This window comes from Cryptomeria japonica, chromosome 3, assembly GCF_030272615.1.
Source record: "Cryptomeria japonica chromosome 3, Sugi_1.0, whole genome shotgun sequence".
Taxonomy (NCBI): domain Eukaryota; kingdom Viridiplantae; phylum Streptophyta; class Pinopsida; order Cupressales; family Cupressaceae; genus Cryptomeria; species Cryptomeria japonica.
The window spans coordinates 241,276,555-241,348,643 of NC_081407.1; the positions used below are offsets into that span (position 1 = coordinate 241,276,555).

A 72,089-nucleotide genomic window follows, 5' to 3' on the forward strand; every position below is an offset into this window, starting at 1 on the left:
ATTAATAACCATATTATTTAACCAAAACCTACTTTTAGAAGAGCCATGCATTATATAGACACGTGATATTTTGATTTTTTTAAATAAATTTTTGTATATGTCTAAAATTACAAAAATGACTATAGATTTTGATTTTTTATTAATAATTTATATCCATATATCATTTTAAGTGCCTCATATTACTTCACTAAGGACGACATGTAAACATGTTTGTGCTTATCCTCACCATATATCAATCTCCAATCACCTCTTTTTCGACTACGTGTTAGTTTAAAATGGTCATGACCTTCCACATCTTTGACCAAACACTATTTTAAATGATCATGTTATACTCTTAAAGGACGCATCGTTTAGTAGAGACTTCCTTATAAATTTATGGAATGGTAAAAATTCCACATATGAGGTTCACCCTTGGAATTTTTCCATGTATCTTTAAAATACGAAATAATTCTCAATTCTTTATGCTTAAAAGTTGTCCATACTCTTCTTCAAAACTCCCATGTGGCTGTGATGACAAAGGTCATGACATTTGTCTTTACACATACAAATTGGATTTCCTTGAAAAAATTTTAAATTAAATAAATGTATTCTATGAGTGGCATCTCTAAAACATAACATGCCCAAGAATTGAACCTTCATATTGCTAAGTATAGCAATGCAGATGAATGAACTAAACAAGTCAAATGGATGTTACACGCATCTTACTCAGGGAGTCATATCTTCATTAAATCTCTCTTTTCCTAGAGGTAACCTAGCAATTATTGATCTTTGCTTGAGGAAGATCATTAAATTCACATGTTTAGTATCATTTGTCAACGTCGTAGCCCCCTCTTCCAAATAAGGTTTTTCCCTGTTGCTAGCCCACACACTTTGTCTTGACCAGTGCATAGATTGTCCATAGTGAGCCCAATTTCTTACAATTAAGCATGGCTAAAGATGAGCTATTAAAATTAATATATATTTCCATGAGTTCCACATTAATACAAGATCTTGGCGCCTTCACCGTAATACTACTTTACATTTACTTTTCACTTTGGACTCCCACACTTAATTATAAGGAAATTATTTTATTCTACATAGCTTCATAATTTTTTATTGATTTGATCAGGGTTGAAGTTTGGCCAATATGTGAGCTTTGAATTCATAGAACAAGTCTATTCATATAAAATTTAGATATATTTTAATGGATCTACTATACTTTTTTAATGGAAGATATTGGAATTCTAAATTCTTTTGTCCCAAATAATTTATGATATTGATATAATCATGTCTCGTTCCAAAAATATTGAAGCTTGAAGTATTTGTATTCTTATAATCAAATAATTTTAATTCCTTTCAAATCCTCGACTTTAATGTTAATAAAATCTCATACATCTTTAGAAAATACTCTTTTTTTTTTGCTCATATACCATACATATGAAGTTTCCTTAGTAGGAAACAACTTGGGCCCTAAAATGAAAAATATGATATTAGAGTTGTTTCCTAATTGATTCATGAAAAAGTTTCTTAGTTTAGGCAATTACCTTGCATGTGAATAATTTAATAGGAACTTCAGATAAGTATTCATGGCTAGGGATTGACAAAATCTTGATATTAGATATTTTATATGTCATAGAAAAGAGAAGTCCATTAATGGTCAATACTAAAAGCTAGAAAGAATTCTCATTATTTTTCATATTGAAATGGATAAATTTGTTGTCTAAAGAATGACAAGGTAAATCAAAAGGTAATTTTTTTTTTAAGCTCTTACATATCCATACATAAAATGGAATTGCTTACAGTCTTAAATCCTATCTTCAAGTGGCCCTTCCAAACTACTTATATTGTTATGATCTATATTAGTGCATTGATTTTCATTACAAAAAGTCATATGTGAACTAGTAGGAATAAAGGGAAGGAACATCACGATTTATCTCAAATTTAATTTTTATTAGTGTTTGATGGAGGATATGCCTTATGTTAACATTAGGTATATTCTTGATTATAGTATGTTTGATAAATAAATTCCTTGATATCAAACTATCACAATTATAAAAAGGAAATCATCTATCTATCTATAAATGTAGGGTAAAATATTTTTTTATGAAATGTACAAGCTAGTAAATATGCATAAGTAAATTTAAAAATTTCTCATTAGCATCCTGGTTTTGGAGATCCAAGTGATTTGTTATTCTATTATATATTTGATCTATTTTTTTTTCAATCATACTATTTATAATGGGTGACTATCACCCTTATAAACTGTCTAGGGAGCAAACCTAGAAAGGATAGCTCACTCGTTGCCTATTTTTTTATGGATCATTATATATGTAGTAGTATGTCTATTTTTTAAAACAAGAAAACTAATTATTCATGCTTATTATCATGTAAATCTATGTTGATCTCCTTGCATTGGATTATATTCTAAATTTATAAGGAGTATTATATGATCTTTGGCAAATGATAAAAAAATAATATTATGTTCTTTCTTTGCACCCAAAATGAAGTTGATTGCTATGTAACTAACTATATTGTTTCTTATATGGTGAGGTTATGCCTTCAAAACATATGGTGAAAGTTATATTACATGGATGGTGCAATACTTTAATAAGAAGACTATCTTCTATGCGTCTTTGAATCAAATTGACAAAATATGAATGTAGCTCTTGAAGAATCAATATAGCCTTGAAGATTTATGAAAAATTTCCATTTGGATACATACACTGGATACATATGAAAGTACCATATTACTTGAAGTTATTTTACTCTTTCTAGAGGATATCATTTCTAAAGATCAAAATGAACATTGAAGATCATGGGCACCTCACTCAAGTGAAATCATTCTATAATAAAGGCACCTTGAAGATCATGGGCACCTCACTCAAGTAAAATCATTCTATAATAAAGATACTTTGAAGATCATGGGCACATACTATATATTGTAATTTTAGCCATCACTTTGAAATCCTTTATGCGGTGATTGGATTTGAGGTGATGGCATTAAGGGGGAGTGTACATGACACCACCTAGTGGCTAAATCCCAGATTTAAGACCTAATAGGCATAAGAGCTTTAGGCATTATATGCTCTGAATTAAAATAATGCTTGGCCTTAGGTGATGCCATTGAGGGGGAGTGTGCATGTCAATGACACCACCTAGTGGCTAAATCCTTTATTTTTAAGTCCTAAGGGCACATTATCGTAAGACCTATAGGAAGATGTTTTTAAATCCTACAGACATATTGTAAATTCTTCTCCTTGTAAATATTCCACTTGTAAAAGCATTGTATTAAGATCTACGGGCACTATGTAATGAACCTAGGGAGAGGCTAATTTGAGGGGATCGCGGCTCCAATATAATTTTAAAAGACCTCACAATATCATTTTTAAAACACTGGGATTATAAATTATGACAAGATGAATTTCATGTAGTCCGGAATGCATGATCTTCATGTTGGCATGCATTTGTGTCCCTATTTACCACTGTCAAAGAAGACCTATGTTACTGGGGTGCTTCATTTTTTCTTTTATGGAAATTGACATGTTATCCCCTATTAACATTAAGGGGGAGTGTTAGAACATAATGTTATTAGGGATCACATCCTTATAATATTTATATATAATGTTCTACTATAAGGTTATTAAACCTTATATATTATATGCTTTATAAGCATATCCCATTTGAAATAATTATAATGTAATAACTATTAGATTATTAATTATTTATGAGTGGGTGTTATTGAAAATGTGTGACTAGTGAAGTCATCCTTCCTCCTATATTTAAGGAGGTTCTCTCTCATTTGAGAGGTGTGTGAATTTGGAGCTTTATGGTGAGTTGTATCACTATGCATATGAGGTATTATTGGCCATGTGGAAGTATTGGAGGAGTGTCCCCAGGTTCATGCCTATTTTATTATAGACTATATTTTTAATTTTTTTAATTAAATGATGCTTTATGGGGTTTTTTACTCGAAAGGGTTTTCCCCATGTATATCTTGTGTAATGCGTACCCTTTGCATGTATGATTCTGATTTCATTTATTTTATATCTTGTTTATATTGATTAGTATCCTAAGATCCTAATTTATAACAAAAACATACTACATACAATACACAACCAAGCTTATATGTTGAATGTGAATCTAGTTTATACAACATTGGGAAACTCACTAGAGAGATGCATGCCTTAAACTATATTGGTTGGTGTAAAATTGACTTAATATATATATATTTTCAAATAAATTGATTAGCCACCACATCTGTCTCCTTGAAAGTTAAAATTAACAAGTGGGTGGGGATAAAGTTAATTTATAAAAAGTAAAAATTATAAAAAAACTATATAATATTATTTCCCAAGACAATGGGTTCACATCTCCTGTCTTTGTGCACACACTTAGTGATCAAGCTCTATTATTGAATGAAAGGAAGAAATTATACATAATAGACTTTCTCACACAAGTCTATGAAGGAAGAATGTACAAAATAAAAAAAATGGTTGCATAGTTACAAAAACAAAAATCTCAAAAACATATGACTATTAAGTGATGATTTGCATGAGGAAAACTCTTTTAAGATAAAAATATCACACTCCAGGATAAAACAATTGTATTACTTAGAGAAAAATAGGTTATGATGCATCTTATAGTCTATAACTACATAACAACATCACTAGCATACAAGTTTTGGAGCAAATTCAACAACATGATAGTAAATGTAACATTAAAACCATATAGAGATTTAGCCCAAGCACCCAATTCATAGAAGATACAATATGTAATAAACCATCAAATGAAAAACCAATATCATGAGAAAATCAACCTTAAATGTGGCATTCAAAATTTGTCAAATTTGAACACCCCATGTCCACAAAGTCTTTATTGTGCTAATAATTGTAAATTCCTCATAGTAGTAATAAACTATCATAAATATGATGCTTTATTTTTGGCTCCATAGTTTCCATTTAAATATGCTCTAATGATTTTTCATAAAATTATTCATGATTCTAACATAACTTCCCTATAATTATTGTCATATGTGGCATAATAATTTGCCATAAGTAATTGTCTTATTACAATGTCATAATAACATATATTCTCTTACAACATTCATAAGATACCTAACACATGGTACACCATGCCTACTCATAGTGAAACACTCCATTCCCATATGAAGAAAAAGTGATAAATAAATACACACATTAGAATGCAAGTTTGAGACACCTTTCCCAATATATCTAATATGTCAAAATAAAATTTAAATTTATAAATGTCCAAATAAAGTTCTATACAATATTTCACAAACAAATTTATCTTATGTATCAAAATATAATATAAATCTAATAATAAGAAATGCATTGCATCTAGTTCTTGTGATTAGCTAGTTTGTGGATTGCCAAGTAAAAATTATTTTTCTTGACTAAGACAATGGGCTTATTAGAATGTAGAGCTAAGAAGTCAATATTTCATTGCCAAAGTGTGCAAATCTATTTGTTAATGATGTACATGCACTTCGAGCTTTGTCAAATTAATTCAATCTCTCTAGATTGAATATACTATTTTCACGTTTAAACATTTGTGTAATTTTAATGCATGTCGAATAAATGTGACTAAAGTTGGCTCTTGCATAATATGAATTATCTACAATTTAAATAAATAGTGTAATGAAGATAAATATCACTTGAATTTATTATTATTTTGTTAGGAAAAAAATACCACTTACAACACAAATAAATTGATTCTTATAAGCTATTGATTAAAACAAATAATTTTTATTAAAATCAAACTTACAAAAACTTGACTAAAATAAAACACAAAAATTATATTGAATAATAATAAATATAATCAGCTCCCAAAAAGATATTACCTATCTAATATCTAGATGCTAATTTAATGATATTTATTAATTAATTAGAATTCAAAATAAAACATAAATTTCAATTGTATGTATTGCTTCTGGATTTGATTGTGTGAATGTTTTTTCATCAACGTTTCAGATCATACTCCGTGATCCATCATGAGGATTTTTCTTCTTCTTATGATCTTTATCTCATCCTCATGATGGATCATAGAGTGTGATCCAAAACGTTGATGAAAAAACATACACACAATCAAATCCATAAACGATACATATAGTCTCATAGATTGTAGAAATCTAATAGCTTTAATAAATTTCAATTGATTAATAAATACGGTCAAATGTGCCTTCAAAATAAGCGTTGCCGCGTGAAAGACCATTCGTAGTTTGAGCAAGACAATCAAATTTATACCACAAAAGCAAAGGCATAGAAAACAGACAGCAGGAAGGTAGGATTTTAATTTGTTCGATGGTGTACGGCTAGCTTTCACAGCCTTCTGAGAAGCAAACAAATGGAAGCTGCCGAGTTAACTCTTCTCGCATGGAAAAAAACACAGAGAAAATGGGAGGAAAGTTACCATGTCAGTGGAAGAGGGAGAAAATTGTTATCTCACTGTAGTTTATGGGCAGTGGGATAGCTTAGTTTCTTGTAAAGCCCGAATAATGAATGACCAACATTTTATTTGTATTACCAAGAATATGTTAATACGTATTCTAAAATTCTTCTTCAGCTCAAAGTTGAAGTATGTGTATGTCAAAGTCTTCTCTGACTGATAGAGTGTTATCTTCACCTACTTCACATAGTGGAATAGGCTAATTTGGCATTATAATTATCTAACGGGCCATCCATTTATGGATTGCGATAAGAAGGGAGAATTTAATTATGATAATAATAATTGAGTATATTATATTTGAATTCATCTTTAATGGGTGAAAATATATGCAAATGTGATTATTTTTTTCTCAAGTTCTCATTTTCATTTTATTTATTTTGTGATGAATGTTAGAATTTAAAAGGGTTATCAAATGGACTTCACTAGGAAAAATATAGTTTTCAGTAGTTAAGAGGTATGGAAATGCACATCCAATGGTAAAGTAAGTGAATATTTTTCAATTTTTTTTAATATGATAGTTGATGATCTAGTTTTGGGATTTTTCTTCAAACATGTTTTGACTAATTTTTAGTTGCTACTTCCAATCATTTATATTGCAATTCACTCTTCCTTGATACTCATTTTACAAGCTTTTGGGTTGTTTTTAATTACAATAAGTGGGGAAGGGCCCCAACCCACTATAGAACTATCACCAACCATTGAAAACTAGAACTAGAACAAAATAGTTATTGATAATAGCAAAACAGGGCAACCAACAAAGTAGCAACATAGCTAGAGCCAAAATAGTTACAACCTATTTTGATTCACAACTTTGGGACTATTTATCTAACATCTTAACCTGAGAACATGAAGACTTAGAAGAGGGAGGTCTCTTCCTACATTGAACAATTGTCCAAGTAGAACCATTATTGCCATCAAAATAGCGCTAACCCACAAAAAAACGTGGGTCATCATAAATATAGTTAATAAGAACAAAAACATTAGGGCCAACAACAATACCATGAAAAGAAACATAACAAACATTAGTAGTACTATGAGAAGAAAAATAATTCTGCTAAACATTAGCTGGAGAGACAACAAAAGAAACCAAAAAACAAACATCACTCATTTTTACATTAGGAGCAGATTTGGACTAGCAAACAACACTACCAAGTAATTCAAATGGAGCAACAATAGGAAAAACATCAGTAGAGGGAACAACATCAAGACAAACATCACTAGAAGAAGTGACATCAACATGAACAACACTTAGGAGAATACCAATAGTCTTATCATCAACCTAGTCAAGAGGGACAAAGTTATCATCAAAGAGAACTGAAGAAAGAGAGGATGGATCCAAGACATTTGAATTACTATCATCATTTGGGTAAATCATAAGATGTTTACATTGAGAATTAGTGAACTGAGAGGAGGGGGGCTTGTGAGAACCACAAGAGTAGTCTAAGGCTAAATGTCCTATATCAAAGCAACACCCACACTTTGAAGGAATGCCTTCGTAATCAACCAACTAAGTCCAGGGGTAATCTTGCACCTACAAAATAAGATCACCTAGAAGGGCCTTCAATAGATCAATTAGTCTAGCTTTGTTCTTTTCCAATGAACCATCTACTCCAAATTTCTTTTTGTAGACCCATTTACAAGAAATGGCCTTCCTTCCCTTAAGAAAATGAACATGATCCTAGGTATCACATGATTCTAAGGCCATCATCTCCTCTAACATTACTTTTTGCCAAGAATCACAATCATCTTCCTCAATAGCTTCCCTATAGGATCTAGGTTCATCATGAATACTTAATAAAAGAATTATGCAATGTAAATCTATTGGGATATACCTATCAACTACATTACATTCTCTTGTGAGTCGTTAAAGGATAGAAGTCTATGGCTCTTGTTGGTGTTGATCTTTCTCAACCTCTTCATGTTCATTGGTTTGATTAGTAACTAATTTTAAACCTTCATCTTCTTCTTCCTCATCCTCTTCCTTATGTCCATCTCTTTTTTCTTCCTGAGGTGAACTTTCACGTTTAATTTTAAAATGTATTCTCTTTTTCTTTTGGATGATCATGACCATAAACAACACTAAGGTCCCTACAAATCGCATCTCTGAAAAAGATAATTTTCTAGGATAGTGGATTGCATAACTTATATACTTTTGCATTATCACCATATCCAATTAAAATGGACTAAATAACTTTTGGATCAAAATTAGTTCCTTTTCTTAGGTACACGATCAATAAGCCTCACAACCAAATACCCTTAAATGTGAAATAGAAAGTCGCGTACCTATCCACACTTCATAAGGTGTTGTATTAAGAACCTTACAAGGACATTTATTTAACAAGTAAAAAGCACTTATTGAACAAGTAACGATCACTAATTCCAAATTCTACCTAAAAGCATCTATCAATTCATGAACTACTTAACATACTTATATCTCTTTCCATTATTGTCTAATTTGACCTTTCTACCACTCAATTTTGTTTTTGACTATATAGAGTATTTTTTGTCTTAGAATTCCTGCATGCAAGATACAAAATTCGTCAAATTCCTTTGAACAAGATTCTTGTCAATTTTCCATTCTTAAACCCTTGATTTTACAATATATTGTCTTTTCAACTAAGGTATTCATATATTTAAAATTAGTGAAAAATTATGGTTTGTGCCCTATAAAATATAACCAAGTATATCTAGAAACATCATCAATGAAGGAGACAGATATCTAGATCTTCCAATTGATTCAATATCCACTAGAACAAATACATTTGGGTGAATAATTTCTAATTTATTTTTATACTTATTATTTCCTAAAGGAAATGACATTTCATTTTGTTTTTTTAGACACACAATATTCACAAAATTCAAAACTCTCGCCACGATAAGAAAACCCATCTACCAACTTTTTTTTCAAAATGGTTTTTTAAGTCATTCCCACTGATGTGGCCCAATATATAGTGCCATAATATAAAATTATTTTCAGATTTAGTTAAACTAGAAGATTTAACAATATTAATGGCTTCAAACTGAAATAAAGTTTCCTTCCTTATCCCCCTTTCTATCACGAAATTTTCTCTTAATAATATACAACCATGTTGTTCAAATGTTACATGAAATCCAATATAATTCAACATATAAACTAAAAAATTCTTTATAATCCTACAACATGCAAAACACCTTTAGGACATTTATTCTCCCGACTTTGAAACACAATTGAATCTCACCCCTTCTAACAATAGGATATGAAGAATTATCACCAAGGTCTATTTCTTCTACATCACATGTGTGGAAATCCATTCCTTATGAGTCATATGGTATGAGCATCCTGAATCAATTGACCAATGTTCTTTAGTCATAACTTGAAGAGAAGAAATCAGAATGTCATGACCTAAGTTTGAAGAATTATTTCTGTAGATTCTTGTGTTCCTTCTTAATATACCATTTCTTTACATTCTTGCATTCCTTCTCAATATATCTTCTCTTTTTTTAGTTCCAACACTTCACTCTATTCTTTTTACCAAGATTTTTATATCTATTCTTAGACTTTTCTTTAGGCTCATTCTTATCTCCTTTATACCCTATTTATTTAGGCCTTCCCCTAGCATTCTGAGCACCACTTGAACTATCCACAATCTTTTTCCTTATTTTCTATGCCAATAAAGCTTCAAAAAGTGCATCCATCTTTATATTTTTGAGGTTAGTAGTGATAGAAAAAATGCATATTTCTCATGAATTAGGTAAAGAGAAAAGAATCATAATTTATCTAACCTATTCCTCAACTAAAATATCAATAGAGGATAGTTAAATCCAAATTAAATTAAAAGAATTCAAATGCTCAGCTATTGTATCACCTTCCTTCATGTTAAGAGAAAATAATTTTCATTTGAAGTAGAATTTATTACCAGACTTTTGGCTTGGTAGGTCTCATTGATTTGGTTACACAAAGAATATGTAGTCTCTTCTTTTCATACATTCAAAAGAAAAAAATTAAAAAGACACAACCTTATAGTACTCCATTCCTTTTTATCCACCTTCTCCTGGAGTCTTCATCAAAAAATTTCTCAATCTTTTGTTATTGTGACCCATTGATCTCAACCTTCAAGGAGATCTTCCATTTTTAGCTTCCACAACTCATAATCCATTTCATTTAAATTATCTATGTCAAAACTAGATGAAGTTCCAACCATGAGATCAACACAAATCTGCAAAAGATAGATCAACTAAAACTCCCACAAAATCTCAAAAAACCTTCCTTGTACCACCCAAAACATAGAACCCATCATGATCTTATACAAAATGTGACAAAAGAAGAGGTGAAAAACAATATATGTGGCTTCAAATTAACTATAAATCACATTTAACAATGTTTATCATATGAAATAAATCAACTAGAACATCAAAAGATAACACTACAAATTATTAAACACATAACACAAGAATTATATGGAGAATCCCTTTCAAGAAAAAACTCCACCAAGAAGAGATGAAAGACTTGTATTATGAGAAATATGAAGTTGCAATATAGCTCTCAAACTTCACTCTTTCTTCCAATCCAATAACATAACCCTTGCAAAATAAAAATTAAACAAACTCTTGTTGTTCCCAACTCAACCCCTCAATATATAGATTCTTGGGGGCTAAAAACACCACCATTAAACATTACCATGGGTCAAAGAAAGGTTATAAAATATCATGTGGTAAAAATCCATATGAACCCTGCCTTCAAACATAGTCTCTTACATGACATTAAACCTTCTTACAAGTTGTCAAAATAATCCCCCAAAAATGGGAGATACCCTTACATGCATCATAGACTATCAATAAATATAGTAAGGACACTCATACATGTTTCATAATAACTAGTTCTCACATCCAAGATGATCCACCCCATCTTTAGATCTTACAGTTGTCATAGAATCCATTGTAACATCTCTAAAAATAGGCTTTCCATGCTATAACACTTGATGGTAATCTTTGATGAATAATAAATTGATTTTAAAGAAAACACCATGTGGCAAAAGTGCCAACCCATAAAACACACGCCCATTATGATAAAGCACAATTACTTAATAAAAATAAATGTCAAATAACCATCAAAAAATGTAAAATGATAATAAATAAATAATCCAAAATTTATAAAGCTGAGATACCTTAATTCCCCATAGTAGATTGGAAGGATGAAAATATTAATTTCACCCTAATATAATGCTAATTTTAATGGATCCTTGTGATGAAATATGCTTTGATCAACAAAGTATTCCTTGACAATTTCAAAACCATTATTACCTTGTTACGAAATTTTCTAGAAGCCTAAAAACTACTTTCATAAAAACTAAAACCAGCTAGAGAGCAAAGGTGTTGAAGTAATTAGGGCATTATCTAATTAATTCTATAATTAGGTCATTATAACTTTATTCAATAAGATAAATTTAGGTACATATTATATTAGACTAATCATAATTTATTTTGTCTAATTAATTATGATTGTGACACTTGGCAATAGTTAATTTAATCTTTCTTTAGGGTCTCATTCATGCTTTTCATAAGGATTCAGTTTTTCATTGTAACATTAATGTTTATTTATCAATATACAATTCTTAGGTGGATTTTCTTCACTGCCAAAAAAAAATCATTTAGTTCATTCCTAATTTTCTAAAATATGTCAAATTTTGTGGGGTTTTTTTTTTAAGAAAAAAGATTAAAAGAACAGCTTTGACCTTAATTTTTTGTTTATAATTTCTTTTGGAAAAAGATTTTTGGGTTTTGTTCATAGCTTCAAATTTTATTTTGGTAGCTATTAGATTTTGTATGTAGTATGCAAAATATGTGAAAATCAAATTACAGGGTCATGTAAATTAGTTATCAGCGAGCTAAATTTTGCCTATTTTTCATTTTGCCATAACTTTTGCATATCTGATTTTCAAAAAAATATATCGTCAAAAAGATGATTCCGGTCCTAATCTATTGGTGCTGCATTTTTCATAGATTTTTTTCCTCGTGAATTCTACAAGCCTCAAAAGTTAGATCTAGCTATTTATGCTTAGAGGAACATATCTTGATTCTACTTCTATAAATTTCTATATTCAACATAATTTATAATTATTAATAGATTATTGAAAAAATACCTTTTAATAAATTTTTTATTTCACATCCATTTTGTTAGCTTTTTAAAAAAAAATTATTTTTATATATTATTTAATATCACAAATTAGCATAAAATTTTTGCTTCTGTAAATAATTTTTTAATTAATAATTTAAATTATTGTGATAAAAATTCATTTTTCAACATCCCCAATCTCAAACATCAAGATGATAGAAGTGCAAAAAAAATGTTGTCTTTAAATTTGAGAGTAAGAATCTTCCATATTATTGCCACCAATAGGTTGCTTGTTACATTTGTGTCAATTTAATAATTTTCATTATAATAAAATAGAGTAAAATTATCTATTTATTAATTTAGTTTATGATGACTAATTCATTATCAAGAATATATGCAAATTAAATTTAAGTAGATAAATAGGAATAGAAACAATATTAGTTGATTGATTACAAGATGAATAGATGATTATGTTTAAAGAAACTTATAATCATTTACATATAATCAACTAACAATTCTTTATATATGACTAATTATATTATTCCAATAAATAGTAGTTATACTAATCATTTAATAAAAGAAAAGTTGTTAAATGACTTAAATGTGTATTAGTTGAACAAATACACTAATATTCATTTATTTTATTTTCTGATTTATGTGTATTATTCTTTTCTATACAAAGAGAAAGTAAAGAACCTTTATTTATATGTTGAACTCCATAAATAAATCGAAAGATTCAACATTTAAGCTTATTACTCAAATAAAATTTGAGTATAGATGAGAGGGAAGACGTGCTTTAATAACAACCTCCAAAGGTACTAGTTTTGGCATTGTCATACCAACTCCTTCATTTGTATCAAGGGTTTTATCATCAAGAAGAAACCAATCAAAGCTTTGTAACAACCTTGCAAGAGTTATATGCACTAGGCATGTTGCCAAAAAGGAACAGGGAGATCCCCTCCTTCCTACCCCGAAAGGAAACATCTCAAATTCATTCCCTAATCTATTTCTATATTTTTTTCCAAGAAACGCTCCGGTATAAAATCTAATGGTTGATTCCAAATTCTTGGGTCTCTATGAATTGCCCATGCATTTACAATTAGTATCGTCCCTACTGGAATATGGAAGCCTCCAATTGTGCACGCTTTAATAGATTCACGTGGTACAAGTAAAGGTGTGGGTGGGAAAAGATTCATGTGGTACAAGTAAAGGCGCGGGTGGGAAAAGAGGCAATGTTTCCTTGACTATTGCTTGCAAGTATTTTAGTTTTGGCATATCTGATTCTTCTAGTAATCTACTTTTTCCAATTTTGGAATCAAGCTCCTCTTGGGCCATCTTCATTATGGTGGGATGCAATATTAATAGTGACAATGCCCATTCTAAGGCAAGTGAAGAAGTATCTGAACATGCACTAAATATATTCTAAAAGAAAAAAATAAATTAGTAGCATAAAAATAACAACTACAAGAAAAATCTATCCTAATGATGGATTCATAGAATTTGATCCTAATCATTGACAACAGAAAATCTACATGATGTAATCTAGAAGAAAACATATTGATCATTATGAACTAGGAATTTAAAGTCCACTACACTACTCCTTTTCCTTTTTAATATAAGAAATTCTTTAACAAATATAGATTCCATAATTATTATACATGATATGACAATGGTTATTTCTATTTAACTAGAACACATGAATAAATCACACCAAATAAATCTGGGTGTATACACATACATGGAAAAGAGCTTACCACAGCAGTGGCTTTGATGAAGGTATCTTTGTCAGGGATCGCTTCACTATTCTCCTCAGCCTGCAAGATGAGCACATCTATGAAGTCCATCTCTTCCTTCTCTTCTGGTGGATTTTCTCGGTGCTTCTCCACTATTCTCTGCATGTAAGGATTAAGTTTCCCCTGCACTTTCTTCATTGCCTTCTCATACCCTTGCAAATCAAGCCATTTCAACCAGGGAATATAATCCCCAGTATTGACAATCCCATGGAGCATAAAAGACTCTTCAACCAGATGTGCAATTTCTGCATATGATACCCCCTCTTGCTCTCCAAAATACCGATCACCCATTATCATGCTCATCAGAACATTCAAAGTCATCTGGGACAAAACACTTCTCATATTAACTGTGGTTTTCATCTGAGCATGTTGAAACAGAATATTCACAGTTTTACAAATCTGCTTCATTCTCTTGGGTCGGTATGTTTGGATCTATTTGGCAGAAAGAAGCTCAAGAGCACAAATTTTTCTAACATTTCTCCAGTAGGAGCCATAAGGAGCCCACCCCACAAGCATATAATTATAACCCAAATGCTTTCCCTGAGTAAGACGAGGCCTAGAAGCAAAAGATAAATCATTTACTGTAAAACATTCTTTGGCTAGCTCTGATGAACTGATAATCAAAACTAGGCGGCTACCAAATTTGAGGTGCATAATGGGTCCATAAACTTTTGAGAGTGAATCAAGAATTCTATGAAAGGGTTTTTCTTTGTCTATAAGGAGATGAAAATGGCCTACTATGGGCAACGCTCTGGGTCTTGGGGGGAGTCTACGCCTATCACTTCTATCTTTTTTTAGCCAAACTACTATTATTGCACAGAGAAAAACTGTGGCAAACCCAACTGTAAAATTATAATGCATACTGGATAATATATTCAGGAGTTTTGAATTCATCATCCTCTTGATCTCCATGTTTGTTTTGATTTAATGATCAGCTGTTTAGGTATATAAAGAAACCCTAAGCGACTGTTTCTGGTAAGAATACGCAATCATTGTAAGGCCTATTACGTAACCATGATGAATACAGGCATTTAATTTAATCAGAGGGGATAAGAAATCAAGTCAGACAAAATTGATAGGGATATAAAGATACCGTGAACAAATGTTTTTAATGGTGATACCGAATAATTGATACATCTCTAGCACAATTTTTCTTCTACATCTAGAAAGTTGTTAAATCAAGAATTGTAAATAATCATCAGTCCATAAAAAAAGTCAATGCAATCAAAGACTTGCTCCACAAAATCTCTTATCAGAATTTCTTAAACAATATCCTCAGCGTTTCATGTGCTTGCCAACTCGATTGAAAGCATGTAACACTGACATTTACACCCATGTTTATTTAGTGTTATTTATATAATATAGTGGTAAGTAATTTTAATAAATAAAATATTTGTCAAAAATATCGTATTTGTTTATTATTCAATTGAAAAAATTAATATATGATTATATCATTTCTGTTATGTTTTTATATTTCTTTTAAACTCTTGATTAAAGAAAAATCTATTAAGACTATATTTTTTATTATATTATCATATTTGTTCTTATTCTTGAAAAAAAAATTGATTTTATGTAAAAACACTCTCAATCCCCCATATTTAATAATATTATTTATAAAATATATATTTAAAAAAAAGTAGAAATGTATATTTATTTATATATATATATTTATTAAGAATATTAACACACTAATCTTGTAATAAAAATAATATAAAATTAAGGGTTGGGGGCCTAGCTTGATTGGCAAGAGCTTCTAGTGGTGAACCATGAGGTCATGAGGTCTAGTCTCCCCCCATCCGACATGGTACTAGATGATGTGTCATACTAGTGTCATCGATAAATAAACAATAATTAAAAAAAATCTTGTTTTCCATGCATTTAAGTATAACAAACATGCCAAAATAAATGCTTCTCATTTTAGTATTTTAACATTCCATGTATTATACCATTTACTATTATCATCTTGAATTAGCTAAACACATATTGTTTGATTAATTGGTATGTACTTGCATTTAATATATTTTCATTATATTCATTAAGATCAAGATAATATAAGGAAATATCAATTATATTCAAAAGGCATGAACATTTACATTGTTGTACTTAAAAAAATTAGATTTGCACAATTATCTTAGAAATATTTTCATGGTTGAAATTTGCTATATCTAATCATCCTTATGTATTAATAGGAAAACAAATATTACCTACCTAGTTTACTTTTATCTAGTGCCTAGTAGAGCTATTCACATTATTTTAATTTCACTTACATAGACATCTTAATGTTTGTCTCATCTCATGTGAACTCTACAAGTATTTGTACACTTATCCTAAGAGTCCTTCTCACTTCCTTAACCTTGTGTCTATATGCAAATCTCTTTCATAATTTTTTCATATTTTGTATGATAATATTTGTTTATCTTGCATTTTCATTTGTGAAATTGATCTTGATTGCTCAACACCATGATCATAAAGTCATTTTTTTACAAGAGTTGACTTAGAGATCTTGTATCTTAGTTATTTACAAGCCTTCTAAAGGTTTTTAAAAATACCACAAATCCATATCACGAAGTGGAGAACAACTCAATGATATAAGAAGTGAGAGCACAAATTCTACTAGACCATTTCTACAAGAGAGCAAATCCATAATTACGTAAATGACCTAGACTAATGAATTCAATCCCTTGTAGAGTTTGTTAACTATATAGACCCCATGGAAATTTACAAAGAAAGATATGTTATTTCTAGGATCCATAAAATTTGATTTTAACATCTCTAACATATTTATGTGTCGTTGTCCATTTTAGAGCTAAATATCTTTTTCCACTCATTCACATTCTACAATCGATATTTAATAATCACTATTTTTGATATTTATACCCCATATATCATTTATTAAATTAGTTTAATTTATTCTTTTTCATTTGTATCTATTCTCGATTAATTTTTTGATTAGAAAAAGTGGGATATGCCCATACTATTACATAACCACCCACCTAGTACATAATGAGGAACTCACAACCAGTGAGACCAACAAAAAAGGACAAGCCCTTTTTTGAAAGGAAGCTTAAACAAAGTAGCAACCAATAGGACTAAGGGACCTACCACAACAAAAGTTGCATACTTAGAATAGAGGGGTTTAGGAGAGAACCCCAAACCATCTTATTAACCCTGATCATTGCATTGAAGGCAACACGACCAAGGGAATGGAGAACTAACAATGGGTTTTGAAAGGCATCCCACAACCTTTTTTTGGAGGAAAACTTGTTGACGGTACGACAAAAATAATGCAAGAAAAGTAAGAGGGGGGGGGGGGGTGAATCAGTTTTCCCCCAATTCAACCATATCAACAACAACTTAAGATCTAATTAGGAACAGTAGTAGAAAAGATAAACACCACATCAAAAACACACATAGCACATGGATTTTTGACATGGAAAACCTGGTTAAGGTAAAAACCACAGTGGGAACCTACTCACAATAAGATGATACTCTACAAAAGTATGTGTAAATATTACAATGACGAATGCACATGCACTCACGAACACTACCTAGAGCTCATTGCTCAAAATGACAAAGGGATACAACCCTGGGAAGGCTCACTACCTTACAAAGATTATACAACAATCAATATAACATTAACTGAAAGAATAACATCTCCAAATGACTTATTATAGTTTCGATTAACCACATCGTCTACACAATAACTTTTCTCTTCTCTTCCATAATTTTGAATGATAGATTCGCTTGTTTTCACATACAATACTCCCTCAAATCATAAACAACATTGCAGACACACAACTAACATGATTACAATGCCTATTTATACAAATCATCAACCATAACTCAAGGTCGACTCAACACATAAAGCCTAATTACCAAATTACATCACACGATGAATAAATCCATAAATTGACTAATATAATGTCAGAAAGGACATAGAATGGCCCCAAATTAAATCCTCAAACATGCAACACCACCAATTAATTCATAAAGATCATTTTCAGCATGCTACACCACCAAATATGTCGCATAACATGAAGAATACCACTGGACCAATAAAATCTTCAATAGCGTGCACCATGATCAACACAGACCACCAAAACGCATAGAAAATGATCAGAGAACATAAAAAATAATCATTAATTCTACCACAATCACCACAAAAACTTGGATAATAAGAATCATCATTATCACCATCACTAGAGCTCAAGAACACCAATTGGCAAAATGAAAGATATTCGTGCGAAGTTCTAAATTATGAACCATCTGATCATAGGACACACATGAACATCCCAAACACTCTCCAAAATTTGTAGCTCAATATATCACCATTCTAGAGCAACATGAATCAAAAACCACAACTATGCAACACTGAACACTAAAAAACTAGTCCACATACCAGACCTCACAACTAGACCAAATCATCACATAGCATCATGAAACTCATACTATATCAACTAGAGATAATTATCTTAAAACTCAATAAACCGCATCAACACATCTACAACACATCAACCAAGCCAACTCTCTGAAACAAACCAATTCATTGCAACACAGGAATATGTTGACATCAATGATAACAAAATATCCAAACAACTCTAATATCCAACAATCTCTCCCTTTGGCATTGATGGAAATATATGAGTGTGAAAAACAATCAATTCAAATAAAGAAATCAACAACCAACAATCTTCCCCTTTGACATCATCTCAAAAATATTTTAGGGTATTTCACATGGTCTTCTCCCCCTTTGACATCAATGCCAAAGAGACATAAAAATAATTATTCTTTCATGCATCTCTCCCTATAAGAAGGATAATATCTCTCCCTTAGGAAAAAATCAAAAATCTAAATAACTAAATCATACACTGGCTACTCCCCTAGAGCAACAACACCAACTCATCAATCCAGATAATAGGATAAGATAATGAAGTCCATCGACTCGATGTAGCTCAATGCATCTAGTTCATAGTAGGAGGGGAAATCACCCCTAAATTCTCTCTCAGATATACAAATGTTTCTGTAGGCAATGTATTATTAAATATATATGTAATATGTTCCTTTGTAGGTACATACTCCAATCTCACTTCCTTATGAGTGACTTTCTCTCTCAGAAAATGAAACTTGATTGATATATGCTTTGTCTTAGAATGCAATACTGGATTCTTAGAAATATTGATAGCACTAGAATTTCACAATATATAATAGTAGGCTCATTATAAACAACTCTAATATCCTTCAGCATCTGCTTCTTCCAAATAACCTGAGTATAGTTGCTAGTACCAACAATGAATTCAACTTCTGTAGTAGATAAAGAAATAGAATCTTGCTTCTTACTTGTCCAAGCAACTAGCTTCTTATGCAAAAACAATGCTCCACCAGTAGTGCTCTTTCGGTCATCAACATCACCTACCCAATTAGAATTAGTATAAGCATTTAAATTAAAATATTCATCCTTCGGATACCATAGACTAAAATCAATCATTCCCTTCAAGTATCTAAATATCCTCTTAATAGAAGTAACATGACTTTCCTTCGGATCATCCTAAAATATTGGAAAAAGGCATACAACATTCATAATGTCAGGTCTAGTTTGAGTCAAATAATGCAATACACCAATCATAGATCTGTACAAGGTATGGTTAGCCTCTGAAGATTCATCCTCTTTTTTCATCTTACATCTAGTCACCATACAAGTTCTAGCAGTTATGGAATCATCTAACCCAAATTCCTTCACATACTTAGGTTGAGATATGAAAATGCCTTTATTAGTCTATGTAATTTGCAATCCTAGAAATAATTTCATCTCACCTATCATAGACATCTCAAACTCATATTGAATCAACTAGAGATAAGTATCTCAAAACCCAATAAACTACATCAACACATCTGCAATAGATCAACCAAACCAACTCTTTGAAACAAACCAATTCACTGCAACATAGGAATATGTTGACATCAATGACAATAAAATATCCAAACAACTCTAATATCCAACAAAATTGTGCCACCCAGAAAGAGTTAACCACCTCAATAGGTTGACATGTGGTAGTAACACTAGATGCACCCCTAGGGTTTTGAAAGGCCTCCCTAAAACTTTTCTTGGTAACAAAACCTACCAACAAGAAGGCATGAACCACCTCATTAGTTTCACAATTGACATTGACATAAGAAAACAAAGGTCCATGGTCAAAACCCCACAAACTTTCACCACCTGCAAAATGTACATGGGACAAACATAAGCTTTCTTCATCATAAATATACACTAGAGACAAAGAGGAAACAAAGGTAGAAGCAAGAATCCATACAAAAAGAAGAAATCCTCGAGAGGAGTCCAATATCACCATAGGAGAAAGAAAGAAGGGGAAAAGCCCTCTCTATTTGGGTGATCACAAGGTAACCAACCCTCAACCTATCACCACATCCAACCCACAACTAACAATGGAGAAGTAAATCCCAAGGAAATCTCCTTACCAACAGAAAGTTCATGGGCCCCATGACCCCTCTGAGCTCGGACAAAGAGCAAGAAGGAAAGCACTTCATACAACAAAGACTACCAAAAGAAACCCTCCCCCAGAATAGGGAGCACAAATGGCAGGGATGGCACCACAAACCCCCCCCCCCAAAAAAAAGGCCACGATGCACTAGAAGTATGGACCTAGAAAAAAATTCAAACCCCATCGATATGGGATTGAATGAAACCCAAATCAGCGAAAATAGGCAGCATCATTGGGCTCCATAGGGGCATAACACCAAAACATGAAGGGAACAATAGCCACTAGAAACTCCCAACAATGAGAAACATGAGGTCATCTAAGTGGCCACAAGACATCAAAGATGAGAGTTGATCCACCAAGGAAAGCATAACAAGGGGGCAAGGCATGGAATGACACCACCCATTACAAAAGGAGAATGAGAAGACACCACATAGACACCATCCTTCTTTGAAGACAAGGGCCTAAGAAACTATCATCACAACCACTTGTGAGCACTAAAAGTAGGTGAGAGAGCATCAACAACCCTGTAGTTGTAGCCAAGAAAATAATACAAGACTAGAAAAGAGATCTCCAATGAAACCCACATAGGGATTAAAGGCAAGTGGGAGAGAGCTGCATCTAACCATGAAATGAGAGCCACCCACCAGAAGATCAATGGCATGACCCAATAAAAAGGAGGGAACAATGTTAGTTCAAAAGAAAGGACCTAGAATAAGGCATGAAACCCTTGGGAGGCCACATAGGCACTATAAAGAATGAAACCTTTAGCCCAAACCAAACAAATTGAAAGGGCTGAAGAAAGAAGCTTAGGGAAGGCAACATTCCTTCCCCCATCCCCATTTTCATCCTCCTCACCGATTTCCTTTCCAACAACCCCTCCATCTCCTCCTCTCGAAATCCTAGCACATTCGCTCCTGCTCCCGTCCTCCATTATTGATTAATGTCGAAAGGGTTTTTATTCCTTTATTTAATGATATTAATTTGATTAAATTATTTATGATTATTACTATAAATTTTTTAATCATATAACATAGATGTTTTTAATAGAATATTGGAGGCTATAATGTATTAAATATAAATTTGTAGGTGATGGTTGGACTAGGTTTGGATTATGAATCAATAAATATATAATCCTAGTTCATGAAATAATAATATGAACCAAACTCTTTAAAGTAAATTTTTTCAGCTCATCAAAAGCAAGTAATTCAAAGAAAAATAAATAAAGGAAACAAATAATATTTTATACATCCAACAAAAATAAGGAAAACATCGATGGAATCAAGCAATCAATAAGTGAGAGGAAATAATTATTTATGAATTTTTTACTACAACTTTTCAGAAATTTAGAAACTCCTACGTTTGACCACCTTAACTTGGTCAAAACCTTATGAAATTTAATTTTTTTTAATTTTTCCCTATAGTAGATGAAGCATAGGATGTGATGCATGTTTCAGATTCAAAAAATGTTATACCGTTTGAAAGTTATGAGTGTTTTTCAACTAGTCTATCAATCAGGACTATTGTCACAATTCAATTAGAAAATAAATAATAATTATTTATTAAAGTCGAAATAAGACAAGCCTTTTATTGTTGGAAAGCTGAGAACATCCTTAAAAAACCCTTTTTGTTTTATCAATGTTGGCTACAAAAAAAGTCATTAGCCACCACTGTAAAGTCTAGAAAATCAAGGAATACTAAAAACCATGTTTTTTCAGTTGACTTTCTAGGCTTGCCACTTCCAATCCAAGTCCCAAAGAATTCTCGAGCCAAAATTTGAAATTTGAAATTTGTACAGCAAAAATATCCGATTTTAATAAGTAAATTCACTAACTAAATTCACACATAATCAATCTATTGTTTATTAATATATTAAAATATATTAATTTATAAATAAATTAGAATATTATATTAGGGAGAGGGAGAGGGGGGAGTGGGGTGAGAGAGAGAGAGAGAGAGAGAGAGAGAGAGAGAGAGAGAGAGAGAGAGAGAGAGAGAGAGAGAGAGAGAGAGAGAGAGAGAGAGAGAGAGGCAAGGAGGGAGGGAGAGGGGGGAGGGGGAAGGGAGAGAGAGAGAGGGGGAAGGGAGTGATAGATAAAGATATTAGGGGAGAGGGAGAGAGAGAGAGAGGGGGGGGCTTGTCACTTCCAATATCTGATTTTAATAAGTAAATTCACTAACTAAATTTGCACATAATTAATCTATTGTTTACTAATATATTAAAATATAATATTTTAATATACTAATTTATAAATAAATTAGTTTATGATATTAGGGGGAGAGAGAGAGAGAGAGAGAGAGAGAGGGAGAGGGAGAAGGGAGAGAGAGAGAGAGAGGAAGGGAGGGAGGGAGAGGGGGCAGGGGGAAGGGAGAGAGAGATAAAGAGATTAGGGGAGAGAGAGAGAGAGAGAGAGAGATTAGGGGAGAGAGAGAGAGAGAGAGAGATTAGGGGAGAGGGAGGGAGAGGGAGGGAGGGGGAAAGAGAGTGGGGGAGAGAGAGAGAGAGAGAGAGAGAGAGAAGGGAGAGAGATATGGGGAGAGGGAAGGGAGAGAGATAGAGATATTAGGGGAGAGGGAGAAAGAGATTATGGGTCCTATGATGTCCTAAGGGGTCATATTGTGTCCTACAACCCCTTAGGACACCATATAACCCCTTAAGACACCAAATTGTGTCGTTATGAGTCATATTGTATTCGAAGGGGTCATATTGTGTCATATGACCCCTTTAAAGTACCACATGACCCCTTAGGACACAATATGACCCTTTATGACTCCACATGGTGTCGTTATGGGTCATATGACCCCTTAAGACACCATATGGTGTCTTTAGGCATCATATGGTGTCCTAAGGGGTCATATTGTGTCTTATGACCCCTTAGGACACCATATGACCCCTTAGGACACCATATTGGATTGTTATGGGTCCTATGGTGTCCAAAGGGGTCATATTGTGTCCTACGACCCCTTAGGACACCATATGACCCCTTAAGACACCAAAGTGTTTCGTTATGGGTCGTATTATGTCCTAGGGAGTCATGGGACACCATATGACCCCTAAGAACAACATTCGACCCCTTATGACACCATATTGGGTCATTATGGGTCCTATGGTGTCCTAAGCAATCATATTGTGTCCTATGAACCCTTAGGACACCATTTGACCCCTTAAGACACCAAATTGTGTCGTTGGGGGTAGTATGGTGTCCTAATGGTTCATGCGACACCATATGACCCCTAAGGACAACATACGACCCCTTATAACACCATATTAGGTCGTTATGGGTCCTATGGTGTTGTAAGGGATCTATTATGTCCTATGACCCCTTAGGACACCATATGACCCCTTAAGACACAATATTGGGTCGTTATGGGTCATATGGTGTCCTAAGGGGTCATATTGTGTCTTATGACCCCTTAGGACACCATATGACCCCTTAAGACACCAAATTGTGTTGTTATGGGTCATATGGTGTCTAAAGGGGTCATGGGACACCATACCACCCCTAAGGACAATATACAACCCCTTATGACACCATATTGGGTCATTATGAGTCATATAGTGTCCATAGGGGTCATATTGTGTCTTACAACCCCTTAGGACACCATATGACCCCTTAAGACACCAAATTGTGTTGTCATGGGTCATATTGTGTCCTAAGGGGTCATGGGACATCATATGAACACTAAGGTTAATATACGACCCCTTATGACACCATATTGAGTTGTTATAGTTCCTATGGTGTCCTAAGGGGTCATATTGTGTCCTACGACCCCTTAGGACACCATATGACCCCTTAAGACACCATATTGTGTTGTTATGGGTAACATGGTGTCCTAAGGGGTCATATTGTGTCCTACAACCCCTTAGGACACCATATGACCCCTAAGGACAACATACGACCCCTTATGACACCACCATATTGGGTCTTTATGAGTCATATGGTGTCCATAGTGGTCATATTGTGTTCTACAACCCCTTAGGACACCATATGACCCCTTAAGACACCAAATTGTATTGTTATGGATCATATTGTGTCCTAAGGGGTCATGGGATACCATATGACCCCTAAGGTCAATATACGACCCCTTAGGACACCATATTGGGTTGTTATGGGTCCTATGGTGTCCTAAGGGGTCATATTGTGCCCTACGACCCTTTAGGACACCATATGACCCTTTAGGACATCATATGACCCCTTAGGACACCATATGACTAGTTAAGACACACAATTGTAATGTTATGAGTCATATGGTGTCCTAAGGGGCCATGGGACACGATATGATGCCTAAGGAAAACATACGAGCCCTTATGACACCATACTTGGTCATTATGAGTCATATGGTGTCCATAAGGGTTATATTGTGTCCTATGACCCCTTAGAACACCATATGACCCCTTAAGACACTAAATTCTATTGTTATGGTTTATATTGTGTTGTAAGGGGTCATGGGACACCATATGACCCCTAAGGTCAACATACGACCCCTTATGACACTATATTGGGTCATTATGGGTCCTATGGTGTCTTAAGGTGCCATATTGTGTCCTACGACCCCTTAGGACACCATATGACCCCTTAAGACAACAAACTATGTTGTTATGGGTCATATGGTGTCCTAAGGGTCATGGGACACCATATTACCCCTAAGGACAACATACGAGCCCTTATGACACTATATTGGGTTGTTATGAGTCATATGGTGTCTATAAGGGATATATTGTGTCTTATAATCCCTTAGGACACCATACGCCCCTTTAGACACCAAATTCTATCATTATGGGTCATATTGTGTCCTAAGGGGTCATTGGATACTGATGACTCTTACGAACAACATACGACCACTTATGACACCATATTGGGTTGTTATGAGTCATACGGTGTCCTAAGGGGTCATATTGTGTCGTACAACCCCTTAGGACACCATATGACCCCTTTAAGATACCAAATTGTGTCGTTATGGGTCATATGGTATCCTAAGGGGTCAAGGGACACCATATGACCACTAAGGACAACATACGAGCCCTTATAACACCATATTTGGTTGTTATGAGTCATATGGTGTCCTAAGGGGACATATTGTGTCTTACAACCCCTTAGAACACTATATCACCCCTTAAGACACCAAATTGTGTCATTATGGTTCATATTGTATCCTAAGGGGTCATGGAACACTATATGACCCTTGGGGACAACATACGGCCCCTTATGACACCATATTGGGTCGTTATGAGTCATATGGTGTCCATAGGGGTTATATTGTGTCCTATGACCCCTTAGGACACCATATGACCCCTTAAGACACCATATTGGGTCATTATGGGTCCTATGGTGTCGTAAGGGGTTATATTGTGTCCTACCTGATTAGAAAGAATGGCATACCTACATTTGAAGACCATGAGAGATACAAAACCATTCTAAGGTATTTACACCTTATTATAGCTACAAATGTCAAGTTGTTGAAGCATCAAGCAAACTCAAAGACCAAAGAGCTATGGACAGTGACTACTATTGATCATGAAGCAATACTAGATACTCTTAAGCAAAGAGATGACCCTTCAGGCATATTTGAGTAGCAGGTTTTTAATGGTGGCTTATTTTTTTTATCATGCATTTAATTTCAAACAATGATCATTAAACCTTAATGTTCAAGTTTTTTATGTGTATATTAAGGATGTGTTCAAAATGCAGGTCTATAGATTAATGGTTTTTTTTGGCAACACAATTTTTGCATGCACATAGCGGGTACACTCGATATAATTAGAAGGGATGTATTTTTGGAACATGACTTATTATCATGCATTAGATGAGCTTTACAGTTTTTGTTATTATACAACACTATTTGACAATTTTTGATGATATAATTATCACAAAACCTTTATGCTCATGCAGGTCTTTTTTGATGATATACAACAGTATCGCATTATGATTTTTGCGTCAACATAGTGGGTTCTCTTGATATAATTCAAAGGGACGTATTTTTATGGTATATAATCCCACCTTTTCATTTATTATCGTGCATTGTACTTGAAGTGATTATCATAAAGCCTTTATGTTCATCCATGCATTTTATGTGTAGACTAACAATTCTTAAAAATACAGGTTCATGTTAGATCATTTGTCATTGACTAGTTTACTCTTGGTGATGGTAAATATTCCTTTGTGCATTAATGAGATTAAATTTTGTGCATAAACACTAAGTCAAGTGAATTTATTTCTATTTAGAAATGACCATATCTACCATCGTCTTTAACCATGCATAGAAATGCAGTGAGAAGGGATTTACTCAACATGTGCCTTTCTTCAAAGTTATGCTTGTATACTTTGCAGAGAAACTGGTAAGTTTCGTAATTATACAATCTTGTACATCTTAAAAATGTTTCAAATGATCTATTTATAATTTTATAAAATAATTTATATTAAGTGTTATAATTTGTTTCTTGTAGCACATTCATTCCACATAAAAAGGTTGCTTATTTTGGTCTTCATTTATATGCAGGCATTTCTATACGTAAGCTTTTCTCTTAGGACATGAGGATGTCTAATGCAGATGAAGTGGGATGTTGTATTTATATATGGATGTGAATTAATGTAACTTTATTATGATGATATACAATGTCCATGAGCAAATTGGTTTAGTTATATTGATGATATGCAATGTATCTATACATGAGTACACTGGTTTAGTTGTATTGATAATGAAAAAAAATCATGTTTGTGTTAAAATGTGGTGACTGATCAGCAAAGTACTGTTAAAAATGCATGTTATAAGTGGCTAGGATGTTTAAGGCATTGTAAGGTTGATGTACTATTTTTGCTGGATAATAAGAAAGATTGGATGACTGTGTATGGTGGACATAACCCATTCTAGGTGAACCACATTAAATCTCTGTGTTATCTGTGTCCTGTTTTATTTCTTTATCTTTTGTATTTAAATCTGCATATAATTGTTAGTTCATATTTGCTTCGGATCTGCTTGAAACACTAACAATTGGTATTAGAGCGAGGTTTTTTGTAAATTGGTAGGACTTTCAGATTTGAGTGGAAGCAATGGAGGATTCCAAATTCAAGGTTGAAAAGTTTAACGGCTAGAATTATCAGTTATGGATAATGCAGATGGAGGATTACCTGTATCAAAAGGATTTGTGGCGGCCATTGGAAGGAAAGGTAAAGAAAGCGACCACAATGTCAGATGAAGAGTGGGACATTTTAGATAGAAAGGCACTGGGATCCATTCAATTGTGCCTTGCACCATCTGTAGCATTCAATATAAAAGAAGCAAAAATAGCTGTAGATTTGATGGCAACATTGGCTAAGTTGTATGAGAAACCCTCGGCTTCGAATAAGGTATTTCTTATGAAGCGTTTATTTAATTTGAAAATGAGTGAGGGAGGATCTATAGCAGAGCACTTAAATGATTTAATATAATTACCAGCCAATTGTCTTCAGTAAAAATTACCTTTGCAGAAGAGGTTAGGGCTCTCTTGATTTTATATTCTTTGCCAGAAAGCTGGAATAGCTTGGTTAAGGCTGTAAATAACTCTGTCTCTAGTAAAAATACTTTGGTATTTCATGATATTGTTGGTGTTATCCTAAGCAAGGAAATGTGAAGGAAAAGCATAGGTGAGACTCCAACATCATCAGGTAGTGTTTTGAATGTGGAGAACAAAGGAAGATCAGAGGAAAGAGGAAAAGGCCCTAGGAATGAGAAGTCACAAGGGAAGTCAAAGAAAGGACGCTCTCAATCTAGAAGAAAGAAAGATTGCTGATACTGCGGAAAGCCTGGTCATCTAAAGAAAGACTGTTGGTCTCAGAAAAACAAAGAAGGAGACAAAAATGAAAATGACAGTAAGGAAGCTAATATTCCAAGTAATACTTTACAAGATGCTTTAATCTTATGTTTGGATAATGTTAATGATTCCTAGGTAATAGATTCTGGGGCTTCATTTCATGCTACACCCCATAGAAAATTTTTTCTAGATTATATTCAAGGTGATTTTGGACAGGTATATTTGGGTGATGATGAGCCCTATCAAATTGTTGGAAAAGGAAAGATAAAGATCAAGTTGCAGAATGGTAATGACTGGTTTCTGTAGGAGGTAAGACATGTTCCTAATTTAAGAAGAAATTTACTTTCTGCAGGGCAACTACGTAGTGAAGGTTGCATCATTACCTTCTCAAACAGTATGTGGAAGGTCACTAAAGGATCATTAGTAGTAGCTAAAGGTGCAAAGGTAGGCACATTATATCTGTGTACTGGTAACACTTAGTCTACCTTAGCTGCTACAGATAAAGTTACTGTAGGGACAACAACAATAAATGTTGCAAGAATAGATTCGATAATGTGGCACCATAGGCTTGGGCACATGAGTGAGAAAGGGATGAAAACCCTTTACTCCAAAAATCTATTGCCGGGACTAAAGAAGATTGATTTAGAGTTCTGTGAAAACTTTATTTATGGTAAACAAAAAAGAGTCAGATTTCTCAAGATTAGGAAAGAGAAGAAGAGTGAGAAGTTAGAGCTAGTACATTCAGATGTATGGTGACCGGCTCAGGTATCATCTCTTGGTGGCTCTTGTTATTATGTTATTTTTTTTGATGACTCAACCAGAAAAAAATGGGTATATTTCCTAAAACAAAAATCAGATGTTTTTGAAACTTTTCAGAAATGGAAAGCTTTGGTTGAGAATGAGACAGAAAAAAAGTTGAAGTGTCTCAGATTGGATAATGGAGGTGAGTATTGCAGCAAAGAATTTGAATATTATTGCTCCTTAAATGGGATTCAAAAGCAGAAGATAGTTCCAGGAACTCCACAGGAAAATGGTGTGTCAAAGAGAATGAATAGGACTATCATGGAACGCGTGAGGAGCATGAGATTGCATGCTGGATTGCCCTTACATTTTTGGGCAAATGCTATACATACTGCTGTCTATTTGATAAATAGAGGACCTTCAACCCCTTTGGATGGTGGTATTCTAGAGGAGGCATGGACTGGTAAAAAGGTAAATTATTCTTTTCTAAAAAATTTTGGTTGCGAAGCTTTTGTCCATGATAAAGAAAACAGAACCAAGCTTGATGCTAAATCTCAAAAATGTACCTTCATTGGATATGGGATAAATGAATATGGCTATCGGTTATGGGATTTTGAAAATAAGAAAATAATTAGAAGTAGAGATGTTATATTCAATGAGAAGGTTATGTATAAAGAACAGATGCAGGAAAGAAGCATTAACAAGACAAACAAGAATATGTGTTGTTGGATGAGATTCCTACAAATGAAATGCCATAGGTACCTGATGCTCAGCAACAATAGATTGTCCCAAAAACTCCTGCAAGTGTTAGACGTTCTACAAGGACAAGTAGACCCCCTGAAATTTTTTCTCCTTCTTTGTATTCTATCTTATGAACAGATTTTGGTGAACCAGAAGAATATGAAGAAGCAATGCAGGTAGATGCCAAACAATAGTGGGAGCTAGGCATGAAAGAGGAGATGGACTCCTTGATGAAAAATAAGACTTGGGACTTAGTCCCTTTACTTGCAGAAAAAAGAGCCTTGCCTAACAAATGGGTTTATCGGTTCAAGGAGGAGGAAGGAGGTCAGAAAAGATATAAGGCTAGACTTGTGGTAAAATGTTTTGCATAGAAAAAGGGTATAGATTATGATAAAATATTTTCTCCAGTTGTAAAAATGACTTCAATTAGAACTGTACTTAGTCTTGTGGCTGCAAATGATTTATGTCTTGAACAATTAGATGTCAAAACAGCTTCTCTCCATGGAGATTTGGAGGAGGAAATTTACATGTTGCAACCATAGGGATATGAGGTCAAAGGTAAGGAGAACTTGGTGTGCAAGTTGAAGAAAAGTCTGTATGGCCTAAAGCAAGCATCCCAACAATGGTACTTAAAATTTGATAGTTTCATGGCTGAACACGGTTATCATAGATGTCATTTTGATCATTGTGTATATTTTAAGAGATTTGATAATGGCAGTTATATTATCCTGTTGCTTTATGTTGATGACATGCTTGTTGCTGGGTCTCACATGCAACATATAAATGATCTTAAACAGAAATTAGCCAGGTCATTTGCTATGAAGGATTTGGGTGCAGCTAAGCAAATTCTTGGTATGAGGATTACACGGGACAGGAAAAATAGGACCTTGAATTTGTCCCAAAGTAAGTATATAAATAAGGTGTTGAAAAGATTTAACATGCAGGATGCAAAAGCAGTTAGTACACCTTTGGCTAGTCATTTCAAATTGACTAAGGAGATGTGCCCAAAGGCACGGGAAGAGGTTAATAAAATGTCTAACATCCCATATGCATCAGCTATTGGTAGTTTGATGTATGCAATGGTATGCACAAGGCCAGATATTGCACATGCAGTGGGAGTTGTGAGCAGGTTATGAGTAATCCGGGTATGGAACATTGGAATGCTGTGAAATGGATTCTTCAGTATTTGAAAGGAACTACTACGAAGGCATTATGTTTCAAAGGATCGAATGCTGCTCTAAGTGGATTTGTTGACTCTAATCTGGCGGGTGATATTGATTCACAGAGGAGTACTATAGGGTATGTTTTTACTATAGGGGGAACTGCAGTCAGTTGGATTTCTAGGCTACAAAAGGTTGTTGCACTTTCAACCACTGAAGCTGAGTATGTTGCTGCTACAGAAGCTAGCAAGGAGATGATTTGGTTGCAATGTTTTCTAGAGGAATTGGGTCAAACACAAGAGGATAGCCCATTGTATACTGATAGCCAGAGTGCCATTTATCTTGCCAAGAACTCTGCTTTTCATTCAAGGACAAAGCACATTCAGCTCAGGTACCACTTCATCCGAACTATTTTGGAGGAGGGTCAGTTATGGCTTGATAAGATTCACGCAAGTGAGAATCTTGCCGATATGTTCATGAAGGCAGTTCCATAGGAGAAGCTGATTTCTTCATCAGTTTTTGTTGGTCTTCTTGATTAATAATTGTAGAATTTATACTAGTCGAGTCCTAGTGTTTTATCCAGCGGATGTTGCATGTACACTGGTGTCGTGTAGTATCAGTCTCCAAGTGGGAGATTGTTCAGTGTGGAGCCTAATCAGTCTCCAAGTGGGAGATTGTTAAAATGTGGTGACTAATCAATAAAGTACTGTACACTCAGCACATATCCTCTCGCCCCTGAGAAATTTTTTTTTGCCATTTTTTGTTGATGAAAACCGATATTGTAATAAAACCCTAAAAAGGCCGACTTTGTTTGTTGCCCTAAAAATGAATGTTATAAGCGGCTGGGATGCTTAAGGCATTGTAAGGTTGATGTACTATTTTTGTTGGATAATAAGAAATATTGGACGACTGTGTATGGTGGACGTAACCCATTCTGGGTGAACCATGTTAAATCTTTGTGTTATCTATGTCCTGTTTTATTTCTTTATCTTTTGTATTTAAATCTGCATATAATTGTTAGTTCATATTTGCTTCGGATCTCCTTGAAACCCTAATAGTTTGCATATCCCTTCATGGATGTCACATGCAAGTGTAATGGTAATTATGTGTATACAATAAATGGAAATATCGATGATCATTATGTGTCTATGGTGTAATACTTGTTTATCTATATTTTTCATTGAATGAGAGTGACGATTTTTTTGCCAACTTTGCAAAAAATGCTGCCCTAAAAAACCGAAGGGAAAATTAAAAAACCAAGATAGGATTTTGTAGGGACCCCTCTCATGGCCCTGTAGATTCAAACAGATCATTTGGAGGTGCACGGATTCTAAGTTAGGGCCCATCAAAGTTTGACAATTTTTAGCACTTACGGTGCTCAAGGGACGACGTTTGTAGGGTATGACCCTGAGCATTCAATTGAGTCGGGGAAAAAAATAGGAGCATGCATAGGGTAATAATGCCTAACTGGACATGTCAGAGGCAACTGTTCATTATCATGACAAGAACAATGAGAAATTGACCACATGACAATATTCGATTGAATGAGACTGATGATTTTTTTGCCAATTGATAAAATGCTTCCCTAATAAAAATGTAGGGAAAATTGAAAAACCAAGATAGGCTTTTGTAGGAACCCCTCTCTTGGACCGTAGGTTCAAATAGATCATTTGCAGGTGCCACGGATTCCGAGTTAGGGCCCGTCAAAGTTTGACAATTTTTAGCACTTAGGGTGCTCAAGGGACAATGTCGGTAGAGTATGACCCTGAGCGTTCGACTGAGTTTGGGGGAAAAAATAGGAGAATGCATAGGGTAATGATGAATTGTATTTTATTGCTCATTAAATGAATTGTATTGTATTGTTCATTAAATGAATTTTATTGTTCATTATACAAACAACACTTACGATGAAATGAAATGAATTGTATTGTTCATTAAATAACCATTATTAACCATAGGTTCAGTGTGAGCATCATCATGATTCACTTAAGTTGAAGCTGCTGCCCATGTGTTTCTTCTACATTTTTACTCCCACATAAACTGAAGAGCTCACCATCTAGCTGCTCTTCTGCATTTGTTTGCACCATTACTTCACAGAAGCCAAGAATTCAACAATACAAAGAAAAGAATGCAATTGAAAGATTTTGATAAAATGATTGGAGGTGAAGGTAGATTTAAAGGATTGGGTGGGCACGGAGGGCGCGCTTTTGATGCTCTTCTGACAGTGAGATCCATTGTTAAGGCGACAGGTGACCGATGAATCCCTATTCAGATTTTCAGTTATACAAATTTCCTTTTACTTTAATCAATCATTTCATGTAAGACATGAAATTTACTCTCAAAAGTTATTTTAAAATGAATTTGAAAACTTATTTATATGTCAATATTGAGAATCATCAAGTTATTGACCATGTTTGTCAAGATATAACTTAATATTATTTAAATGATCATCAAATACCTCAATAACAAAAACACATAAAGATAAAAAATATGATAACAGGTATTGATGATCAGATATTACTAGTTTTAACTCTTCCAAGAGCTCTCAAGATAACCATAATGAATTGAGAAGGACCAATAACTATTTAGAATGATAAATGTAAATAATATAAATTACAAGTCTATTTGTTATAATTTATTATGAACTTATGATAGATAAGTAAATATTTTAAAATATGATTAATATTTACAAACAATTATAAAATATGTATTCGCCTTAACTATTAGATTAATTACATTATATAAAGCATTTAAAAAATCTATAAAATATAGAAAAAAAATTAAGCATAATATATATTTTTTTCTCTAAATTTAATCTGATTTTTGTTACTGTATAGTCATTCAACAGAGACCAATTACAGTAAAGGAGAAAATTGGTGATGAAAAACATAAATATTACAATTTATTAATTTACTACTAAAAAAATCCAAAAATAGTACAATCCACACACAAGAATCAGAAAAACATACTTACTGTATGAAAACATCATAACCAGTCACTAAACTTTCCCTTCTTAAAATATACTTAAACACCATCCATTAAATATCTTTAATCTTTAAATGTTCTTTCACCTTCTTTCTTTTCACAATGCACTTAATGCTGCCTTTCTCTTTTCTTTTTTTCTCTTCTTTTTCTTCTGCCTCCTCATCAGTAGACTGCAGATATAGAGATGCCAACATTACATTCCTTATTAAAAAATACAAACTAAGTGAAATCAATTTATATGATTGTTTATTTCCTTTATAAACCGATTGAAAAAACTGGGTAAATAGATTAAAGAGAAGTTACAGAGGTAGAAGAGCTTCTTACGAGATTGAGCTTTGCAATCAACCCCTTCTGATCTGTTTTCCCTTCACTATCACTGGGCTCTTTGGGCTCCACCACACCTGCAGGGTGAATGGTGTCTAGGTGTCCATTTACATGTGGATCTGCAGGAAGAATCTACTGGTCATTCGTTTCCTCTTCATTCTTCTTCCCAAAACCCTTCTGCTCTGGTTCATTTCTCTCCATTCAAACTCTCTTTCTGTGTCTCTCTTTCTGATTCACTTGGGTGTTTGAGATTCTCCATAGGTTTAGTGTCAGCATCATCATGATTCAGTGGAAGTGGAAGCTGCTGCCCATGTGTTTCTTCTTCATTTTTATTCTCACATAAACTTAAGAAATCATCATCTTGCTGCTCTGCTGCATTTGTTTGCGCCATTACTACACACAAGCCAAGAATTCAACAATACAAAGAGAAGAATGTAGTTGAAAGACTTTGATAAAATGGTTAGACGTGAGGTTAGTTTTAAAGGGTTGGACGGGCATGGAGGACGTGCTTTTGATGGTCTTGTGACAGTGAGATCCATTGTTAAGGTGACACGTGACTGATGAATCCTGATTCAGAATTTCAGTTATACAAGTTTCCTTACTTTAAAGACGATTTGCACTATTTTTGGCCCTCGTAATTAATTTTTTAAATGCATGGTAACGTAGAAGTCAGATTTTGTCACAGTTGCGAAGTAACGCTCAAAGTTTTTTTAATTGAGAGAAAATAGTAACGGTACTAATTAATTACAATGAATCAGAACCGTACCCTCCGTTACCATGAACCGCGTTACTATGAACCGTGAAGAATGTGAAAAGAAAATGACGAACAAGAACATTAATGTGTTAATTGCCCACTTGAAAGTATTTATAGGAATTTTAAATTCTTAATCGCTTAGGATTATGAAAGTACTGGATAAATTAGGGAAGAGGAACAAAAATTAATGCCTTATTTTTTTAAATTAAAAGAAATATTATATTTGTGGAAGTCATATATATATATATATAGTCATTCTCATATCTTATAATTAAGAATATTTAAAGCTTATTAGTACTTCCAATCAGTTGCAGCCAATGTTTATTAATTATATTGATCAATTTTTTCTTTCGATGTTTTGTTAGGTAAAATTTTAGGTCATTAATTTAATACAAAAAATTAGATATTAAGATTTAAATAATAATTTAATATTATGCATATTATTAACCTAATTAATTATAATTTAAATTATATTCATAATATAGATAAATGCAATATTATATATCCTTATCATATAATATTAAATCTATATAATGGAATAATATAAAAATATTAATATATTAAAATTTATAAATAATTTATTAATAATAACATTACCCAAAAAATATAATAATAAATATATTATCAATAATTATACTCAATTTTTCATTAAATAATTATTAATTGAAATTAAGATTATTATTATTAACTTTAGGTTATAATTTAAATAAATGATTATAATTTAATTTATAATCCTTAATGATATTATAAATCTAATCGTATTTCTTATTTATTATTATAATTCTAAAATCATGCTTAAGATTAAAATTAGGTTTCTTAATAAAAGTTAGTGTTAGAATAAGGGTTAAGGTTAGAGTAAAAAATAGGGTTCAAATTATTTCTAAATTAAGATTAAATTTAGGCTTAGAGTTAGATTCAGAATTAGGTTAAATTTTTTTAAACAAAAGGATTGGGTTGTTTGAATGTTACATTTAGAGTTAGAACTAGGTTAAAATTTTGGGCTCGCATAAACATTATGTTAAGGTTATAATTAAGGTCATTGTTAAGGTTTGAATTAGCTATAGATATTATAGTAATTTTATAACTATGTTATAATTATGGGCACTCTCTTATCCAGCCTGCGTGTAAACAAAAATTTTACTATTACAATATTAAAAAGGCAAGTAATACATTCTATTTTAATTTTTCAAAACTTGTAATAATTTATTGTTGAAATGTGATCATCAAGTGAAACTTGATAAGAGAAAAATACGTCTCCCTCACTAAAAGAGATATTGATTTGTACAGTTCATAAGCTCTATTGTATTGGGCATGCTAGAGAGAAAATTTAAACATTCATAACATAAATTATCATAAATACAATGAGGGTTGAATGTGGTTCATATATATTAAAAAAATTAAAACTAGTTTAACAAATTTATATACCTCATAGACATGTAACATGTTTTTAAATTAATAAAATTATAAAGATCATTTAAGTTGAGAATTTAACAAAAATGTTACAAAATATTTCATAAAGATTAAAAATGATCACAATATTATAGAATAAGTTATTTAAACCTTAATCCTTCTTTATGAAAAAAAAAATTCTAATAGCATTTTATTCTTAAAAAACTATTCAAAATTGAACTTCACATTTTATAAATGTATCCACATATATTGCAATTACTTCATTTGAAGAATATCAAATTCCACTATATTTTCATAGATCTCCATACATTTTTCTATAGCTTCTTCTATTTTTTGCACAAAGTAATACTATACTTGAAAGAGAAAAATGTTATTTAAAGGATATCTTTATCAAAAAAGAGAATGCACTTTTTAAAAAACAAATGCAGAGTAGGATTAGTCCCTTGTAATAACATTTAATCATCCTCTTTAATTGCATATTTTCACAAAATGGATGAGAGCATCATTATTTGAAAGGGAAGGTGCTAAACTCTACAAAAGCAGTGAATTTGTTTGCATTTCTATTATTGTTAAACCATAAAAAATTTCATGAAAAAAAATTGTGTTTTGCAAATCTAAGAGATTTTTTGTGTTTTGCAGATCTAAAAAGTTTTTTGGAATGTCATTTTGTATGAAGATTGGTTTATATCATTTAAAATAGTATTTTTAATATATTTTGCAAGTTTTAATATATTTTGCAAGTTTTACTTCTCTTGTCACATCAAATATATTGTTGGGAATATGTCATCATTTTGGTGTATGTTTCTATAGATTGAAAGATTTTATGGTACACCAAAAATATTTGTGTTGGAATGTGAAGTCCAAATTGGATTCTCATTTAGATGTGGTTGAGTCATCATGGATTCTATTTTTTTTATGACTTACTATAAATAGTAATCTGACACGTGTTTTGTGTGTAGTTGTGCGAGTCATACTTACTATATTTAGTAAGTCCTCTTCATATAGGACTCTACAAATCAGTTGCTATATGATTCTTGAAGTCATGTTTTGATGTACACTTTGGAGCTTTCTGTAACTCTCAAAAATCTTGAGAATCAATACAAAAGATATTTTCCGCATGGTTTTTTACTAGTATATTTTTATCAATTTTTTTCACATTAAATTTGTTTGTTATGTGCTATTGTTGTTCTTTTTCTTACATTTGGTATCAGAGAATAGGTTATTTGTGTAGAAGTTTTATGTCTTAAGAGGTGAGAAATTGCAGGAAATAGTTTTACCAGATTTTAGGTGCATAAGTTTGATGGTTCCAATTTTTATCTACGGAAGGATGGATGTGGCAACGCTATTAAAGGAGTAGCATCAAAACCTAGAAATATGAGCACATTAGAATGAAATACCATGGATAGCATGGCTAAAGCAACAATATAGTTATCTTTGAAAAATTCACTTTTTTTGAATGTTGCAAAAGAGAAATTTGCTGATGATTTATGGAGTAAGCTTGCAAATCTATATGAGACAAAGTTATTCGCAAACAAAATTATGCTACATAAGAAGTTGTATAATTTGAGGATGTTTGACAATTCATCTATCATATATCATCTCAATAATTATAACACATTGGCAGCTAGTTGGCTTCACTGGGTGTGAAAATTGATGAAAAAGATAAGGCATCAAGATTACTATGCTCCTTGTCAGATAGTTGGGATCGATTGGTTATGGCTCTAAGTAATTCTACACCAAGTGGGAAGTTGGTCTTAAAAGATGTGGTAGTTGCATTAATCTCTGAAGATTCAAGTTAGAAGACATCTCAAGTATCTTGTTCTAAAGAAACCCTTGTTGGAAGAGGCAAAAATCAAGAAAGAGAAAATATTGGGCGTGGACAAACCAGGTGCAAATCCAAGGGGCAAAAAAAAGTGAAATGCTATAACTATGGCAAGAGTGAACATGTCAAAAAGGATTGTAGGCTACCAGAAGAAACTGATGAGAATCCTAGTACACCAACATCCGAGGCAAACACTGTTGAATTTAAGACACCACTAGAAGATTGAGAGGTATTAATTGCTAATCTGAGCTCTTTACTTCAAGTTTGGACTCTTAACTCTGGTGCTTCCTTTCATATGACACCACACAAAGACTAGTTTTCTAGTTATCGATCTTTTGCTGGTAGTATGGTTTATATGGGAAATGACAATCCATGTGAAGTTATTGGTGAAAGAGAGGTAAGAATCAAGATATTTGATGGAGTATTTATAACTATTCAGCATGTTAGGCATGTACTTAAAAAAAAAAATTACTTTCACTTGGAGTTTTTGATGAATTATCAATTTAGTGGTGAAAATAGTCTTATCAAGGTAACAAAAGGAGTTTTGGTTGAGCTAAAGGGAGAAAAAGTTGGCAATCTCTATAGGTAGGTTGGACAAACTGACATTGGATAGGTTGTTGTGGTATTTGATGTAGAAATGGACTCATTATCAACTTAGCATCAAAGGCTAGGCCATATGAGTGAATGAGGTCCCAAGGTATTTCTAGATAAAAATATTCTTCTAAGTGCAAAATCCAAAGATTGATGTTTCTGTGAACATTATTTTTTTCGAAAACAAAATAGACTAAGTTTTTCTAGCAGAACTACGAGAAGCTTAAAGATGTATTAGATTTAATTCATTCAGATACTTGGGAAGCCCTTGTAACATCTGTTGAAGGTTCATTGCATTTTGTTTCATTTATAGATGAGTATTTCTATAAGGTACCTGAGTTTATCTTCTTAAGAAGAAATCTAAAGTGTTTTCTTATTTTAAGAGGTTTAGGGCTCTAGTAGAGAATCAAAAAGGTAAGACAATAAAATGGTGTAGTCATTGGTTAGAAGGGACCTCAAAGAGATCAATCCTGACTGGACAACAAGATTAAACAAAGTGAAAACAAGAGGATATGATGGAGGTAATGCAGAAATGATTAAATTAGATCATGAAAATTGATTATAGATAATCGGTAACATCTAGGATACAAGATTCGGCTCACTAGCCTACTATATACATGCTCAATTACAAAATTGGTCAACTTTGGACCTCTAAATCTTAAGAAATGTCTTCTATATTCTTTCCTCCCCTCTGAATTATGGTGCTAAATTATATTGATTTATATGGTCAAGAGGGATCTAGGTTGGCCCAAGAAGGATCAAATATTGAAGAACAAAATCAAATGTGTAAAAATACCAGGTCGACCTCCTCCAAAGAGATTCCTCTAGAAAATCCAAAGGATGAATCACGACATAGAGAGAAGGTTGGCCACATGCCAAGGAACATTGGAATCAACAAACTGGGGCTCCAAAATCTATAAGAAGGATCTGCAAGATTCACCAATATAAAAATAGGTCCAGGCAGTTACGGTGTTCTAAACCAAAAAACTATCTCAAAATCTGGAATTGATAACTTGCCAAAAAATGATCCAAATGCTTAGTGGTTGAGGGATAAGTAAGATGATCATGTTCACAAGAAAAATCTAGATCTGCAAGATCTAGTGAGAAAATGCAATAAAATGCAAAAAGAAATGTTGAAACTATAAAACAGAAAACAAATTAAAAAGTAATATTTTTGATTGATACAAGATTGCCAAGAACTGGGGATACTCTTGCATTAGACATTTGGGGTTATTGAAAAAAGTGAGTCTCTCACTTTGCTAGGGTTAGAGGAAAACCAAGGTAGTACACCTCTGCCTGAGAAATCTAAGATGAATATTCAATTGGTGTATCCTTCCATTTCACAAGATACTCCTTGTACTGGCTGCTCCGGGTACTACACCCAATCCTAGTGTCCAAAATATATTCAATCTACTATGGTTCCTTCTGAGGCAACTATTTCTCCAAGTCCACAATACTGTCTTCACAAAATTCTGATTCATGATACTGATGTAGATCTACAATGTTGAATATGGGTGAAATACTCAAACTATCTGGTAGCTCCAGTTCATATACATTTCCAGAACTGAATTTCCTCAAGATCTTGCAAGGTCCAAACTTCTACATCTACAACTTGTTATAGGTTCCAACTGGAAATATTTCTTTTCTCAAATATACCATCACTTTATCGTCAACTTCAAATTTCTTATGTCTTCTCTTCTCATCTGCTTTCTCCTTATACTCGCTATTCATATCCTCCAAATGTTGTTTAACCTGAATATGTAAAGCCTTCATATGATCTACAATTCTTTTGCCTTTGCACTTCACTTGTCTTCATTACTGATATCTCTCAATTCTGATATACGTCGAGGGTGTGCTATGGTAGCAATCTCAAAAGGTGTTCATCTAGTACTCTTTTTCACTAGATTATTATAGGCAAACTCTTCTTGTGTAAGAAACAAATCCCAACTTCTATTTTTCTCTCCTACTAAGCATCTCAACAAATTTCCCAAGCTCCTTTTTACTAGTTTTATCTTCCATCAGTCTGTGGGTGAAAAGTAGAATTGAATTCCAAATCTATTTTCATCTTCTTCCAAAGTTTTCTCAAAAAGTAACCAACAAACTTAGTGTCTTTGTCTGAAAATATGCTCTTAGGTAATCCATGTAATCTTACTACCTCCTTGAAACATAAGTCAGCTACATGCACTACATCTGATGTCTTCTTACAAGGTATGAAATGATCTATCTTTGAGAATCTATCCACCACAAAAAATATAGAATCATTTCCTCTCTGTGTCTTAGGAAATCCAAGTATGAAATCCACGCTTATGTATTCCCAAGGTCTCTCCAGAACTATCAAATGCATATACAATCCCACATTCTGACTACTATCTTTTGTAACTTGACAAACTCTACAGCTCTGTACAAAGCTCCTAACATCCTTATGAATCTAAGACCAAAAGTAATGTTCTCTCACCAATGCTACCATTTTTTCAACACCAAAGTGTTTGGCTAATCCTCCACTATGCTTCTCCTTTATCACATTCTTCCTCATATAACTCTTAGGTATACACAACTAAACTCCTCTAAATAACATCCCATCCTCAATAAAATAATCCAACCATTTTCTTTTATCTACCATAACCGGTGCTCTACATGTTTTCCAAGGTTCTACAAAATCCAGGTCATCGTCATACAAGGTCTTCAACTCTTCAAATCCTAATACTATCACTCTCATCTCTGTCAATAAATTCCTTCTACTTAAAGCATCAACAACTTTGTTTGACTTCCCACTCCTATGCTTTAACATAAAGGTGTAACTCTGCAAGAACTCTACCCATCTCATATGTTTCTAATTCAACTTACTTTGACTATTCAAATACTGTAAGGCTTGATGATCAGTATACAATAGGAATTCCTTAGGCAATAGGTAATGTCTCCACTTCTTCAAGGCTTGAAATATGGCACAAAATTCTTGAGCATACACTAAATATCTGTTGGATATGATAGCATATGGTGAACTGGTATGTTGATATGATGATAATGTAAGTTGTCATTGATGTCAATAAAGTTGGTGAACTGGTATGAAGAAGCATGAAGGGATGTAGTGAACCGGTGTCAGGGTTTCACTTAGTGTGACTATGGGTTGGTGGTCTCAGCTCAGTGGTTATCCATTTGGCGATCCAACTTCTGTGATGCAACTGATGACACTTTGTGATGAGTTAGCTAAGAGATGTGATTGAGGTTCCATGTTAGCTTTGTGCGTGTGAAGGATTGAGGCATGAGAAGATTGACCACATTTGAAAGCTACCTCAGGAATGATCATTCTTCTTAATGGTATGAGAAGAAAACGTGATGGGTTATGATTCCCATGAGTAGTGATGAATGAGTGATGTAGATTGTCTTGTGATCTGTTTGAAATTGTAATGCTCTATGCAATATGTTTGGACTGTCAGGATTGGATCGCCTGTGTTGTAAACCTAAGATGTTTAGGGTTTAGGGCTTATGTTACCGACCTAACTGTTGTCTACAAGGTCAATGATGTTTGTTATTGTAGAGTTGTTGGCAAATATTGTGTGTATGTATCTGAGTAAAGAGATACTTGATACTTGCCAAACCAATAAGAGGGAAACTGCAAAGTGTGATTGCAAAGTAGAGGATATGAAAAGGATTTGCCTTGGCATGTAGTGTTGTTATCAGATCAAGAGTTTTACCTGTTGTCTTCTAATCATTTCAACAGTTTGAAAATCCTTTTACCAGATAGCTTTAAAAAGCTTATTATAAAACCTGTAACCAAGTGACTCAAGATCATTGAGTTCTTTAAATCCTCTAGCGAGGTAACCTTTAACAGGGTTTCAACCTTTAATAGGGTATATAGCCATCCCTTATCTGGGTGATCTCTAATAGGATCAGTTCCTAGCAGAACCTTATTGTAAAGTCTCTAACTGGACTAGGCTCCTAACAGGGCAAGCTTCGAAAGAGTTCAAAACAAGCTTGTGGGTATTCATCCCCACCGTGGTTTTTTCCATTTGGGTTTCCACGTGAAAAATCTATGTGTTATGTGTTATGCATTTTTCATGTGATGTTTATGAAGTATTTGGTTGAAAGACTATGCATGTAGAATTTATAAGTTATGGTATTTATATTATACCATATGCATATGTTTATGGGTGAAATTGAAGTCGAGCATTGATCGTATTTGAAGTGTTCAAACTTATCAGTTTATGGTGTCTGGTGTCTTATTGTGTTTAACCAGTATTTCCATGGTTGAGTCCAGCAATGATGATAATCAGTTGGTATTGTTTTAGCTAGATAAAGTGGTTGAGGAGAGTTTTTATTTGTATTGATTCACCCCCCCCTCTTAGTACCGGTTGGGGTATCTGTTGTTCATCATTATTCATCAATTAGTATCAGAGCGACTCCATGTCCTCGATAATATAAGTTTAACCGCTTGAGGTAAAAGATCCTAATGTAATGATGAAGAGGGAAGGTCTTATGTTCAATTGAGATAACTTTAACATATGGAAGGATAGAATGAAGATTTACCTCAAGAGTATGGGTGCTCAACACTAGAGCTATGTTTAGAATGCCTATGTGATTCCCACTAGCACTTTGACTGATGATCAGAAGAGAGAAATCCAGGAAAATGGGCAAGTCATGGAAGCCCTTATCAGCAGCCTGTCAGACATTGAGTTTATTAATGTACAAGACAAGGACACTCCTAAGGAAGTGTGGGATGCACTGGAAACCATTTGTGGTGGTGATGAGCACGTAAAGAAAGATAAGGAAGAAAGGATTAGAGGAAAATTTGAAGAAATGAGGATGGTTAAAGGAGAGACCATTCAACAATATGGTATTAGGATTAAGACAGTAGTTGGAGATATGAAAATCACTAGAGGAACTATTGACGATGCCATTGTTGTTAGTAAAATTGTTTGTTACCAATCTTTGCAATTAGAGTTGTTGCTATCCAAGATTTAAGGTCTATTGATAAGACCAGGGTATCCTTAGATTCTATCATTGCAAAGTTAACTACATATGAGTTGAATAGCTATGATGGTAGTGCTCAGAAGACTGAGTTAGCCTTTAAAGAATCTACTATACCATCCAGAAAAGGAAAAGAAACTAGTACCAGTTATGAATCCAGACAATGCAAAGATATGGATGATGAAGAGATTCTAATGGAGTTCGAATCCCTTCTTGCTAAAAGACTTCCAAAGGGAACTGGAAAATATAGAGGTAAACTTCCTTTGAAATGTTTTTCCTGCAACAAGATAGGACATATAGTTGTTAATTATCCTAAAAATGACAATAAGGATAAACTGGAGAGGTTTAGAAAATATAAAGGAGGAAACAAAAGAAATTGTCTATTTGTTTTGGATGAAGGTGTCACTGATGAAGAGTCAGAAGATGAAGAAAATGAAGACATAGTGTTTGTAGCAGTAAAGGAAGAAGTGTCAAACAAGAAAGCTCTTGTCTCCCATATTGACAACATGGATAATTGATAGTGGTTGTTCTCACCACATGACCAGTGACAGGAGAATGTTTCTATCTCTAGAAGAATATGATGGAGGTGTTGTCAGATTTGGCAACAATGCACCATGCTTGGTAAAAGGAAAAGGATCCATCTCACTAAATGGAAAAAGAAGTGCAAATGATCTCTACTGGGTAGAAGGTCTTAAGCATAACCTGTTGAGTGTTTCTTAACTACATGACAAAGGATTAGTTCTGGAATTCAAAGGTGGAGTTTGCAGTATAATTGGGAGGAATGGTGAAGTTAGTGCCACTGGTAAACAGACCAGAGGTAACCTATTTCAGTTGAATGCCAAGATAAGTCGGTGTCTAATGGCTAGGTTTTATGATAGTTGGATATGGCATAGGAGACTCTGTCATATGAAATTTGACAGTATTGTTAAAGCCAAAAAGATCAAGGCGGTAAGAGGATTACCTTTGCTAAACAAACCTAAGAATTCTTTGTGCAAATAATGTCAACTTGGGAAGATGTCTTCCTCAACTTTTAAAGGTAAGTCTTTCTCAGCAGAAAATTTACTTTATCTTGTGCATACTGATTTGTGTGGTCCTATGAAAACTAGAAGTATTGAGGGAGATAGATATTTTATGATTCTTACTGATGACTACTCAAGAATGATGCGGGTCACATTCTTGAAAGACAAGTATGAAGCATTTGGAAAATTCAAAGGCTTCAAAGCATTAGTAGAAAAAGAAAGTGGTAAAAAGATAAAATGTTTGAGAACTGATCAAGGAGGAGAATTTACTTTTGATGAATTCAATAACTACTATGAAGACAATGGTATCAAGAGGCAGCTGTCTATCCCAAGAACACCACAACAAAATGGCATAGCAGAAATAAATAGCAGGACTGTAGTTGAAGCGACTCCAACTATGCTAATCCAAGGAAAGGTTGCTCACACTTTTTGGAGAGAAGCAGTGAGTACTGTAGTCTACACTATGAACCGGGTACTCATCAAGAAAGGTAAAGATAAAACCCCTTACGAGTATTGGACCGGGAAAACTCCCACTGTGAATTACTTTAAAGTGTTTGGTAGTAAGTGCTATATCAAGAGAGGTGAATATTTGAGCAAATTTGATGCAAAATGTGATGAAGGAATTTTTCTGTGATATTCCACTAAAAGCAAAGCTCTCAAATGCTACAACAATAGAACACATAATATTGTTAAAAGTATCAATGTCAGGGTTGATGAATCCCTTGAGGAACCTGAGGAAACATGCAGCAAAGAAGTGGAAGATGAACTGGCTATAGATTTATGGGAACCAGTTAAGAAAGAAATCTATAAAGATCTCAGTGTTCCTATACTAGTAGAAGTTGTAGTGAGAGAACAAAAATAATTTAGTGAAGAAGAAGAAGAAAAGCTAGCAGACCAGGCTAGAGTCATTCCTAGATATGTAAAGCTGCATCATGATCCAAAGAAAATCATAGGAGATAAAGATGCAGGGATACTCACTAGAAGAAAAGTGAAAGAAAATTCTTGCATGATTTCTGAATTTGAACCCAAGACTTCAAGAGAAGCTCTTATAGATGAATACTCGATTAAAGCAATGGAAGAGGAGCTAGACTAGATAGAAAAGAATGCAACATAGTATTTGGTACCCAGATCGGAACATAAAAATGTCATAGGTACCAAATGGGTCTTCCGGAATAAGATAAATGAAGAAGGCACAGTTTTCAAGAACAAGGCTAGGCTTTTATGTAAGGGATATGCTCAAGAGGAAGGAGAAGACTATGGAGAAAATTTTGCTCATGTGGCTAGATTAGAACGTGTTCGAATGCTACTTGCATTTGGAGCATTTAAGGGATTTAAGGTTTATCAAATGGATGTGAAGTCTTCTTTTCTGAACGGAATCCTAGAAGAGGAATTTTATATAGAGAAACCAGAAGGGTTTGCCATATCAAAAGATAGTGACAAGGTCTGTAGATTACACAAAGCCCTGTATGGACTGAAACAAGCACCTAGGGCATGGTATGAAAGACTACACTCTCATCTTATGAAGATTAGATTTCAAAGAACAAGTGAAGATAGAGATATCTACTTGAAATCAAAAGGTGATCAGATTCTGATTTGTGAAGTTTTTTGTGGATGACATAATCTTTGGAGGAGATGATAGAATGAGTCATGTGTTTACAGATAAAATGAAGAAAGAGTTTGATATGTCTTTGATAGGAAAAATAAAATTTTTCATTGGTTTACAGATTCAACAAATGAAAGAGAGTATCTTTATTACCCAATCCAAGTATGTCAAAGAGGTATTGAAGACTTTTGGCATGGAGGAAAGCAAACCGGTTGGTATACTGATGGTGATTGGCTGTAAAGTGACCAAGGAAGATGATTCAGCACTAGTGAATGAAAAGGAGCATCAGTCAATGATTGGTAAGCTACACTATGTGGTGCACAACAGACCTGATATTGCTCATGCAGTGGGCATAGTAGCTCATTTTCATAAATGTCCAAGAGAATCCCACTTGATAGTTGTCAAACAGATTCTTAGATATTTTAAAGGAACAGTTGATTATGGATTGAGGTATCCATATAATGGTGACTATAATCTCAAGGTATATACTGATGCCGATTGGGGAGGTAATGTGGATGATTAGAAAAGCACAACTGGTGGAGCATTCTTTCTCAGAGGAAGATTAGTATCATGGATAAGTAAGAAACATAGTGTAGACACATAAAAATTCGATTAGTATTTAAATATTTGTACTCGGTGGAAGATTAGTATCATGGATAAGTAGGAAACCAATATGCATCCACTTTATCCACTTTAAATTTACTGTCATGGATAGTTAATGCTTTAAATTCTTTTAAGTGCTTGGATGTCGGAGGAATATCAGGACATGTCTTAGGACATGATCACTTAAGATCATTGAGGACATATTGGTCTAATACACACTAAGGCATTCCTTTACTGTCTGATATGTTTTCTTTCTCACAATTGGTGTGACTGATTCATTTGGATCTAATTTATATCCAAATGATTTTTTGCCTTTTTCCATAATAAGCTCGATGATGATACATGCACTTAAAAAGCACAAGAATTCTCATCACCTTTCATAACCTATTTCTCATCATTCTTCATAATCATCACTTTTCTTTTCTCATCCTCCTTTCATCTATCTTTTTCATCATTTCTTTCATCATCTTCTTCATTCTTCTTATTGCAGTGAGATCGATCAAACACTTTATCCAATCGATGCATGTCTTTGAATCTTTAATCTCTTTTTCAATCAATGTGCTTCGTGCAATCTAAATGCCCTTGGAGTCAATCAATCAATCAATCAATCATTGAATCACCTTATCTTGCACTAGCATCAACCCCTATCAGCTTAATCAGGTCAATCAGCTTAATCAACTTATCAACCTGGCTATACTGTTCATTTCCATCAATTGTTTAGTTACGCCTCATCAAACTGTGCATTTCCATCAAATGTACATCTCAATCTAATTACTTGCGCAATATCAATCATCTAATCTTTCTCTTCCACCATATATCGAGAGACCAATCTCCATCAATCCATTCGATCAATCTCTCGAGGGGGCATAACCAATCAATCATCACCCTTACCAAGACATGTTTGGGGCATATATTAGTTGATCATTTTCCCTTGAAACAATGCGACATGTTGCATTGTCTCAAAGAGGGGCAAAATCTAGACACATAAAAATTTCCATTAATTTGTCTACATTTAATTTTAAATTTCTCTTAACATTGGGTGAGTAATTATTACACTATTATTTCTCCATAATTCATCATTCATTATTTCTATATTTTATTATATTATTATTAATATATTACCATTTATCCATTAAATTTATTAAGTAAAAATTTATATGATAGATTCCTCAAATGAAATTTTTCCCTCATCAAGAATAAGCACCATTAACATTGATATTCCTCCGACATCCTGAGTATATTTCCTAGCATAATCAGATTTGGTCTTCTCAGGCTATAATCAGATCCAAAGAAAGATTTAAATAAAGCTTGTCCTAAAGATGACTTCCCACTTCCAAATATTGACATGATAGTGGATTCCACAACTGAACACGAGATGCTATCCCTCATGGATGGGTTCTCAGGCTATAATCAGATCAAAATCATAAAATGTCCTGATATTCCTCCGACATCCCGAGGATATTTCCTAGAGTAATGATTTTCCATCAAATGTGCATCTCAATCTGTCTTTCCTTGTAAAACTGGATATGTTGTACTCTCTCTTCAGGGGTCAATGATTCTGCTAGATGTATAATATTTGGTTGCTCTTTTGTGCCGAAGTTTGCTGGTACTGTCTTTTCCACTAACATAGATGACTTTTCATGGTATAATGCTAGGGGAAGCGTGTCAAGCCTTCCACCCTCAGGTGCCTCAGAGAGGTTTTCATGATGGATAAATATGAGATGTCAAGCACTTAAAATTCATGGAGAGGTTTTCATGACAATGGACACGCTTCCCCTAGCATCTTAAAAATCATAAAATGTACTGAAAAAAATCTTAAAAATCATAAAATATCTTGAAAAAATCTTAAAAATCATAAAATATCCTAAAAAAATCTTAAAAATCATAAAATGTCCTGAACAAATCTTAAAAATCATAAAATGTCTTGAAAAAAATCTTAAAAATCATAAAATGTCCTTAAAAAAATCTTAAAAATCATAAAAAGTCCTGAAAAAAATCTTAAAAAATCATAAAATGTCCTGAAAAAAATCTTAAAAATCATAAAATGTCCTGAAAAAAATCTTTAAAATCACTAAATGTCTTGAAAAAATCTTAAAAATTATAAAATCTCCTGAAAAAACCCTAAAAATCATAAAACTCCAAAAACATGCGATAAACATTGCGATGACACAAACACTTCGGACAAGCATGCAACTTTGGAACTTCAATGGACTCATGACAGGACGAGACTTAAATTGAACAAACAGGACAACATCTAATCAACTTATACACCCAAACCCATCAACTGTGAACAAAAAAACAATCATTCGACATGAAACATATTGTTTGCTTATTTTCTCTTGGTTGTTTCTGATTTTCCTTTTTGGTGACATGTCTTTTAGCTTTTCCAGGATGTCTTTGACTAGAACGGAGAGGATGGGGCATGTTCACTTGTTTGTTGCTTCTAGGATGTTCCTTAGGAATATGACAACACGTCTTAGGACATGATCACTTAAGATCATTGAGGACATATTGGTCTGATACACACTAAGGCATTCCTTTACTGTTTGATATGTTTTCTTTCTCACAATTAGTGTGACTAATTCATTTGGATCTAATTTATATCCAAATGATTTTTTGCCTTTTGCCATAATAAGCTCACTGATGATACAAGCACTTAAAAAGAACAAGAATTCTCATCACCTTTCATAACCTATTTCTCATCATTCTTCATAATCATCACTTTTCTCTTCTCATCCTCCTTTTCATCTATCTTTTTCATCATTTCTTTCATCATCTTCTTCATTCTTCTTATTGTAGTGAGATCGATCAAACACTTTATCCAACCGATGCATGTCTTTGAATCTTTAATCTCTTTTTCAATCAACTTGCTTTGTGCAATCTTAATACCCTTGGAGTCAATCAATCAATCAATCAATCATTGGATCACCTTATCTTGCACTAGCATCAATCCCTATTAGCATAATAAGCTCAATCAACTTAATCAGCTTATCAACCTGGCTATAATGTTCATTTCTATCAATTGTTCAGTTATGCCTCATCAACTGTGCATTTCCATCAAATGTACATCTCAATCTAATTACTTGCGCAATATCAATTAGCTAATCTTTCTCTCCCACCATCTATTGAGAGACCAATCTCCATCAATCCATTCAATCAATCTCTCGAGGGGGCATAACCAATCAATCATCACCCTTACCAAGACACCTCTGAGGCATATATCAGTTGATCATTTTCTTTGAAACAACGTGACAGGCTGCATTGTCTCAAAGAGGGGCAAAATGTAGATACATAAAAATTTCCATTAATTTGTCCTCATTTAATTTCAAATTTCTTGGAACATCGGGCGAGTCCTTATTATTACATTATTATTTCTCCATAATTCATTATTCATAATTTCCATCTTTCATTATGTTATTATTAATATCTCATCATTTATCGATTAAATTTATTAAATAAAACATTTATCATATTCATTTATATGCCTTCATGCATTCACCTTATATACATTTCTCTATTTATTTAATAAAACCACTTACCATTTCCCACTTACCCTTTCCCATTTACCACTCATTTTGCATTATTCCACATTCATCCCACAACATGAACTCGCTCAGAGAAATTCTATTTAAAGAAGCCCCTCTCTCTTATTTGGGCATCTCATCTTTATGCGTTGAACTTATGTTAGTTTGTATTCTTCAACATCTCGGCACTTCATTTTCTTTATCTTCCTTTGCATCAATCATCTTGAATCTCCAAAAACCCATAGCTTCTTGTGTGTGCTTCTGAGAGCAATATTATCTACATAAAATCTTGGTTTAAGGAGTGCAATGGAGTGGATTATGTAACATGCATGTGTGGTTTAGCTTAGATATTTTCATTTGCATGTGTGTGTTTTGCAGGTACTTCATTGTTGGATGTTGGAAGATTGAATCTTGTATTCAATCCATTTCCTCCATTTACAATTGGCATGCCCGGTGGGACCAAAATAGTTTGTCCCCTTTGTTGTTTTGATTTTTCGCTTGATAGTTGTTGTTTATTTGTCCTGATTGAAACTGTCTTTTGAATACGTGTATTGTTCATGCTCAATCTGATATGGTTTGTGTGCTTTGTCTTGCTCATGTGCTTGCAAATTAAAAAAACTCCAATACTTGATTATGGTTGCGTTTTGGACAGATTGTGATATGGTTTCAATTTAGTTTATATGCCTTGTCTTTGCATGCCTATTTTGTAGGTTATATACGTGAAGCATACCCCATTATGCAATCATGGCATTTCCTGGAAGAGCATTCCTTTGAGGCGTTTTAAAATCAGTTCACACACATTTGCAGATTTGAAATAGTTCATATGCCTTTGCATTATTTAGTCTATGTTGTGAACAGTTCACATGCCTTAATGGTTTATTTGCCAGATTCTTTCCAATGCATACATCTGTGTGAGGCATTTGTTTTTAGTAGTTCATTGCATCCTTCAAACACGTACCTAGTTTTTGCATAAACATTAACCATTTGCTGCATACATATTGATGTCTGGTATACATTATGTAGAATCAGGCGTTTTTGTTTTCCAGGTACATACGTTATATTTGATCTGTTTTTCTATTTAGCAGTTGGCTGCTCTCTCCACACAGCCCTCTTCACAGCTCACACATTCATACATTTATTTCTCAAAACAGTTTCTTTCTTGGTCTACCATCCACATGTTGCATTCTGCAGAAATAATTTAAATGCCTTGTTTATGTTCCATGTTTTGGCATTAAGAAAAAAAATAAAAAATTACACCAAAATCATGTCTTAGCTATGCTCCACAAATTGCATGAGTGTCTACAAGTTCATTAATCGAATTCAAATAAAATAACATAAAAAATCTTGTTTTGAGCTTACGTGCGCTGCATAACTTACACGGGGGTTTCCCTCCCTACGTTTAGTTTTATTCTTCTTTATTTTTAGTTTAAAGTTTCTTTTTTTGAAAGATTTAGTTTAGATTTAAATGAATTTAGTTTAGATTTATGTTTTAATTTAGTTTGATCTTTTAATTTTACTTAGTTAGATTTTAGTTTAATTTAGTTCTTAATTTTGAATTTTGTTTTAGATTTAGTTTTGTTTTTGTTATTTAGATTACTTTTTAGATCTAGTTTTTGTATTAGTTAGTTTAGTGTGTTTGGTTAATTTAGATTTTAATTTAGTTTTGTTTAACTAGATTAATTTGTTAATTTAGTTTTAGATTTTTTTAATTTTTAATTTTTATTTTGTTTATTTAGATTAGTTTAGATTTTGTTTCTTTTTGTTAATTTGATTTAAGGTTTGATTTTGTTATTAGATTTAGATTAATGTTAATTAGATTTGTTAGTTTGGCTTGCTAGCGTGTTCTTAGTATGGGTAGTGTTTGGCCTTTTGATTGATTTTTTTAATTTTATTTCGGGGTCCAATCATTGGACTTTTTGCCTTGTGTAGGTTCACTCTTCTGGCATCCAATCTCGTGTGTCGAAGGCAATATTTTTAAACTACTAATGTCATTTGATGCAGGACGCATGTCAAAGAAATGGTGATTTGAAACATATTGTCTGATTTTTTAGCTTAGATCACATTTCGAATTGGTGCTTTAAAATTAACCAGTGTCTTTCGTGTTTTGAGCATTAGGCTCTTTTGTGTTTACCTTTTAGAGGGCCTGCCTCCCGAGAAACCCCTAAGGCTCGGTGAGAGGGAAGGACCCAAGTGGTAATGGGCTAAAGCCAAGCTCTTCTGAACCATTATAAATAAATGTGTTTGTGACGAAAGTTGCAAGCAACATGTGCTGATTAGTTCATATCGACGACATGTCTCCCCATAAACCTATAGAGCACAAACTCTATAGGTTGGGAGCCTTCCTTAATGGAGTGTATGGCACCACATGTATGGCCACTCAAACAGATGCCCTTACTAGACACCATTTGTGTTAGAAGCCAAAAACCTTCTAGTTGTTAATGCAGGAGGTCGGACCTCTGAAGCAACTCACATTCTTACGGTTCTTAGTAGATATACAAAGTTCGCCATGGGGAGTTTTCATGTGGACTGATGCTTGGCTGCCCTGAAGAAGTGAGTGCTAAGGGTGGAGCTAGTGGGGTCAAGCATCTAAGTATCCACTCTGAATTGCATACCTTGGGGTAACCCCCCAAGTGAGATTCAACAACTATTGTCCTGGCCAACCTTAGGATTATGCTTGAATGTGTTTTTTTATTGCAAAATCAAACAAACATTCTATCTGCCATGTTTTCTGAATGTATGCACAAACAAACAAGAACATTTCATAATCAACACCACACTTGAAATTGAAACACTTAACAAAAAAACCTTGGTCTAAGCTTTGAAGTATCCATCCACATTTTACAACAACATTGTCCTTGAAACGTTGAACTTGTGTTCTCAAATCAATCATTTCAAATCTCTTGAGACATCGCTTTTGAAGTTCTGATCTTTTAGGTCCTCACATAGTCACATCATTTTAGTTTCCCATACCCTTTTCAATCCTTGCATAGTCTTCACCTAGTTGCACCTTTCATCCTTGCATATCTTATTTAATCATACCTAGTCTTTACATATCCCCCCTAGATCAAACCCATGCATAATCCCCTTAGATCATACCCATAATCTTTGCATAGCCTTCCATCATTTCTTTAGGACATAACCTTAAATCCTGCACAAGTTCCTTAGGTCATTTCATCATTGGTCCTAGCATTTCATTATTATTTGCATACCAAAATCCAAAAAAGATCAAAAATCCAAAAAAAAAACCAAAAACGTTGCTTGCACTTAGGATTTCTCATCTTAGGTCTGACATCAACTTTTGATCATCAATCCCTCTTATCACTTGAGGTGCATCTTCCTTGAGTTAGGGAATCTATTAGTGTCTTTGAGTTGGTATTCTGCTTGGAGTTCATCATCTCCTATCATAGCATGCCCTCTCTTTGATAACTTATCCTTGTGTCTACCCATCATAGCACAAGTAAAATCCCACATTGGAAATATTTTCAGACCTAGAGTATCCTTAGTCCTTGCATCAAGCATCATTCATTCTCATATCCCATTTAAGGTGTAGCTGCACATCACTTTCATATCATATAAATTGCACTTTTGCATCAATCCTTTAGTAGTCGTATCACATAGATTGCATCTTTACGTTGATTCTTAGTTACATCCCAATTTCACTCATATCATATAGTTCCCACTTTGCATTCTAGGGCTTTCATTTCATCTAAGGTCTCATACATTGTCCTAGGTGAAAGATCAGAACAATCACTCATGTCTCCTAGCTCAAGAATCAAAATGTTTCAAAATCATCTATTTCAAGACAGAGATGACCTTATTAATTTTGATGAAGAGGACCACATTAGCGTTGGGACCAGTGAAACTAGTGAAACAAGCGATGAAGAAATAAATCAATCCACTATTGACAAAGTATTTCACAGCCATAGATTTACTAAACTCCTTAAAGAGGTGGTTAAACATGATCCACAAGCATACTTCAAAGCCCTTGTTGATGAGGGAATTAAATTGCTACCTGATTTTGACGTATCATTGCTCACAATTAAGGACAAACCGAGAGTTAGTGAGTCTAGACCTGCAAGGACAAACAATGGGGAGAGGATAAAAGATCATAGACCTTTCTACATGCAACCAGGATACAAGAGATCTATGAAAACATCGAGACCTATGCATACCAATGATCCCATTTTGAGTGAATTGAGAGCATTGAGACAAGAAATAGACACTCTCAAGAATAAGAAGGCATCGTCACACAAGTTTTCTATTGAGGATATATGTCCCTATCCTTTTGATCCGAGTATTTCGATGCCACCTTTTCCTAGTCATTGGGAAATACCAAAATTGGATAAGTATAGAGGAAATGGAGACCCTAGAGATCACTTGAGAGAATTTTGCGCCGCTACCTTAGAATTTGCAGTAGATGAAACGTACCTCATGAGACTCTTTTCTCGCAGTCTTGGAGGAAGTGCCATGGAATGGTTCTCGTGATTACCTCCAGCTATCAAATATTTTCAAGAATTGGCTGCTAAGTTTGTCTCACACTATGCTTAGAACTGTGAACATGAGGTGACCATGATGGACCTCTTCAACACAAAACAAAGACAAGGAGAATCCTTCATAACATTTTTACAAAGATGGAGACATTTGACCAAAAGGGCACCTTATGACATTCCTAATAAGCAACTCGTTGACCTCTTTTGTCGCAATTTAAACAAGGAAATTGGAACAGAACTTTGCCTCAAGTGTTTGGACACCTTTGATGAGGTCATAGACATGGTATTCCACATCGAACAAAAAATTATTGACGATGGTACTATAAAAATAAATGATGATAAAGATTACAAAGGATCAAGTTCAAATCATAAAATACCCTTTTGGGCAAAGAACAAGAATTTGGTTAATGAGGGAGTTGTTGATGCAAAGAATACTTAAACATCATCACCTATTTACAACCTTAATGGTTCATCCTCAGACAAAGGAAAAAAAAAACAAAGAAGCTTCCCTAAATGAAATTTCACACCATTGTGACAACCACTTGAATCAGCATTGAAAGAAATCCTTGAAAATAATATTATCACATTGCCAGAGATACGAGAATACAACCCTCAAGTTAAACACCCATGGTGGAATGATGATGACTTTTGCGACTACCATAGACACAAGGGTCATAAGACTAATAGTTTTAATAAACTCTGACATGTCATACAAGACCTTGTTAATAAGGGAAAAATTTCAATTGATGGACATACTCCTTCCAGTAACTCCCATCGTGAGATATTAAAAAATCCTTTCCCTAAGCATGACCAAGATAAAGGGAAGGCCCCAAAATCTGGTGATAGTGTGAATTATACCAATGATAAATATGACTATACCATAAACAACATCAAAGAGGTCGATAATCATGTGAACACTTTTATCATAAAGGGGAAAGAAACTGATTACAATGTTACCACCCACAAAGGCACATATATTCTTAAGGGATCTAATTCTAAACTTGCTACACCATCGTCACAATACAACCTTAACTCTAAACTTGCTACACCATCTTCACAATACAACCTTATAGAGCATTTAGGGAAGACACCTGCACAAATTTTTATACTTGAGTTGCTATGCTTATCCCCTAAGCATAAATGCATCCTTGATAAAGCACTCACTACCACTACTGTGCCTATAGACCTACATGTAGATCAATTTCAAGCTATGGTGGGACATATTGCCTCCCCTCATACCCTCACTTTTACCGAGAATGATGACTTGTCCATGCAACAACCTCATAATGCACCTTTACATATTGAAGTCCTTGTCCATAGAGTTAAGATCAAGCGAGTTCTGATAGATGGAGGAGTAGGTCTAAATATTTGTACTTTGAAATTGATTAGAGAGCTTGGATCTGATGAAAAGGCAGTTGATCTGAAGAAAAACATTACAATAAAGGAATATGATGAAGAGGAACGCTCATCTAAGGGATCAGTTACATTGCCTATCAAAGTGGGACTAGTGGTGAAGGATGTGGTTTTTCAAGTCCTTGATCTCCTGTTGACCTATAACATTCTCCTTGGAAGGCCTTGGATCCATGCAATGCAAGCTGTACCTTCTACGTACCATCAATGTATTAAATTTCCATACAATGGTGTTGAAGTAACTATACTAGGAGATCCAAACCCTTTTATGTATTGCAACAATTTGAGTTCTAAGACTGAATCCATCATTCCCAGTAACCGTGAAGCACCTCCTTCCCAGGCATACATTGATCTTGAATCCTTAAAAGCATCCACTTCCAAATCCAATGAAGCTGAGATTAGAATAAAAGTAAAAGATGATTGAGTAGGAGAGTATTCTATGAGTCATGCTCTCTACATTGGAAAGCTACCATTGTCCCCTTGCACTTATGGAAAACCACAAATGACTGAGACCACATCAGACACCACTACTATAGTCTGTAAACCTACTATTTTTAGAAAAGGGGAAGCTTTGTATGACGAAATGGAAGAAGAGGACCTCTTGAAATGGCTATACAAAGATGAAGATATAGAGAAAGCACAAATTGTAGAACCTGAAGTGAAAATACCAGCCGAGCAATATGGAAAGGGATGGGACATAATGAAAAGATATGGCTATGATGGTCACAGTCCTCTTGGTTTACACAAACAAGGTATACTTGAACTGATTAAACCTGATGGTGGACGTAAGGTTCCTAGTCTAGGGTATGATATGTAGAACAATAAGACCTTGAGTACTAAGGGTAACTCGAGTGAGGTAGGGGAGTCTTCTAATGAAACACAGATTGATGAGGAAGGTACCATCGATGACTCTAATGATTTAATTGATATATATGAATATGATTCTATTTTTACTCTTGAGCCTGTTCATAACCTTGAACCTAATCATGATCCTTTACCTCTTGTTCACTCAGAACTTATTGATTGGGACCATGAGTGAGACCCCCAGTTAGATATTTTTCAAAATCATGAGGCAATCATAAACTTTCTTGGAGCACAAAGTGGTTTACCCATTGGAGATCATAGGGCTAGATTCACCATAGAGCTCAACAATGTGGCTTACTTTGGAGAAGGTGCCAATCCTTCTAGTCGCAAAATTATGGAAAATATCAATAGGTCTTCTAGTGAAAACTGCTTTGCGGCTCTAATAGACCCCAAAAAAGTAAAAATAAAGGACATATCCAAAGGTGAAAACCTCTCTGAGGTGCCTGAGGATGGAAGGCTTGACACGCTTCCCCTAGCATTATACCATGAAAAGTCATCTATGTTAGTGGAAAAGACAATACCGGCAAACCTGGGCACAAAAGAGTAACCAAAGATTATACATCTAGCAGAATCATTGACCCCTGAAGAGAGAGTAGAGCATATCCAGTTTTACAAGGAAAGACAGATTAATTTTGCATGGTCCTATGCAGACGTGCTCAGACTTGACCCTGATTTAGTTATGTATCACTTGTCTTTACCACTGGGAGCAAACCCTGTCAAACAAAAGTTGAGAAAAATGCATCCTCATGTGGCACTATTGGTAAAAGTAGAATGACAAAAGCTGCTAGATGCTGGCTTTATAAGACTTGTTGACTATGCTGAATGGATTTCAAACTTGGTACCAGTTTCAAAACCTGATGGGAGTGTCCATGTTTGCACAAATTTCAGGGATTTAAATAAAGCATGTCCTAAAGATGACTTCCCACTTCCAAATATTGACATGATAGTGGATTCCACAACTGGACACGAGATGCTATCCCTCATGGATGGGTTCTCGGGCTATAATCAGATCAAAATTGCTCCTGAAGACCAAATGAAAATAGCATTCACTTGTCCTTGGGGAACATTTTGTTGGAATGTCATGCCCTTCGGATTGAAGAATGTTGGAGCTACTTATCAACGTGCAATGACCACTTTCTTTCATGACATGATGCATATATATCTGGAAGATTGTGTAGATGACTTGCTTGGAAAATCTTACACTAGAGAGGGACATTTAGAAATCATGGATAAAATATTTACAAGGTTGGAAAAATATAAAGTCCGATTGAATCCAAAGAAATATGTCTTTGGGGTAACCTCTGGGAAACTCCTTGGATACATTGTATCATCTAAGGGAATTGAAGTTGATCCTGAAAAAGTAAAAGCCATACTTGAGATGCCACCATCAAGGAATATCCGTCAGTTGAGATCTTTACAAGGGAAACTCTAATCTATCCGTCGCTTTATAGCACAACTGACAGATAAGTGTCAACCATTTCAGCACCTGCTACATAAAAATGTTTCATTCAATTGGGATGACAAATGTGAACAAGCTTTTCAATAGATCAAAGAATACCTAATGTCACCACCAGTGTTAGTACCTCCAACAGATGACAAGCCTCTACTACTGTATATATCCACAACTGCTATAGCATTGGGGGCACTTTTGGCTAAACATGACTCTGAAGGAAAAGAACGTGCAATATATTACATCAGTCATACCCTAGTAGGATATGAGCTTAAGTACAGTACTATTAAGAGAGTGTGTCTTGCTGTAGTGTTTGCCTCATATAAACTGTGACATTACATGCTTACACACCAAACAAAGCTCATTGCAAAAATTGATCCACTTAAATATCTTCTAAGTAAAGCAGCTCTTACAGGACGACTGGCTAAATGGGTCATGATTCTTAGCGAGTTTGACATTGAGTATGTAGAAAGAAAATCAATCAAAGGACAAGATATAGCTAATCAACTCGCTGATGCTCCTATCACAGATGATCATCCACTTGTTACACAACTACCTGATGAATCAATCTTTAACATGGAATCTTCAAACCTTTGGACTTTATATTTTGATGGTTCCTTCACACATGGTAGCTCTGGCGCTGGAATTCTCTTTGTCACACCACAAGGGAATTGCATACCAAAGGCTTATAAAATACAATTTCCTTGTACCAACAATATTGTAGAATATGGAGCATTATTTTTTGGGCTCCATATGGCTGTACAATGGAAAATCTTAGATTTGCGTGTTCTTGATGATTCCCAGTTAGTGATCAGATGGGTTGATGATGATTATAAGACAAAGGATGAAAAAATTATGCCATACAAGAGAATGGTGGATGATTTCAAGGCTTACTTTACCACAATCACATTTGAGAAAATTCCTCGGGACAACAACAGAGCAACTGATGCAATGGCTACAATCACCTCCCTTGTAATAATGCCAAGTAATGCCGAATACTATGAGTTCTTGGTTGATCCGCTCTTGGAGCCTACCTACAATGTACCACAATCTGAAATGATATGTCTCATCATTGGTCCTAATTCCCAGTTGTATGGAGATATTTATGCCTACTTACATGATAATACCTTACCTATTGATCTATCCAACAAAGCCTGAAAAACTTTTATTCGTCGAGCCACCCATTATGCCATTTTAGCTGACACCCTATATCATCAAGGTCTTGATGGTACCTTACTTAGATGTCTTGAGCGTGATGAAGCCAACACTGCCTTGCGAGAGGTGCATGAAGGTATATGAGGGTCGCATTTAGGCGGTCCTACCCTGACTAAGAAACTCTTGCATACTAGTTATTACTAGCCTACTATGGAGAAGGATACTTATAAGTTTGTTAAAAAGTACAAGCAATGCCAAATACATGGAGACTTGATACATGCACCAACACAAGAATTGCAACCACTTGTTACATCTTGGCCTTTTTGTCAATGGGGACTCGACCATGTGGGCAAAATCCATCCACCCTCATCCAATGGGCACAAATTTATTATCACTGCTACTAAATATTTCACAAAATGGATTGAAGTCATCCCCCTTACCCATATCACTAGAAAACAAATTACCACCTTTATTTTGAATTACATCATATGTCGGTATGGTGTCCCCCTTTCCATCATTACTGATAACGATTGTCCCTTCAAGAACCAAGATGTCCGTGAGCTTTGTAATAAATTTCATATCCAGTAGCGTTTCTCCACACCATACTATCCTCAAGGTAATGGCCAGGCTAAGGCCTCTAACAGAAACATCGTTAGAATCCTCAAAAAGATGATCAATGAAGCTGGTCGTGATTGGCATATCCAATTGAACCTTGCCTTGTGGGCTTACCGCACGAGTGTCCGCACTCGCACAGGTGCCACTCCATACTCCCTTGTTTATGGTTCTGAAGGTATATTGCCCATTGAGGTCGAGATACCTTCCCTATGGGTCTCTTTGCATAACCTGATCAGTGATGAAGACTACAGAGTCTCCCACTTGCATGACTTAGAATTACTGGATGAAAGAAGACAAAATGCTTTTGATCACCTCAGAGCATATCAACAACGCATGTGTAGACGTTACAACCATAGAGTCAGATCTCGCACATTTGAAGTTGCTGATTTTGTCCTTAAATAAAATCCAAGGAATCAACAAGATAGAGAGAAAAAGGGCAAGTTTGAACCTAATTGGCTTGGTCCATATATTATCACTTCTATGCATGGATTAGGAGCATATCAACTAGCAACTCCCGAGGGTGAACTGCTTGAAGATCCAATCAATAGCATTCACCTTCATAGATTCTATTCTTGAGTATTTCAATAAAATTTCTTTAAAAGATCATGCAAAAATACAAAAAAATGAGAAAAAGATCTTTAAAAAAAAAAAAAAAGGAAAAATAAATTTGTCCATTGGTGAAAACTTGGCAAATAGGCACCTTGGGCAAGTAACATGGTGAAAACTAGGCAACTGGCGCCATGTGTAGAGATTTGGCTCCTCTTTCCTTCAGTACTCTACTTGATCAATGGCTTATCCATATCTGCTATCCCATTCCATGGTAGTCTTCCCCCCCCCACCATAGCTTGTGGATTGTTTGCATACCCCACGCAATGCTTCTTGTGCATACTAAGCTAGTCTTATCCCTCATTGGGGCATCTTCTTAAACTTAGGAATGGGTTGGGATTGTTGATGTCTCATGGTCGGAGGAACTATCTTCTAAAATGTCCTGAAAAAATCTTAAAAATCATAAAATGTCCTGAAAAAAATCTTAAAAACCATAAAATGTCCTGAAAAAATCTTAAAAATCATAAAATGTCCTGAGAAAAAAACTTTAAAATCATAAAATGTCCTGAAAAGATCTTAAAAATCATAAAATGTCCTGAACAAATCTTTAAAATCATAAAATGTCCTGAAAAAAATCTTTAAAATCATAAAATGTCCTGAAAAAAATTTAAAAATCATAAAATGTCCTAAAAAAAATCTTTAAAAATCATAAAATGTCTTGAAAACAATCTTAAAAATCATAAAATGTCCTGAAAAAAATCTCAAAAATCATAAAATGTCCTCAAAAAATCTTAAAAATTATAAAATCTCCTAAAAAAACCCTAAAAAACTAAAACATTCATAAAACCCTAAAAATCATAAAACTCCAAAAACATGCAATAAACATTGCGATGACAGAAACACTTCAGACAAGCATGCAACTTTGGAACTTCAATGGACTCATGATAGGACGAGACTTAAATTGAGAAAACAGGACAACATCTAATCAACTTATACACCCGAACCCATCAATTGTAAACAAAAAAAAATCATTCGACATGAAACATATTGTTTACTTATTTTCTCTTGGTTGTTTTTTATTTTCCTTTTTGGTGACATGTCTTTTAGCATTTCTAGGATGTCTTTGACTAGAAAGGTGAGGATGGGGCATGTTCACTTGTTTGCTGCTTGCAGGATGTTCCTGAGGAATATGACGAGACGTCTTAGGACATGATCACTTAAGATCATTGAGGACATATTGGTCTGATACACACTAAGGCATTCCTTTACTGTCTGATATGTTTTCTTTCTCGCAATTGGTGTGACTGATTTATTTGGATCTAATTTATATCTAAATGATTTTTTGTCTTTTGCCATAATAAGCTCGATGATGATACAAGCACTTAAAAAGAACAAGAATTCTCATCACCTTTCATAACCTATTTCTCATCATTCTTTCATCACTTTTCTCTTCTCATCCTCCTTTTCATCTATCTTTTTCATCATTTCTTTCATCGTCTTCTTCATTCTTCTTATTGCATTGAAATCAATCAAACACTTTATCCAACTGATGCATGTCTTTGAATCTTTAGTCTCTTTTTCAATCAATGTGCTTTGTGCAATCTCAATTCCCTTGGAGTCAATCAATCAATCAATCAATCATTGGATCACCTTATCTTGTGCTAGCATCAATCCCTATCAGCTTAATCGGGTCAATCCCTGGCTATATTGTTAATTTCCATCAATTGTTCAGTTACACCTCATCAACTGTGCATTTCCATCAAATGTACATCTCAATCTAATTACTTGCGCAATATCAATTATCTAATGTTTCTCTCCCACCATCTATCGAGAGACCAATCTCCATCAATCCGTTCGATCAATCTCTTGAGGGGGCATAACCAATCAATCATCACCCTTAGCAAGACACCTCTGGGGCATATATTAGTTTATCATTTTCTTTGAAACAACGCGACAGCCTGCATTGTCTCAAAGAGGGGCAAAATGTAGGCACATAAAAATTTCCATTAATTTGTCCTCATTTAATTTCAAATTTCTTCAAACATCAGGCGAGTCCTTATTATTACATTATTATTTCTCCATAATTCATTATTCATAATTTCTATCTTTCATTATGTTATTATTAATATCTCATCATTTATCCATTAAATTTATGAAATAAAACATTTATCATATTCATTTATACGTCTTCATGCATTCACCTTATATACATTTCTCTGCTTATTTAATAAAACCACTTACCATTTCCCACTTACCATTTCCCATTTACCACTCACCTTGCATTATCTCACATTCATCCCACAACATGAACTCACCCTGAGAAATTCTATTTAAACAAGCCCCTCTCTCTTATTTGGGCATCTCATCTTTATGTGTCGAAGTTATGTTAGTTTGTATTCTTCAACATCTCGACACTTCATTTTCTTTAGCTTCCTTTACATCAATCATCTCGAATCTCCAAAGAACCATAGCTTCTTGTGTGTGCTTCTGAGAGCAATATTATCTACTTAAGATCTTGGTTTAAGGAGTGCAATGGAGTGGATTATGCAACATGCATGTGTATTTTAGCTTATATATTTTCATTTGCATGTGTGTGTTTTGCAGGCACTTCATTGTTGGATGTTGGAAGATTGAATCTTGTATTCAATCCATTTCCTCCATCTACACATAGTTGTACTTCTCAATCTGTAGCTGAAGCAGAATATGTGGTAGTAGTTATGAACTACACTCAAGCAATTTGGATGAAGCATGTATTGGAAGGTTTTAAGGTACCTGTATCTAAACTAGTGAACATATTTTGTGATAACACAAGTGCAAGAAATATTTCCAAGAATCCGGTATTGCATGCTAGAACTAAGAACATTGAGCTTAAATATCATTTCTTGAGAGGGAAAGTTCAGAATAAGGAGGTTGTATTACAACATGTTTCTAGTAAGGAGCAGTTAGCAGATATATTCACTAATCCCTTACCGAAGACTACATTTACCTTTTTGAGAGGTGAATTAGGGGTTCTTCCCCTTCATGAAATCAATTAAAGATTTGTGCTCCACATCAGTCAAGTACTATATGTCAAATCTTTCAGGATTAATGTGTTGAAGGATGCTACTCCTTAGGGGGAGCAGCATTGTAGATTTTGGAAGCATGTGCCTCCACTTTGGCATTGTTGTCAAAAGGGGAGAAGATATTTGATGATGAAGATACACTAGTCTATGATGTCTATGGATTTGATAGCATATGGTGAACTGGTGTGTTGATATGATGATAATATATGTTGTCATTGATGTCAATAAAGTTGGTGAGCTGGTATGAAGAAGCATGAAGAGATGTAGTGAACCAGTGTCAGGGTTTCACTTAGTGTGACCAACGGTTGGTAGTCTCAGCTCTGTGGTTATTGGTTTGGCGATCCATCTTGTGTGATGCAATCGATAACACTATGTGATGAGTTAGCTAAGAGATGTGATTGAGGTGCCACATTAGCTTTGTGCATGTGAAGGATTGAGGCATGAGAAGATCGACCGCATTTGAAATCTACCTTAGGAATGATCATTCTTCTTAATGGTATGAGAAGAAAGCGTGATGGGTTATGATTCCCATGAGAGGTGATGAATGAACGATGTAGATTGTCTTGTGATTTATTTGAAATTGTAATGCTCTATGCAATATGTTTGGACGGTCAGGATTGGACTGCCTGTATTGTAAACCTACGATGTTTAGGGTTTATGTTACCGACCTAACTATTGTCTATAAGGTCGATGATGTTTTTTATTGTAAAGTTTTTGGCAAATATTGTGTGTATGTATCCGAGTAAAGAGATACTTGATACTTGCCAGACCAGTATGAGGGAAATTACAAAGTGTGATTGCAGAGTAGAGGATTTGAAAAGGATCTACCTTGGCATGTAGTGCTGTTATCAGATCAGGAGTTTTAACTATTGTCTTCTAATCATTTCAACAATTTGAAAATCCCTTTACCGAGTAGCTTTAACAAACTTATTGTAAAACCTGTAACCAGGTGACTCAAGATCATTGAGTTCTTTAAATCCTCTAGCGAGGTAACCTTTAATAGGGTTTAAACCTTTAATAGGGTATATAGCCATCCCTTATCCGAGTGATCTCTAACGAGATCAGTTCCTAGCAGAACCTTATTGTAAAGTCTCTAACCAGACTAGGCTCCTAACAGGGTGAGCTTCTAAAGAGTTCAAAACAAGCTTGTGGGTATTCATCCCCACCGTGATTTTTCCCATTTGGGTTTCCACGTGAAAAATCTATTTGTTATGTATTATGCATTTTTCATTTGATATTTATGAAGTATTTGGTTGAAAGACTATGCATGTAGAATTTATAAGTTATGGTATTTCTAGTATACCACATGCATATGTTTATGGGTGAAATTGAAGTCAAGTACTGATCGTATTTGAAGTGTTCAAACTTATCAGTTCATGGTGTCTGGTGTCTTACTATGTTTAACCAGTATTGTCATGGTTAAGTCCAATAATGATGATAATCAGTTGATATTGTTTTAGCTAGATAAAGTGGTTAAGGAGAGTTTTTATCTATACTGATTCACCCGCCCCCCCTCTCAGTACCGGTTGGGGTATCTATTGTTCATCATTATTCATCAATATCTCCTCTTAGCATCATTGAAATTCTCACTAAAATAAGCTACTTCTCTCCCTTGTTGACTTAACATGGCTCCAATTGCATTTCCACTTGCATCACAGTCCATTTGAAATAATTTATTGAAATTGGGTAAAGCCAACATAGGTTGTTCAGTCACTTTCTGCTTCAACAATTCAAAACTCTTATTGTCCACTTGAATTCCTTCCTATCTCCTCTCATAATCGCAGTCATAGGGCTACAAACTGAACTAAAATTTCTGACAAACTTCCAGTAGAAACTAGTCAGTCCATGAAATGATCTTGCCTCTCCAATGCTTTTCGGTGTAGGCCATTCAACAACTTCTCTTACTTTCTCAGGGTCCATCTTCAATCCATTCGCAGATATCACAAATCCCAAATAGACTAATTCTTCCTTCATGAAAGTACACTTTATAAAATTTATCAACAACTTCTCCTATCTCAACCTCTGCAAAACTTGTCTTAAATGCAACAAATGCACCTCTTTTGTCTTACTAAAAATCATAATGTCATCCAAATATACAATAAAAAACTTACGCAATAATTTCTTCAATACCTCATTCATCAACCTCATGAAAGTACTTGTTGCATTAGTCAACCCAAAAGGCATCACCAACCATTCATACAATCCTTCATTTATCTTCAATTTTGTCTTCCACTCATCTCCTTCTCTGATACTGATACGATGATATCCATTCTTCAAGTATATGATTGTTTAGTATTTGGCCGCACTCAAATAGTCCATTATGTTATCCATCCTAGGTAAAGGAAACTAGTACTTCACTGTGATCTTGTTTATTACTCTAGAATCGGTATACATCCTCCATTTTACATTCTTCTTAGGTGCTAACAGTGTTGGTATTACACAGGGATTCTAACTTTCTCTAATCAAACCTTTCTTCAATAATTCATAAACTTGTCTATGTAGCTCTTCATTCTCTGTTGGTGTCATCTAGTTTGTAGCTTTGTTAGGCAAACTAGCTTTGGGAATCATGTCCATGCAATGACTGATACTCCTAACAGGTGGTAATCCATTAGGCACATTATCTGAAATGATGTCTTCATACTCTATCAACAACTCTTTTAACTCCTTTGGTTGTTATTCATACTTCAGGTTCACAGTGTTCTTAGGAACTAAGGAAAAACATACATTCTCATGTCTCATTCCATCCAATAATTTCCTTCCATCCACCAAACAGATTCTGCCATTCTTATAGACTTCACTCTTCAAGGGCTCCTCCAAGGGTAACAAGGTTTTTTTCATCCTATTTGCTACAATAGTGTATATGTTATTTCTCCCATCATGTATTTCCTGTCTATCAAACTGCCAAGGTCTACCCAATAAAAGCTGAAAAATGTCCAGAGGCATAATATCACACAAAATTTCATCATGACAATTCCCAATTTTTAATATCACCAAACATTGTTCACTTACTAACAACTTACGATCATCCTGAATCCATGCTATCTCATAAGGCTTAAGATGTTTCAATATTTTTAACTTCAATTTATTCACCATCTCTTCTGAAACAAGATTATCTGAACTACCACTATCAATAACTACTTTACAACACTTATTGGATACCTTACATGTTGTCTTGAAAAAATCCCTCCTCTGTAAGGGCTCTTCATACTCTTTGGTATGACTCAAAGCTCTCCTCATAATCAAGAGTTCTCCATCCTCCGATTTGTTAGCTGATCTGGTAGGCCTTTCTTCCACCAAGGCTATTCTCCCAGTGTTCTATGTCTTCATACATTTGAAAGCACATTTTCCTTCTCCTCCACACTTAAAGAAACTACCTCTAAATATTCTCTTATCTTGTCTTTTGTCAACATTTCCAAAACCCTCATTCCGGTATCCATCAAGTTTTCTCCTTTGGTAGAAATTTATGTCATCCTTTTGATATGAATTACCTTCATTTCGTACTTCCTTGTCCCTATGTAGATTTATATAGGCTCCTCTTCCTTTGGAATATCCTTTTCCTCCTTGAAATCTTCCTCTGGAAAACCTTCCACCTCTACCTCTTTGTCTCTACTCATGTCTTTTGTTCAACTTGTCTTATGCTTTCAGAGCATATTGGTAAGCTTCTTCAACACTTTGCAATTTGATCAAACTAAGCTCAACTTGTATAGACATCTGGAATCCATTCAAATATCTTGCAACTTGTTTAACCTCATCATTGACATGTCCAGATTTGATATTCAACTTGTAGAATGCTTCGGTATACTCCTTCATACTATAATTCTTTCTACTTCAAGTTTTGTAACTTTTGGAACAGATTTACTTGGTAATCAGAACACATAAACTTTGATTTTAGCTTGGAAACCATCCGCTCCCATGATTTTATCTTCTCTTTACCTCTTCTCTATCTATCAACCTACAAATGTTTCCACCAAAGAGATGCATGACCCTTCAACTGGGTACAGGCATATTTCACCTTCTTTTCTTCTGTGGTGTTCTCAAAGTTAAAATACTTCTCCATCTTTGAGATCTAATTGTTCAATTCATCTAAATCTAACATTCCATCATACTCTAGTGGGTTAAAATGGTGTTTAGTGTTCACCATACTCTAAACCCTCAAGAACCTTTCTTCATCCGGATCGATCACCAGTGGGTTTGCTACTTGTTCTATTGGTGCTTCTTCTTCTTCATCTTCGCTCACATCTTCAATATGTCCACCTCTTCTCTAGGTTGTGCTAATAGTTTCTAAACAGGCTGCAATTCCTCTCAACATTTCCATCAAAGCAGAGTTTGCATTCCCACATGCTCCATCATTCCTCTTTCCTCTTCGTGCCATCTTCACAGCAGTCCTCTATGGCTACAGGTCAGATCCACAATTTGCCACCCCACAACAAAAATTCAGGACAACATAATCTCTAAAATGAAATCTCACTCTGATACCACTTGGTCTAGTCACCAGTTAGGAGGGACCTCAAAGAGATCAATCTAGACCAGGCAGAAAGAGTAAACATAATGGAAACAAGAGGATATGATGGAGGCAATATAAAAGTGATTGAATTAGATCATGAAAATTGATTACAAATAACTGGTAACATCTAGGATACAAGCTTTGACTCACTATCCTGCTATATACATGCTCAATTACAAAATTGGTCAATTTGGACCTATAAATCTTAATAAATTTCTTCTATATTCTCTCCCCCCCTCTAAATTACCTTGATTTATATGGTCAAAAGGGATTTGGGTCGGCCCAAGAGGTGTCAAATTCTATAGAACAAGATCAAACGTGTAAAACTACTAGGTCGACCTCCACCAGAGAGATTCCTCTGGAAAATACAAAAGATGAAGTACAGATTAGAGGGAAGGTCATCCACACACCAAGGAACATAAAGGAACTGGGGCTCCACAAGCTATGAAAAGGATCGACAAGATTCACCAATAGAAAAATAGATCCAGGTGGTTTTAGTATTCTAAGCCAGAAAACTGTCATGGAATCCAAAATCAATAACTTGTCAAAAAATGATCCAAATGCTCCATGGTTTAGGGATAAGAAATATGATCACGCTCACAAGGAAAATCCATCTCTACAAGATCAAGTGGGAAAATACATGAAAAATTAGAAAGAAATGTTGAAACTACAAAACAAAAAACAAATTGAAAAGAAATATTTTTGGTTGATGTAAGAGTGCCAAGAACCGGGGATGCTCCTGCATCATAAAATGTCTAAGAATTGATAATGAAGGTGAGTTTTGTTTGGTAGAATTTAACTAGTTCTGTAGTGAGCATGGAATTGCAAGGCAATTGATTATTGAGAGGACACCACAATAAAATGGTGTTGTTGAACACATGAAGCATACAATTATGGAGTGAGCAAGATGCATGTTGAGCACTGCTGGTTTAGAGAAGAAATTTTGGGGTGAGGCTATAAATATAGCTTATTTCTTTATCAATATGTCTCCCACTACCACTCTTGATAATAAAATTCGTAAAGAGATATGGAAAAGTAAACGAATTGATTATACATTTCTTTGTGTTTTTGGTTCTAATGCTTATGTACATATTCCTAAAGAGAATACAAATAAGCTGGACAAGAAGGCCACAAAATGTATTTTACTTGGCTATATAGAAGGTACAAAGGGGTACAGGTTATGGGATACTACTACCCACAAGATTAATGTTAGTTGAGACATGTTTATTTTAATGAAAAAACAATACAAAGAAGTGAAGAATAGCAAGGTACAAAAGTTATTCTAGTAGAGGTGGAAAAATGAGATGATCATCTAGATATTCTTGATGAAGAGAAACTAGATGAACAACAACTAGTTGAGCCATAAGGTGAATTATCCCCTATTTTAAGGAGATCTCATAGAGTAATTAAACCACTTGTAAGGAATGTCTCACTGACTAACAATATGATTTAGACTACAATCCAGAAGGAATGAACTACAATAATAGAATCTACAAATGCTTGATGATAGTTCCGGTTAAGCATAGTTGTCTGCCTTGCACACCAAACTCACCACAACACTTCACTGAATGATATATCCTTGATCATACATTTACCTCTCTCTAATAATGCAGACACAATACCAACACCTAAATTACATAAGCATGGACCTAATTCAAATTACCAAACAATTACATCGACCGAAAATACTGCCAAGATCAAACGCAACACACTACACTGTCAGAAATACTGTATAAGACACAAATTATCACCGGTTCAAAGAAATCACCAAAAAAGTGCTCAACAATCAATGCAGATTGCCAAAACAAAAAGGACATGACTAGGAAACACCATAAAGCATGTTAGAATCATCCAGAACAGTTGCACCATCATCTCTTTTCAAATCTTCATTTGTCAATGTCTCAAAGCTTAAGAACACAACCAATCAACAACTATCATGAAGAAAGATAACTTGTAGAGCACCAAATCATGAACCATCTCAAATGAAGATATACAAGATTATCCCAAATAATAATCCAAAATCTCAGCACAAGATCTGATCACATCATAATATACTAGAGGGAATACTGACATAAATACCATCAAGAACAACAACAGGAATCAACAAACAAAAGATTGCAAACCGGATCAAAAAATCTTCCCAAGCTCACTGGGATAACTCAGTGCAATATGTTGACATTAATGACAACAACATATCCTAGCAGCAACAATGAACAACCAAATTAAACAATCTCCCCAATTATCCAACAATCTCCCCCTTTCGTATTGATGGCAACATGTGAATGTGAAAAACAATCAATGCAAAGAAAGAAGATATCACTAGCAAACTCCCCCTAAGATTAAGATAGATAAAGTATTTTTTCACATGATATCTTTCCCCCTTTGATAGCAATGCCAAAGATCACCAAAATAGAAAATGAAAATTCTCTCCTCCTAAAATAGAAACATGAATCTCTCTCCCCCTAAAATACATAACCAGAAATCTCATAAATCTCTCTATCCCAAGGGTACACAACCAAATTATTAGAATACTCCAGCAGAGGAGCAGCACCAACACATCAATCTGGATAAAATATTAAGGATTTGAATTCCACCAGATCGATGCAACTCAATGCATCTATTTCTCATCAGGAGGGGTGGAGACCCCTAACTTGTCTCTCAGATAGACAAATGTATTTGTAGGGAAAGGCTTAGTAAACATATCAATAATTTGTTCCTTTGTAGATACATATTTCAGCTTCACCTTCTATTCACCAACTTGCTCTCTCAAGTAATTGTATTTGATTGATATATGCTTAGTCTTTGAATTTTGTACTAGATTCTTAGACATGTTTATAGCATTGGAATTATCAAAGTATGTAATAGTAGGATCATCATAAATAACTTTGATATCTTTCAACATTTGCTTCATCCATATTATCTGAGTTCAATTACTAGTAGCGGCAATGTACTTAGCTTCAACAGTAGATAAAGATACTAAATCCTGTTTCTTGCTAGCCCAAGAAACCAACTTCTTACCTAAAAAGAATACTCCACTGGTAGTATTCTTTTGGTCATCAACATCACCTACCCAATCTACATTAGTATAAGCACATAACATGAAATCGTCATTCTTTGGATACCATAAACCATAATCTTTA

At 34.2% G+C, this 72,089-nt stretch overlaps 1 protein-coding gene across 1 annotated transcript; it reads right to left on the reverse strand.

Annotated features, from left to right (window-relative positions):
* Positions 1-13,690: 13,690 nt before the first annotated feature.
* Positions 13,691-34,953, reverse strand: LOC131074429 (cytochrome P450 81Q32-like). The gene is made up of 5 exons (XM_058011057.2): positions 34,770-34,953; positions 34,563-34,681; positions 34,325-34,408; positions 14,290-14,688; positions 13,691-13,957 (listed from the first exon to the last, which is right to left on the reverse strand). Exons 1-5 carry the CDS (start codon positions 34,951-34,953, stop codon positions 13,691-13,693), a joined length of 1,053 nt encoding a protein of 350 aa, XP_057867040.2.
* Between the last annotated feature and the right edge of the window lie 37,136 nt (positions 34,954-72,089).

Coding starts and splice junctions, on each gene's coding strand:
- LOC131074429 (XM_058011057.2), bottom strand. CDS start 34,953: ATGGCGCAAACAAATGCAGCAGAGCAGCAAGATGATGATTTCTTAAGT. Junction 34,682..34,769: donor AAGAGAGACACAGAAAGAGA/GTTTGAATGGAG, acceptor TTCTTCCTGCAG/ATCCACATGTAAATGGACAC. Junction 34,409..34,562: donor TGATTGCAAAGCTCAATCTC/GTAAGAAGCTCT, acceptor CTATATCTGCAG/TCTACTGATGAGGAGGCAGA.